The sequence below is a fragment of the Delphinus delphis genome, chromosome 18 (genome assembly GCF_949987515.2).
Source record: "Delphinus delphis chromosome 18, mDelDel1.2, whole genome shotgun sequence".
Lineage (NCBI taxonomy): Eukaryota > Metazoa > Chordata > Mammalia > Artiodactyla > Delphinidae > Delphinus > Delphinus delphis.
Window position 1 is genome coordinate 16930787 of NC_082700.1, and position 72089 is coordinate 17002875.

Here is a 72089-nt window from a genome sequence, read left to right on the forward strand (position 1 = left end):
TATATTTCTTATAGTATTTATATTGTGATAAAATATACATAGCCTTTACCATTCTCACTCTTTTTGAGTGTACAAGTCAGTGGTATGAAGCACATTCACACTGTTGTGCAGCCACTGCCACTATCCATCTACAGAACTTTCCATCATCCAGAAATGAAATTGTACCCATTAAACACTAACTACCCCACTCTTCTCCCCTCAAACCCTGGTAACTATTTGCTATAGTTTTTAACGTGAAAAAACTAAACTTAACAATTGTTTCTCCTGCTTTACTCTTTAAAAACATCCTTTTCAGAGATTTACTAATAAGAGATAGGAGAAAATTTTTAGAACAGTGAAAGGGAAGCAGATGCAGACTGTAGTAAACATTAAGACTTGCTGTGCAGTGGACCTTCAAGATGGCCAAGGAGTGAGACATGGAGATCACCTTCCTCCCCACAAATACATCAAAAATACATCTACATGTGGAACACCTCCTACAGAACACCTACTGAAGGCTGGCAGAAGACCTCAGACTTCCCAAAAGGCAAGAAACTCCCCACGTACCTGGGTAGGGCAAAAGAAAAAAGAAAAAACAGAGACAAAAGAATCGGGACGGGACCTGCACCAGTGGGAGGGAGCTGTGAAGGAGGAAAGGTTTCCACACACTAGGAAGCCCCTTCACTGGTGGAGACGGGGTGTGGCGGGGGAGAAGTTTCGGAGCCACGGAGGAGAGTGCAGCAACAGGGGTGTGGAGGGCACAGCAGAGAGATTCCCGCACAGAGGATCAGTGCTGACCAGCCCTCACCAGCCCGAGAGGCTTGTCTGCTCACCCGCTGGGGTGGGCGGGGGCTGGGAGCTGAGGCTCAGGCTTCGGAGGTCAGATCTCAGGGAGAGGACTGGGGTTGGCTGCGTGAACACAGCCTGAAGGGGTTAGTGTGCCACAGCTAGCTGGGACGGAGTCTGGGAAAAAGTCTGGCACTGCCTAAGAGGCAAGAGACCATTGCTTTAGGGTTCGCCAGGAGAGGGGATTCCTTCCCTGTCTGCCCACAGAAGGCAGCTCCAGAAAACTGCCTAAACGAGCTCCAGAAACAGGTGGGAGCCACGGCTATAAGTTCAAACACCAGAGATGCGCATGAAATGCTAACACTGCTGTTGCAGCCACCAAGACGCCTGTGTGAAAGCACAGGTCACTATCCACATGCCCCCCTGCCCTGCCCTCCCTCCGGGAGCCTGTGCAGTCCGCCACTGCCAGGGTCCTGAGATCCAGGGACAACTTCGCCAGGAGAACACATGGCGTGCCTCAGGCAGTTGCAACATCACGCTGGCCTCTGCCACCCCAGGATCACCCTGCATGCCCATTATAACTACCATAAACTTCCCTCTGGCAAGAGTGAGCCAGAACCCTCTAATCAGCCCCTGCTTTAAACCTGTCCTTTCTGGGCAGGAACAGAAGTCTGAGGGTGACCTACATGCAGAGGCGGGTCCAAATCCAAAGCTGAACCCTGGGAGCTTTGCAAACAAAGAAGAGAAAGGGAAATCTCTCCCAGCAGCCTCAGGAGCAGTGGATTAAATCTCCACAATCAACTGGATGTACCCTGCATTTGTGGAATACCTGAACAGACAACGAATCAACCCAAAATTGACACAGTGGACTTTGGGAGCAACTGTAGACTTGGTGTTTGCTGTCTGCAAGTGACTTGTTTCTGATTTGTATGTTTATATTAGTATAGTTTTTAGCACTTGTAATCATTGGTGGATTTGGTTATTGATTTGGTTACTCTTTTTTTTTTTAATAATTTTTAAATTTTATTTATTTATATTTTAAAATATATTTTTCTTTCTTTTTTTTCTCCCTTTTCTTCTGAGCCATGTGGCTGACAGGGTCTTGATGCTCCGGGCAGGTGCCAGGACTGAACCTCCAAGGTGGGAGAGCCGAGTTCAGGACACTGGTCCACCAGAGACCTCCCGGCCTCACGTAATATCAATTGGCAAGAGCTCTCCCAGAGATCTCCATCTCAGCGCTAAGACCCAGCTCCACCTAACGTCCAGCAAACTCCAGTGCTGGATGCCCCACACCAAACAACTAGCAAGACAAGAATACAAGCCCACCCATTAGCAGAGAGGTTGCCTAAAATCATAATAAGGTCACAGACACCCCAAAACACACCATCAGATGCAGCCCTGCCCACCAGAAAGACAAGATCTAGTGCCACCCACCAAAACACAGGCACCAGTCCCCACCACCAGGAAGCCTACACAACCCACTGAACCAACCTTACCCAATGGGGGCAGACACCAAAAACAACGGGAACTACAAACATGCAGCCTGCAAAAAGGAGACCCAAACACAGTAAATTAAGCAAAATGGGAAGACAAAGAAATACACAGCAGATGAAGGAGCAAGGTAAGAACCCACCAGACCAAACAAATGAAGAGAAAACAGGCAGTCTATATGAAAAAGAATTCAGAGTAATGATAGTAAAGATGATCCAAAATCTTGGAAATAGAATGGAGGAAATATAAGAAATGTTTAACAAGACCTAGAAGAACTAAAGAGAAAACAAACAATGATGAACAACACAATAAATGATATTAAAAATTCTCTAGAAGGAATCAGTAGCAGAATAACTGAGGCAGAAGAACAGATAAGTGACCTGAAAGATAAAATAGTGGAAATAACAACTGCAGAGCAGAATAAAGAAAAAAGAATGAAAAGAATTGAGGACAATCTCAGAGACCTCTGGGACAACATTAAATGCACCAACATTCGAATTATAAGGGTCCAAGAAGAAGAAGAGAAAAAGAAAGGGTCAGAGAAAACATTTGAAGAGATTATAGTTGAAAACTTCCCTAACATGGGAAAGGAAATAGTCAATCAAGTCCAGGAAGCACAGAGAGTCCTATACAGGATAAATCCAAGAAGAAACACACCAAGACACATATTAATCAAACTATCAAAAATTAAATACAAAGAAAAAATATTAAAAGCAGCAAGGGAAAAACAGCAAATAACATACAAGGGAATCCACATAAGGTTAACAGCTGATCTTTCAGCAGAAACTCTGCAAGCCAGTAGGGAGTGGCAGGACATACTTAAAGTGATGAAAGGGAAAAACCTATAACCAAGGTTACTTTACCTAGCAAGGATCTCATTCATGTTTGATGGAAAAATCAAAAGCGTTACAGACAAGCAAAAGTTAAGAGAATTCAGCACCACCATACCAGATTTACAACAAATGCTAAAGGAACTTCTCTCCAACCAAAAGACATAGACTGGCTGAATGGACACAAAAATAAGACCTGTATATATGCTGTTTCCAAGAGACCCACTTCAGGCCTAGGCAACCATACAGACTGAAAGTGAGGGGATGGAAAAAGATATTCCATGCAAATGGGAATCAAAAGAAAGCTGGAGTAGCAATTCTCATATCAGACAAAATAAACTTTAAAATAAAGACTATTATAAGAGAAAAAGAAGGACACTACATAATGATCAGAGGATAAATCCAAGAAGAAGATATAACAATTGTAAATAATTATGCACCCAATACAGGAGCACCTCAATACATAAGGCAAATGCTAACAGCCATAAAAGGAGAAATTGACAGTAACACAATAATAGTAGGGGATTTTAACACCCCACTTTCACCAATGGACAGATCATCCAAAATGAAAATACATAAGGAAACACAAGCTTTAAATGATACATTAAACAAGATGGACTTAATGGATGTTTATAGGACATTCCATCCAAAAACAACAGAATACACATTTTTCTCAAGTGCTCATGGAACATTCTCCAGGATAGATCATATCTTGGGTCACAAATCAAGCCTTGGTAAATTTAAGAAAATTGAAATCATATCAAGTATCTTTTCCAACCACAGTGCTGTAAGACTAGATATCAAATACAGGAAAAAACTGAAAAAATACAAACACACGGAGGCTAAACAGTACACTACTAAATAACCAAGAGATCACTAAAGAGTAATGGAAATCAAAGAGGAAACCAAAAATCAAAGAGGAAATCAAAAAATACCAAAAACAAATGACAATGAAAACATGGTGACCCAAACCCTATGGGATGCAGCCAAAGTAGTTCTAAGAGGGAAGTTTAGAGCAATACAATCCTACCTCAAGAAACAAGAAAAATCTCAAATAAACAACCTTACACCTAAAGTAATTAGAGAAGGAAGAACGAAATAAACCTAAAGTTAGCAGAAGGAAAGTAATCATAACGATCAGATCAGAAATTAATGAAAAAGAAATGAAGGAAACAATAGCAAAGATCAATAAAACTAAAAGCTTTTTCTTTAAGAAGATAAACAAAATTCATAAACCACTCACCAGACTCATCTAGATAAAAAGGGAGAAGACTCAAATCAACAGAATTATCTATACCTATCATCATCCAAAAATCTACAAACCATAAATGCTGGAGAGGGTGTGGAGAAAAGGGAACCCTCTTGCACTCTTGATGGGAATGTAAATTGATACAGCCACTATGGGGAACAGTATGGAGGTTCCTTACAAAACTAAAAATAGAACTACCATATGACCCAGCAATCCCACTACTGGGCATATACCCTCAGAAAACCATAATTCAAAAAGAGTCGGGTACCACAATGTTCATTGCAGCTTTACTGACAATAGCCAGAACATGGAAGCAACCTCAGTGTCCATCGACAGATGAATGGATAAAGAAGATGTGGCACATATATACAATGGAATATTACTCAGCAGTAAAAAGAGATGAAATTGAGTTATTTGTAGCGAGGTGGATGGACCTAGTGTCCGTCATACAGAGTGAACTAAGTCAGAAAGAGAAAAACAAATACCGTATGCTAACACATATATATGGAATCTAAAAAAAAAAGAAAGGTTCTGAAGAACCTAGGGGCAGGATAGGAATAAAGATGCAGACGTAGAGAATGGACTTGAGGACACGGGGTGGGGGAAGGGTAAACTTGGAGGAAGTGAGAGAGTAGCACTGACATATATACACGACCAAATGTAAAACAGGTAGCTAGCTAGTGGGAAGCAGCTGCATCGCTAGGGAGATCAGCTTGGTGATCTGTGACCACCTAGAGGGGTGGGACAGGGAGGATGGGAGGGAGACACAAGAGGGAGGGGATATGGGGATATATGTATACATATATCTGATTCACTTTGTTATACAGCAGAAACTAACACAACACTGTAAAGCAGTTATACTCCAATAAAGATGTTAAAAAAAAAAAAAAGACTTGCTCTGTTAGATACAAAGAGGCATGGCCCTCAACCTGGGGGGGTGGGGATGACAGCTAACACGAACATATTCTTCCTCTGTGTGTCTCACTCAGTCTCTCTGTAAGTACCTTCTAGAGAGGTATTATTGCATTATCCTCATTTTACAGATGAGAAACTTGAGGTACACCCAGATTAGGTCACTTGTCCACAGTAGTGACATGTTTGGGACTGGAATCTGGGTACTGAGATGACAAAGTTAAAGCCTACATGAAACAAGCAAAGAGTGTTTAAGTGCTAAACATTATGGTCCTAAATTTAGGTCTCCTCTGACCTCCAGCCATTTTTCAGAAAATGTTCTCTTAACGATCACTCCATGAACAATTAGTGACCAACTCCATGGGCCTCTCTAGGCTCTCATTTTCCTCTGCCTCTCTGAAGCTTTTGAAACTCTTAAGCAAACTTCCTTCTTCAAATTCTTTTCTTCCTCAGGATCTGAGACACCAGCAGAGTAAGTTGAGAAACATCACTGCAGTAGAGAAACTTGAACTTGAACGTGCAGTGGACGATAAGGAAAAACCAAAGAGCCTTGAGCAAGGGAGCAACAGGCTTAAAGCAGTCCCTTAGGAAGGTTACAGGGATCTGGGCATGGTCATGACATAACCCCCCAAAATGTTTATGCTCTAAGGGAGTTGATTCTCAGATGTACCATTAGAATACTCAGGACGCTATTTTTAAAAATCCTTGTGGCATTCATTGCTCTTGTATTTCAAGAGAACCTGGGGGTCTGTGGAGAACATGGGTTTTCAGATTACCCAATGTCCCTTTTGTCAGCATCTCCAGCAAAAATGTCTCTTGGCTCCTGCTTCTCCTAAGCAATTTTATTGTGTGCCATCAACTCTGAGTCCCACAAATGCACATGTGTCCTCTTTGTAATGCCTACTAGAAAATGAAGAAGGAAATGGGTGGCTCGTGCAGCTTCACAGCAGGTGTTTTGTGTCCTCACCCAATCTTGGCTCCATCTGTCTTTTCTACTTGTATTCACCCCTTTGCCATATTTTCTCACTTATTTTGGAATTAATTTGTTTCACCATCCCATATGTATCTTTGAAAGATCCTTTAAAGAGTTTCTAGAATAGGGAAGGAGAGAGAACAAGAGAAATGAAATTTAAAAGGAAAGAATGTAATCCAAGCAAGTCAACTCTAAGAAGACATTTTTGAGACAATTGAGGAAACTGGAGAATGGGTATTAGATTATAGTAAGGAATTATTATTAATTTTCCAGGTGAGATAATGGTATTGTAGCTATTTTTTTAAAGTCCTTATCTGTTAGTAATTCATAATTAACTATTTGTAAGTGAAATGTATAAGTGTCTGGGATTTGCTTCAAATTACTCCAGAAAAGAAAAAAAAAAGAACGGATGGGCATCAGGGGAGAAAAACATAAAAACTATTTTTTTTAATGTGGGAAACTGTGAAGATAATGGCACTTCTTACAGAAATAATGTTTTTGAGAAGAGGCATATGGACATTCTTAGAAAGTCACAGTGCACAGCTCCTTACCTGATTTGAGGGGGATTCTACTCAACTCTCATAGATGCATGAATGGTTTACATGGAGAGCAAATGTATTTGACTCACGTACTAAAGTTAATACAGGGCCTTACATTTTAGATTTTAGTGAGGAAAACAGAGGAAAGGAACAGATATTTATTAAGCACTTAATTTATTCTAGGCTCCGTGCTCAGGGCCTTCACATGTATTATCTCCGTGTTTCCATCGACCTGGTTGGAGGAATAGTCCCTCCCTCTTCTCCATGCTATCTCCTCTCCTTTTCCCTGAATAGATGGGTGGCAATTGGGTGGCTCACTGAATTGGGAAGTTTACCTTCCTTCTCCATAGGACATGTGAGGAAATGCCCAGTTCCTGATTCTGACCTGTTGGAAGCCATCACAGTTGGAAATTAAGGACCCCATTTTCCCTCAAACCCAAGGGAAAGACAACATTGAACCTTCTGGGCACAAAGAACAAGCCCACTGTGTGCCTGACACTGAGACAGGTATTTTAAACTCATTATCTCTACTGCTCACCATAGCCTTAGAGGGAGGTATTAATATTCCTCTTTACATATGAAAAATGAGCCCCATGGAGGGTACATGACTTGCCCAAGGCACCACAGTCAGTTAATGGTAGGGCCAGTGCATGAATAAAGCTCTGAATTACTCCAAACCTCCTTTCTTTTTAAGATGCAAAGCTTCTAGAATGTTCATTCTCATCATCTGTAAAATGGGTTGAATAATACCTTCCTTTCCTACCTAATAGGAATGCAGTGGGTGTCAAAATAAAGAAAGTAGCTTTTATTAGCACTAAAACGACACACATAGTAATGAGTACTGCATGTAACCTCTGTAAGGCAAGACAATGCTCTGTGATCCACAAAAGGTATCCTACTGGTCACAGCCACTGGAATTCTTATACACATTCATGTGGGGAAAGAAAATTCCCTCCTGGACCTTCCAGGGAAGCAATATACTGTGAAGGTCAAGGGCACCAGCTGTGGAGTCAGACTCTGCCCTTACTGTCTGGGTGACCTTGAGCACCAGTTACTTAACCTCTCTATGACAGACAAATATAGAGTCTCTCTTATGGGCTGATTTAAGATTAAATGAGACATTGCATGTGGAGCCCATAGGAAGTGTGAGTAGATGTTAGCCATAATTACGGGGATGCTAATAGCACTGCTGGGCTTTTCCTGTAGGTGAGACATTCGTCTCCAGTCATCTCAGTTTCCTCCTCCTTTCTGCTCTTCCCCAACTCCAGCTACAGCTCACAAATCTTGTCTTCATTCCTTTTCAATTTAGTGGTAATAGCAAGCCAATAGATCGTTTTCAAAAATAATAACTTCACGATTACACGTAAGAGTTTGCTGCTTTTATATGTTAAACAGATTGAATTATTCACTTTCCTTACATCCATTAAAAAGTGATGTATTTTTACATATTATTTTGCTGGACAGCAAAAATGCACATTTTTCTGTCCGACTCCATCAGTCATTTTGTCACTGAACTGATGAGATCCCCACTGGGGAGCTAAGTGGTGATTTTCTCTGCACAAGTGTATCCAGCTTGGTTTCCAATATATACACTGAGGATCCTTATGTCTACTAATCTGGAAAGGGATTTTGGCTCAATATTTGAGGAATTATTATCTATGAGGGACTGGACTAACAAAAGAACAAATTGTGGGGGACTGAGACAAAAATTCCAGAAAGCAAAGTAAGATTCGTGGAGTAAATACTTAATAGGTCTTCAGTATTGACTCTCATGAAATGTGCCTCCTGATTGAGAATAGAGCTCTGTTCCCTTCTTTCTCCAGAGAGTGCATGGGGACAAGGATGAATTTCTTATCTAGAAATTGTTGTATAAGAGTGTCAAAACTTCAGTGAAATCCTTGAATGGGCCAAGAGATACATCTGGCCCGGCATCATTTGTGAAAGAATTGGAGGAAGCCAGTGGCCTTGCATGAGAAAATCGGAGATGCTGGTGGGCAGCAGTAGGGTGAGCGTTCCTGAGAAAGAGCGAAAGAGCAAAGAGAAAAATTAAGAGAAGAGATAAAGGAGCCATGGGACTTTTATCACCAGGAATGCCAGTCACGGTTCACTATAAACCCCCTCCAATTCCCCCAAACATTCAGGAAAATCTTACATAACTAAGTTCCTACATGGGTTTTTGTTTTTGGAGGAAATCATGGAAAAGGATGTATTCTATGTTGGAGCCAATGGCAAAGGCAGAGACTAAGACAGAACAGAAAACAAGATGCAATGAAGACTGGAAGTAGATCAAATGTCATCATGAGATGTACACTCCTTGGACACTTGTACATACCTTGGTGTGGGTGTTGGACTTTTCACAAGGTTTGAAATGGGAATGATCTACCCTTCAGGACAGCATGTCACCAGCAAATGTCTACTATGTTGCAACACCTTAGGTGGAAAAAACCTGTTCATTAAAAGTGGAAAATTTCACTGAAGCTTTGGTATTTCTTGTACAAAAATTTCCAGATAATGTTCACCTTTGTCCCTCCCCACTAGTGGTCACCTAAATCAACTTGTGTTTTTCAAAAATGGGGAAGAAAGAGAGTACTCATCCAGTAGTAGTGAGAGTGCTGATAATGATCAGAGAGAGTGTTTACATAAATTATCAAATGATTCCAGCACTGTTGATTTTGCCATAAGCCTTCTTAATCTTAAATAAGAAAGCTGAGATGCAAAGAAGAAAAAAATGTCATCAAATTTACTCTGAAGAAAAACAAAGACACTTAAATAAAAGGAAACAATAGGATTTCTAAAGTAACCTCAGAAACTCGCAGAGCTGCCATCAAAAGTCCTTGATGAATTGTTCGAGTTGGATATGAGTTTTGTGTGAGGAAAGTCAAAAGGACAGTTTTTGCTAAAGCCTGCTACGGACTGATTTTGACAGCTGCTGGCAAAGCTCTACTGTTGGCTGGGAGTTAACTCACCAGATCCCACCTGCAGCTGTGGTTCAGTTAGTAATGAAGGATAAGGCAGACAGGGATGGACCTCAAACATTAAAAGTGTGAAAAACTCGGTCCCTTACCTGGACACTCAGGGGCTGAACATGTGATGTGAAGATAACAAATAATATAACTTTTTTCTGCCATAGGTAATAAATATGAAACTTAAGCCCTTGAAAATGGAAAAATCTATACAATTTCCAAATATTTTTAAAATTAGATTATTTTAACTAGTTAAAGTCATTTTCCATATGGTAATCTTATTAGTTAAAAAAATCTGGAAAGATTGTCTTGGGTTTCCTTACACATTACATGGCTTATGTTTTATACCTGTGAGGTCATAGCTGTGAAATATCCCCCCTTTGACAACTTGACTATGATATATGCTGTTATATTTCAGTAGCTCATGATGCTTTTTCAGCTGGATGAAAAGTTCATTCCATTCCATCACTTCTGATATCATCTTCATTTCCATTTCATCCATGAAGTGCAAAATGCCAGAGATTTGGAAACACCATTTGGAACCAGTTGCAAAAGTAGAGATTGATAAGATGGTAAGAGAAATTAAGAACACAGGCACTTTATATATCCTGATACTAATAATTAAAATGTCTTGCATTAGTTATGGTTGGCTCAAGTCTTTGATAGGGTAAAATAAGAATCTCAGTTACAGGCAGAACTTGAAGGAGCTGCTGCTGCTATTTGAAATACAAATATTGGCTCAATATCCCTCCTTTCTCATGCATTTGCTTCAGTACCTCCAGTACCACCATGGTTGGCCTCCAGTCTTAGTTTACTGAGATATCCAGAAAGAATAATGGTGGAGCATCCCTGAGAGCAGTGAACATCTTAGGAATATACAACAGAAGAGGGCAGTTGGCAAATACCACTGGAAAATCTGTTCATATCTATGTGTCTAGTGAAAATAATTTGAGGTAACCTCAAATTATTCTTTTGAACCAGAGAAAAAGAAATATATGCTGAACTGGTTATCGTGGCTTCATTTATAATAGTGAAAAAAATGGAGACAGTCCAATGGGGGTTGGATTAAATAAATGGTTAAATACATCACGCTATAGCTATACAATAAAATATTGCACTGCCATAAAATGCATGCCTTAGAAGAATACCTATTGAAAAAAAGAAATGCTTGTTATATTTTGTTAAAAAGTTATTATATTTTGTAATTGTATACAAAACTGCATACAATTGAAATCCAAATTTGAGATACACATATATTGACAAAGCTATACTAAAATGAATAATTTTTTGTAATCATCCAAAAGCTTTACAAGAAACACCTAAGAAAACGTAAAATGCTAAAGGCATCATTTTTCCTCATGATTTGATGAATTTTAAAATGTATACCAACTGGGCTTTCAAGTTTTAGAAAGCTGACCACACAAGCTGGAATTTTCCTTGAATCAAGATTAATGGAAAATCACCAGGAGAAGAGAAATACTAATGAACAACCATATCTGCCACACTACAATGAGTAGAAGCACTCACCATTAGTCTCAGTTCTAGTAACATCAAACAATATTTGGGCTCCTTTTTTAAATGGCAGAGGTTTTTGTTTGTTTGTTTGTTTTTCCCTTTCTTAGGACACAGGGAATTAAGCTTTTTAAGAAAGGCACACATTTTAGAGTACTTTCTGTAAATATAAAAATCCAGCTCCAGCAGGAAGGAAATAGGCCCCCCTTGGCCTAAGGCACTAATTGATAACCATGTGTTTCTCAGGAGGTTCTGATTCTCTGGCTGAAAACTTCCGTAACGACAGCACATGAGACTCCAGCTAAGCCAGGCAACTCCGTTACTTGAAGGGTACTTATCCAGCTTCTCCATCATCTCAGATCTGACTGCCCTTCCTTCCGCCCCTTCAAGCCACTGGCAAACTTAGCTCCACCACAGGATGGGAACCCAGTGAAACCCGGTGATCGTGATACGTAGCAGGCGCTAAGGGCCTGAATCAATCTATATGTACTTGTGAGTGTAGACTCTCCTTATGGATTAGATTAGAAAAGGACAAGGTAAGAAAGGGCTGGACTAAAGAACAACAGGTACTTCCAAGAGGTAGATCAGGGGTGTCTTCAGAAAGAGGAGAGGAATCCCACCAACATTCCCTTAACTTCTGGGGTTTATGTAGCATGGGTTTGATCCACGTGCTCCTCGAATCCTGTAGTCCGGCTCTAGGTGTTAATTGATGTGAGACGGTCTAACAGATTTAACACTTTCTAATGAAGAGAATCACTCTGGGCAAAAGGAATGGACATTTGTGGGGTATACACTATGTGCTAGGTGGTAAGGGGAGGACAAGAAAGACAGTCTCGTCCTTGTGAGAAGTGCAACACAAACGTGGTCTGACTTGCATTTCCATATGGGGCCCTCCCATCTCTTCTGGACCCGCAGCTTCCACGGCTTCCCTCTTCAATCTCCCACCGACTCTGAACCCAGTGAAGAGTGGCCCATGAGCTAGAGCTCTTTTTTTAATCTTCCCCCATTAGAACCTCCAAAGCTGCTTCCTTGTGTAGCAGTAATGCTGGACGAGAAGTCTGGTGAGCAGTCTGATGACTGAGAGGTATTCAAAAGTTTTTACTGATGACAAAACAGAAGCTCAAGGAGCTTGAACTACTTGCTCAATGGCTCATGATGGCTCCGATGAAACCCCATGACTCATTACTTAGGTGGTACTTCTGCTATGTGGCCTTAACACGAAGAACTCCATGAAACCCAAAGTTTTAGCCCAAAGGAATGAGTTATTTCCTAAGGTAAATTCTCAAGCATTTAGGTTCCCACATGAAAAAGAGATTTTTGGATTAATGGACTTTTTGGTCTTTTATTATACCACCTAATCCAACCCTACCTATACTTAAGACTAAACTTGGCCTCTAAGAATTTAGAATTTGCTTTTAGGCACAAAACCTGTATATAGTAAATCGAGTGACTTAAAAGAGGGGATGCATGCAGTGATGGAAGGGAATGGAACAGTTGGGAGCCTTCTACTATCTCCCAACTGTGTGACTTTGGGCATGAAAGCAAGGTAGACTTGCTTTGATATGGAAGAAGGAGAGCTAATGTAAATTATGACTAGCAGAGAACATGAATTTTATCCAGTAACACCTTATTGTTCACTCAAACAGATGTGAGCACCCAGTGATGCATGATTGGGGCCAGCTCTGCACCTGTGGATATAGAGGTCTTGTATTTCTTAGCACCTTCATTTTCATGTGGAGGCATCTTACAGTACCATCCCTATCCTCAGGTACTCTTTCCTCCCTAGGTTTTCATTCTTTGGATCTTGAAGTCTCTGTCTCTGCCATATATTCAAGTGGCTTAAACTCCTGGTTGAAACCCTCTCCTATTAGATCTGGACATCTTCAGAAAGATACCTTAAAATAGCCTGTGTCTATTCCCCTGGGAGATGCTGGCTTTTACTGATTCCATAGCCTCCTTTCGTTGTCTTCCACTACTTTGGGTAGAAAATATTCGCGTACAATTTTATTTCTTTATAAAATACATTTTAACTCTAGAAATAGAGTTACAGATGTAGAAAACAGACTTCTGGTTACCAAGGGGGTATGGGTGGGTGGAGGGATAAATTAGGAGATTGAGATTGACATATACACACTACTATATATAAAATAGATGACAAATAAGAACCTGCTGTATAGCACAAGGAACTCAATATTCTATATAATGGCCTATACGGGAAAAAAAGAGCGGATACGTGTATATGTATAACTGGTTCACTTTGCTGTACACTTGAAACTAACATAACATTGTAAATCAACTATACTCCAATAAAAATTTAAAAAAGAAAACACATAATGCAAAATATCTCATCTTAACCATTTATAATAAACCATTTATAATAAAATAAAATAAAATACAATTCCAAGTTGCTAATGCTTACCTTTCTGTTTAAAAAAGTAATACACATTCACTGTAGAAAAGTTGTAAAACAGAGAAGAGAATAAAGAAAAATAATAATTTCCTATAATCCCATATCCCAGAGAATACCACTGTTAATATTTTGGTGTATATCCTTTCAGTCTATTTTTCTCTGCATATAGCATACAATTAACTTGGTTGGAACACACTTTTATACCACACATGGATTTAGGGACATTCATTCACACACTGTTTTTGGTTGCTTTAGACCAATATTTAAACCTATTGCAGCAATTTTCTTAATATATGCAAGAGGGGTATAAAATTGGACCTTGAAAATAGCATAACTTCCCTGAACCTCAGGTTCTTCATCAATAAAGTAGAAGGTAAACAATGCTGATCTGCAAGATCCCCAACATGATTCTTTAAAAATATATGAACTTGGAGGGACATCTTCCCTCCCTGGGTTCTGCCACAGAACCTCAACCGTAAGCACCAAGGTTCTACCTAACAATTCCAAGAACAAGAATTTGGGGCCTATTGTAAATATGGACCCAAGTGACCTAAGAAACCAAGACTGGCACAATTTTGTTCTCAGTGTGTAAAGAATGAGTAGATCCAGACAAGTGAATAATTGGTACCAAAGAAACTAACTCCTGCCATTTTAGATGTCATATATTGCATCTTTCTGGAACACCAATTTCACGTTTCACTTAAGGACAATAGTTAGAGTGAAGCATAGCTTGGTTTCCTTTGAAATACTTTTCCTCTAGAAGGATGCACTTCTATATTGTCAATGATTTTTTGGTTTTTCGGTTTCCCTTACTTCAATAAGTCCTTCTGATGGTGTTGACTATCCTTGTTTCAGTTGGGTTCCTGACTTTCTGCTCTCCATGCTTAGCATTATATTCTTTTTATTTAAACTATCTCCCAACCAACCTTGTTTTGTCTTTTCATCTTATTTTGAAAAGGCTTCAGAAACTTGCCAATGAAAACATTTGCCTATCACTAGGCATTTTACTCGGTATGAAGCTTGAGGACAACTTTTGAGCAACCATCTTTTCCCTCTTCAGTACTAACAGCAGACCTTTTCTGTTTTTTTCAGAACTTTGGGAAATGTTTAAGCTGAGAATGGACAGAGGAAACGAGTTTGGACCTTAATTCTTTTTTCCAAGGTTTAAAATCTTCAAATTGTACCTACAAGCCAGTAGAAAAAATTTTCCCTGAAAGTAGACCATTTCTCCAGTACAATATTTAAATGTGATGTCACTTTGATGAAAATGCCCCAGTATGAATTTACAGGTATGATTACTCAATTTAGCTTTTGTTTTAACTTTTTTAAAGGCAGGTTAGGGGAAGATTACTTGAAAGAAAATGATGCATACATAAAAACATCTCTAGTTTCCAGGGCTGACACTGAATGAAGGTGGATCAGATGGGACCCAAATCTTTCCACCATTAGAAGCACTCTTTGATGGAGAACCATATGCAAAAACCAAACCAAACCAAAACAAATGAACCTAGACACAGACCTCACACCCTGAACAAGAAAGAACTCAAAATGGATCAAAGACCTAAATGCAAAATGCCAAACCTTTTTTTAAAATAAGAAGTTAGGCTCATAATACAAAACTTTTAAATTTCTAGAGGAAAACAGGAGCTCATCTGCATGGTCTTGGATTTGGTGGTGAGTTTTTGCATATAACACCAAAAACATGATCCATGAAATGAAACATGGATAAGTTGGACTTTATTGAAATTAAAATCTTTTGCTCTGTAAAAGACACTATTACAAAAGTCAAAAGATATGCCACAGACTGACAAAGAACTTGTATCCAAACTACACAAGGAACTCTTAAAACTCAACAATAAGAAAACAAACAGCCTAATTTTAAAATGGGCAAAAGATCTGAAACAGATACCTCACCATAGGAGATGTACAGACAGTAGATAACTGTGAAAAGAGGGGCAACATCATTTGTCTTTAGGGAATTGTAAATTAAAACCACAACAAGATACCACTCCACACATATTAGAATGGCTAAAATCCAAAAAACTGACCATACCGATTGTTGGTGAGGATGCAGAGCCACAGAAACTTTCGTTCGTTATTGGTGGGAATGCAAAATGGTGCAACTGCTTCGGTAGACAGTTTGGCGGTTTCTTACAAAGCTGAGCACAGTCTTACCATATAACCCATGAATTGTGCTCCTAAGTATATACCCAAAGGATCTGAAAGCTTATTTCACACAAAAAGCCTGCATACACACACAAAAAATTTTAAAGCACGTGTATTCACAAAATGGGTAACGGGTGAGCACTTAGGACTACTTTGGGAGCAAATGAGGGTGAAAGTGAGAGAGAGAAGTAGAAAGGGTCTGACTACAGGATCCAGCCCCAGGAGAAGGGCATGCATGGCCCAGGGGAGAAAACAAGAACTAAGTTCCGAGGGTGGTACCAGAAGGGCATGAGGGTACACGATAACGGGAGGAGGTGGGAAAATACAGTTCAGAATGAAAGCCTCCCTGAAAATTCTTCTGGACAGAACTTGTTCTATGCAATGACCTCTCCCCTTTAGACCCAGTCTCTGTTATCAAAAGACTAGAAACGTTGGGCTCTTTCAAGAAAAATGACTACAGTCACATTTTCTTAGAAAAACAGTTTAGATTTGGTCCTTTTAGAGGCAGAATATTGTTTAAACGACAGCATGGGATGTACTTTCAGCCCTTTCCATATTCTATACACTTCTACCTCTTTGGAGCCAGATGCTAAATTGTTTCCAGCCAGTTAATAATGGTTGTGGTAGTGAAGCTCCCAGAGGACCCGAAGAAGGAAACCTGCCTGCATTTCTAGGGCTCTGTTCCATGTGTTGGCTGCTGGGTGGATTCGGATTAGTCAAATAAAGGGAGGAAATAAGGCATGGAAGTCAATTAGTTTACTGTATAACCCAAGCAGGCAATCCCCCAGGTTACAACCTGCTCATCAGCATGCCTGTGCTTCCACCAGCACGCCTGTAAATGCTTGCAATTTGCAGTCACTTTAGTTTAACTGCAAAGGTCAGACTGAGTCAAACAACAAGATGAGTGCCCCAAGAGAGCATTCCATGTAGTGCCATTGATTACATTTCTGTTTATTCGGTCATCGAGGCTATCAACAATCACGCTTTGAGGACCTGGTTGATGGGAAGTGACGTGCTAGGTGCTGCAGAAGGTACAAAGATGAGTTAGTCAAGAACTCTGCCTCAAGGGAACGCCCAGAATAAGGCTTAAGATGAGACATGAACATGTATAAATGTAACAACCTAACATATTTCACTTTTAGGTTAGTTAGTATGTAGTAATAATAGCTGTCATTTACTGATCTCTCACCTTGTGCCATGCGTTCTTGCTGATCATCGCAGCCACCTTGCTAAGCATGTCACACACATTTCATAGATAGGGAAGCTTAAACTCATTGACGTTACATGGTTTTGAACTCTAAAGCAAGTGCTCTTAACACAACAACACAGCAACTCTGGTCCATCTATCTCCCATGAGATGGTCAAATAAAGTGCAAGTGTCATGGGGGCCAAAAGGAGGGAGAAAGAGTCTCATGCAGGAGGAACTAGGAAGACTTGTGTGTCTAAACTGTGCCTTGAAAGATTAGTAGGTTTTGACCTGAGGATATGGGAGAGGGAGGGAAGAGGTGGGACAGGGAAGATCTGCTAGGGGGAAGGAAGCCTGGAAAAAAGATGTTGTCCCTGGGGAAAGCCTAGGACCTGGGGAGGGAAGCATTATCTCAGGTACCGGAAGTGGAGTGATAAGGAAGCTGCAGAGGTAGGAGAGGCAAGTGATGGGAGCTTTGAATAACAGACCAGGATTTGAGAATACCTTAAAAAAAGCAACGAGAGGTCACTCAAGATTTTTGAGAAGGGGAGTAACCCAGTCAAAGCCCGGTTTCAGATAGTGGGGGACGGTGCAGGAGATGAGGAGAGCAGGGATGAAGCCACGGCATCTCCTCAGGTGAAAGAGTCAGTGCTGTGGGATGGAGAGAAGGGGATGGCTGCAAAGGCATTTAAGGAGATAGAATCCCTTGGACTGAATCACCAACATGAGTGGCAAAAGGAGGGGACAGAAATCTAACAGTCCTCTTGTGCCTGCAAAACTGGGAAGATAACAAATACTAAATTAGTCTCTAAACCAGATCACTGACACTTTCTCAATTGTTGGTTCTCAGATTGTTTTGACATGTGGGTCCAAAGACACTATTTAAATGGGCCTAAAGACACTAATCTCCATACTCTTGCTTACTACAAAAAGAAAAAGATTTTAAAAATGAGGCTACTATTATGAGAGTTAATGAAAAGACATAAAACTCTAAAAAGTTAACTCATGCCCAAAGCAATAGACTTGGACACTGTGAAACTCTTAAATATATATATATATAATATGCCAGCTTGGGGCCACCTGGAGAACCCCAAGATGACTAGTGGATCCACACCTCCACTGGAGAGCCCTCAGTATTATTTACCTGGGCAGGGGGCTGGTTACAGCTAACTTGAATTCATCTAATAACTCTGACTGTGGGCTACCATGTGCCACATTCTGTGCTCAATGCTAAGGAGAGCCTTTCCTGATCAATTTCTTCTTCACATATTTCAGCCCCCCAGCCTCCTCTCTGAAGCCTGCCAACCCCACCTCTTCCCAACACATATTTCAAATAGGACAAAGTGCTGTTCCTACTTTATTCAAGCCAAAGAGACATAATCTCTGTCACATTCAGACCTTCACCAACCAATGGCCTCCCAGATATCATCTCTCGCCCACCTTTCTATGTGTATTTATGACACTGATCTTGGGAGCCCCGTGTTCCTATTTTATGATTTCCCAGCCTTTCTATTGCCTGTACCGGCCCACGGTGTCCACAGTAGAGCCAAACAGGGCTACAAGCCTGGCAGACCCCTCATTGGAGTTCAGCTTTTGCAGCCTTGTCCTGATTTAATCTGCAAACCAATTTGCTACTTAACTTCCCCAAGCCCTTATCAACGTTTTAGATTTCAATGTGCCTTTTCTAGGCTGAATATCTGTGTTTTCAATTATGTCACCCTAGGTGAATTACCCTTCCATTGTTCAAGGTCAAACCTCCAGTTGTTATTTCCTGCCCATGCAGCTAGTCCCTTTCCCCTCCATCCCTTTGGGGCAGTTTCTCAATTGTCACTGGTGTTCTGAGATCCTATCTCTATCATGTTTCATCTGTAAATTTAATTATGAAGCTATGCCCCATTTGGCTTCATTTTATTCCATGGTACAAAAGTTTATTATGCATCCATTCTCCACAAGGCATCCAAAGATGTACTAGACATGCCCTTCTGCAGCTATATGAAAATGAAGTCCCTAAAAGGAGCTAGGTGCGCCTAATTTCATTCACACTGTTGAGTCCGCTCATCTGATCAGTAGACCCCTCTCATCCTGCACTCAGATTTCTACCCACAGAGGACTATTCCTTCTAGCACAAGTATTTAAGAAGTGGTTTTTAAAGCAGAAAGGGGAAGGCAGATGCAGAAAGGCTAAGTCAGAGCAGTTCTAGAAAACAATCACTAACTCAAGTCTTCCCAAAGAGCCCTGCCCTGCCTTCCTACCCCACGTTCTGTCGGGGTCCAAATGCACTTCCAAGTTTGCAGGTACAGGTCCTGAGCAAAGGCATAACTGGCTCCCCTGCTCACACTTGGGGTCCCATTGCCTAAGTTCAACTTTTCCCTTTGTTCTCCCACACTGCCTACCTTATCCCTTCTACAGAGGGGAGCATCCCCAAGTATATCTTTGGAGGGAGAAAGGCACCCCTCTGTATCCTACATACAGAGGCAGCATGCATGGCCCAGCCACATAGGTCACCTGTTACCCCAATGATGAATCCTTTCCAGGACCCTTCAGTCTGGACCCTTCCATTGTATTCCAGGCAAGTTTGATGGCTCCAGTAGCCCTTTGCTTATGGTGCTCTCACTTAATTCATGCAGGCTGTCTGCCTGTCCAGCACTGTCTGCCTTGTAAGCAGAAACTGGGAGCAGGACCCACTAGTATATCAGTTATCTTTGTGTCTTCTCCTTGCCCAGCACAGGCAGGTGTTTACTGAATGACCCCTCAAACAAACATTAGAGAATATAAATGATCTTTTCAGACACTGTTTTGTCTCATTAACCAACTGCTTTTCATTGAGTCATTGGTTTTCAATTTCTTTAAAATTTTTATTGGACTATAGTTGCTTTACAATGTAGTGTTAGTTTCTGCTGTACGGCAGAATGAATCAGTTTTACGTATACATATATACCCTCTTTCTTAGATTTCCTTCCCATTTAGGTCACCACAGAACATTGAGTAGAGTTCCTTGTGCTATACAGTAGGTTCTCATTAGTTACTGTCAATTTGTTTTTAACAAACAGAATCCTTACTTCGAACAAAGTCTTATTTGGAAGACCCACCTCCCCAGTATATAAAATGGTAATGGTGGAGCTCTTCTTGTTCACATAAAATGGAGAGCCCCCCCACCCCAGAGCTCTAACAGCACCTACTTGCATCCACCAAGCTAAAATTTTCAATCCACTTCCCTCCACATATATAAGTTTTTCACTTCTTTCAGTGCCCAGGCCAAATCCTTCTTCCCTCATGAAGACTTCTCTCTGATCATCGTATCCGTGGTGGGTGTTGCTTGTTTCTGAATTCCTGGAGATCCCATTGTCTGCCTTACTCTTTTGGCATATACTTAGTTTGAACCAATGAACATTCACATCCACTGAGGCTTGCTAAAGGCCAAGTGATGTGCTCTAAATACATTATCCCATTTAATCCTCAGGGCGATCCTGTGAAGTAGATGCTATGATCATCTCGTTTACTGATGAGGAAATAGAAGCTCAGAGAGGTTTAGCAATCTGCCAAGGTCACACAGCTATTCACTAGCAGTGCTAGGATTTAAACCATGAGCTACCTGATTCATTGTTTCCTGTTTTAATGTGCCATTATTTTATCTCTCCAACTAGATTGTAAGCCGAAGTGTAGAAACTGCATCTCTACTTCTTTCTCTCTCTGCCCCATTCTTAATACAGTGTTTTACCCTGAGGAAGCATATAATTAATAATTTTTCAGAGCTTCCTTTGTTCCCTGCAGTATATTGCATAGTTCTTCACCTTTTCGTCCTCTGACATCTATCTGGGTAGAGGCTGCCAGCTTCAGAATAGGCTATGATCTCACCTCTTTATTCCTAGAGGAACATTCTATTTCTGAAGCTTGAAAAGACAGGTTTTCACTGCTGAAAATATTAGGCACTTCTTCCAAAGGCTGGAAGCTAAGCGGGAGTTTCACAGGAGGAAAAAAACAACAGTGATCTCCTCAAATGGAGTGGGGAGGCTCAAGGCAGGAAGTCGAAGGTACCGTTGGAACAGCTCCAGGGAGAAGGGAAAGTGGAAAGGAAAGAGACACTATTTAGATTTTTACCACTTGGGACCCTATCCCCAATTTAACTTTTGGATAAAATCTTAAAAACAGCCAAGTAGTAAAAGTCCTGTTCTCCATGAACTCTGACCCCTCTGCCTGTTTGGGATGTCACTGAGAAAGGCTACATTTTGTGCACAGCAGCCCTGAGGGGATGCCCAGTGGCCCAGGTGGGGTGATTGATTGGGGGAAGCCCCAGGGGCACACCACCCTCCCTGCACCTGCGCTCTGAATAAACAGAGGGCTGCCTTCTGCAGGGGCCCCTTCCTGACCACCCCCAGCCCTTCTCGGGCCTCACCCCTCGGGCCCCCTTACTTGAAAATTAACCACAGGTTTAAAATGAAAGAGAAGATGATGGCTACATGAGCCCAAAGTGTATGCAAATTGAACTACAGGATGAGCAGAAAACAGAACCTTAATAAAATAGGCACCTCTGTAGGCTAATACTAGGATCTATTCCCTCTTAAATTTCAGCTTTATGTCCTTACTACAGCATATGTAACAATATTGCTGAAATGTCAGGTGGTTAACCACACTTTAATTTTAATGTTTTGATTTGAATAGTTGAGTTAATTCAATGATTTCAATAGAAGTCTCATTTGTCTTGAAGTATTTGCTTCAAATACCTGTCTCTTCTTTGGAAATATGATAAACAGTCTTCAATGCCTGATATGGTTATAAAATACATGGATAACCAATCAAATTTGCTCTTTAATGACTTTTGCAAAAGGCAAATGAGGACAGGAGTGACATTTTTGAAAACAAAACATATGCACACATGCACACATGCAAGCAGAATGTGCTTTGAGAAAGAAAAGCAGGGGCCAGATGACAGGCACGGTTCCGGGATGTTCAGACAGGTGTACTTTCTGAGACAAATAAATATTTGTTTTCAGAACCAAAATGTATCTTATTATGCACTGATGAAAGTTACTATTGTTATAATAGATACAAAAATTTAAAAAAACGACACTCAGTTTAAGTGCTGAATTGAAAATGTTTAGTGTTTTCTATCAATTTCCTGAATCTCCTAAGATCTGAGTCATATGGATAGCTGTTCACCCTCCTTTTCTCTTTTCCCTTCTGATAAAAAAAAAAAAATTGGAATAGATCATGCAAAATACAGAATAAAAACACATAGCTTGAAGGAAAGTTGTTTGTGGAGAGAGAGAATCAATAAATGAATGAATATACAAATAAATAAACCCAATAGCAGAAGCCATCACAAGGAAAGTCAAGAGACAAAAACAATCCAGAAAAGAATTGTGAATTATCAATAGAGAACAGTAAGGAGGTTCCTTAAAACACTAAAAATAGAGCTACCATATGATCCTGCAATCCCACTCCTGGGCATGTATCTGGAGAAAAAACATAATTCGAAAAGATACATGCACCTCCAATGTTCATAGCAGCATTATTTACAATAGCCAAGACATGGAAGCAACCTAAGTGTCTATGGACAGATGAATGGATAAAGATGTGGTATATATATATACACATACACAATGGAATATTACTCAGCCATAAAAAAGAATGAAATAATGCCATTTGAAGCAAGATGGATGGACCTAGACGTTATCATACTAAGTGAAGTAAGCCAGACAGAGACAGACAAATATCATATGATATTGCTTATATGTGGAATCTAAAAAGAATGATACAAATGAACTTACTTACAAGGCAGAAATAGACTCACAGTCATAGAAAACAAACTTATGGTTACCAAAGGGGAGGGGGGAGGGATATATTAGGAGTTTGGGATTAAAATATACACATTACTATATATAAAATAGATAACCAACAAGGACCTACTGCATAGCACAGGAAGCTATACTCAACATCTTGTAATAACCTATAATGGAAGAGAATGTAAAAAAAAGAATATATATATATTTAACTTAATCACTTTGCTATACACCTGAAACTAACAAACATTGTAAACCAACTATATTTCAAAAAAATTTTTTTAAATTGTGAATTATATCAGAAAGGGTTCATTTCCTTTATATATAAAGGGCACCAACAAATCAATAAGAAAAATTCCAATAATCCAATGTAAAAAAAATGAGCAAAACAGATGAACAATTCACAGAAAAGGAACTAAATATGGCCCTGCATATTTAGTATGAGAAGATATTCACTTTTATTCAAATGGGAAAAATGAAGAAGAATAATTGTATATTCTGGGAAAATGGGGAAATAGACTGATGGGAGTAAAAAGGTATACAACCTCTATGGAGGACAATTTAACCAAATCTGTCAAAATTGCAAATGCATTTATTCTTTGACCCAGCAATCACAATTCTAAGAATTTCTCCTATGTATATTATTTTACACATGTGAAATGACATATGTACAAAGTTATTTACTATAACACTGCAATAGCAAAAAGTATTTTAAAAATCCAAGTGGCAGGCAACAGGGGGCTAAACGAATTATGGTACAGCTCCACAATTCTTTATCTGAAACCCTAGGGTTTGATGTGGTTTGCATGTCAGAATGTTTTGAAATTCAGAAAGTTAATACAGTGCAGGTACTATATATTATGTAACACCCCAGAGGATTCTTAGGCAACACTCAGTAATCAAATCCGTTAATATTTCTGTGGAAAAACTATGAATATTCATACAAAGTGGGAGAAACAACTCATGTCAATTATGTTTTTCCGGCAAAATGAGTTTGCCACAAACTTAGGAAAACTTTTGGTTTCAGGTTTTTTTCTTTTGTAAGTTAGAAATTACAGATAGGAGACTGCAGGCATGCCATCCATACCATGGAATACCACAGAGCTGTAAATAAATAAAAATACAGTTTCTGCACTCAACAATCTCCAAGGTACTCTAAGTAAAAAAAAAAATCCTGTGTGTACAAAAGGGGGAGACAGCATAAAGTATGTACAGTAGTTTCCCTTTATCTGCAGGGGATACCTTCCAAGACCCCCAGTGGATGCCTGAAAGCACAGAAAGTGCCAAACGCTTTATATACGCTGTTTCTCTCTACACATACACACTCATGATAAAGTTTAATTTATAAATTAGGCACAATAAGAGATTAACAATAACTAATAATAAAATAGAACAATTATAACAATATAATGTAATACAAGTTATGTGAATGTGGTCTCTATCTCAAAACATCTTATTGCACAGATTTAATGCCTTTTCCATCCTCAGTAAGCACTTGTCACACACTGTGGCAATAACTTGCAGTTTGAGGAGTGACAGTAAAACTAGTATGAGTTTCTTTTTCCTTCTTCACAATTTCAGGGTTAGAAGATTTGATCTTACTATAGATTTAAGCCACCGCAGCATAAGATTTTTTTTTCTTTCCTTAATAAGTCAAGAACTTTCACCTTTTCACTTAAAGGAAGCACTTTACGGTTTCTCTGGAATTTCCGAATTGCCAGTATCACTACGCCTGTGCTTTGGGCCATTATTAAGTAAAATGCAGGTTTCTTGAACACAATCACTGTAACACCAAGATGGTTAACTTAATAACCTAGACGGCTACTAAGTGATTAACAGGCAGGATATGCTGGACAAAGGGATGATTCACATCCCAGGTGGGACAGAGAGGGTAGGAGAGAGATTTCATCACAATACTTAGAATGGCGCACAATTTAAAACTTAAGAACTTTTCATTTCTGGAATTTTCCATTTAATATTTTCAGACCTCTGTTGACCCCAAGTAATTGAAACCATGGAAAGTAAAACCGCGGATAAGGGGGACTATTGTATGTATTTGCTTTTGTAAGCCAAAGACAGCTCTGAAAAGACTACATTTATTTCTGCAGAGAGAAACTAAGGGGAGTTTAGGAACTATGGTTGAGAGACAGACTTCACTGTCTATGTTTACACAGCTCTCCTATGCAAATATATTACCGTATCAGAGCAAATAAAAAACATTTACATTTTAATTGCTAAACATAATGTGCATATGGATTACCAACGGATGCTCAGGCTTTATCCTTGCATGGAAGTTCCTCACGGTACCAAGTATTAAGTACCAGGTATGGGTCAGGCACTAAGCTAGGTGCATGGCCCAGATTATAGCTGGGCATGTGAGGTAGGCATGAATATCCCCATTTTAGAGAGAAGGAAACTAAGTTTCAGTTAGAACCACACAACAGTAAGTGAGAGAACTGGGATTCATACCCAAGGCCACCTGAGCCTGAGTGCTATGGCACAAAAGAACATTGGAAAATAAGAAGAAGATGGTTATCTATTGAGAACATATGTGGAATTTATGACCAGACAATGATTCTTTTCTTGAGCACAATATTTGGGACATTTGAAATCCTGCTCTGTTCTAACTCCTCTGGGCATTGTTAATGCTATGGCACCAGTGAAGCCTGCAGAGCAAGGGGTCTGTGCCCTGGGTATGGGTTGGGGAGGGCAACTTGTCCATCACAAAGAGCTAAAGCCCTGTAGGGTCCAGTGTGGACATGTTTGCCCACAATGGACAAGTAGTCTGGTCAGAGAATGCACTGTCCTCTTCAGATTGCTCATTAGCACTGGCTGGGGAGGAAGGGGCAGGAAGGTGCTATGGACTGAGTGTTCTTGTCCCCTCAAAATTCAGATGTTAAAATCCTAATCCCCAGTGTGATGGTATATGGAGATGGGGTCTTTGGGAGGTAATTAGGTTTAGATGAGGTTATGAGGATGGACCCCTCATGATGAGATTAGTGCCCTTATAAGACAAGACTTGAGAGAGCTTGCTTCCTCTCCCTGCTCTCCACCATGTGAGGGTACAACAAGAAGATGGCCATCTGCAAACCAGAAAGTGGGTCCTCACCAGACACTGGATCTGCTGGCACCTTGACCTTGGACTTCCCAATCTCCAGAACTGTGAGAAATAATTATTTATTTCTGCCTGTTATGGCAGCCCAAGATGACTCTATCTCTGGAAAGGATCACTTCTGGTCTGAAGGACTGTATATTTGAAAGTACAGTTTGCAATTAATCAAAACTGACCAATACCAATTACATTTATCTTTTCAGTCATTATTATTCCCTTTGTTCTGTGATTGAAAGAAGCAAAGTAGAACAGTATAGACACTTTTCTCAGGATCAAGTACATCTGGACCCATTGATGTGGGAAAAACTGATGGAATCAGTGCCAGCTCCAAAACATGCAGGGTCTCTCCCTTCCCAGAACCTCAACAGGCCACACGCACATCTCCCAGTCTCATGTCCCCACCCTCCAGGAACAGAAACCAGATGGGAGTCCTTGAAAATTACGCTGACCATTAACAAATGACTTCAGAAGAATTAAGGAAGTAATGAGTTCTAACAACTGACACGGATTTGAGGCTGGACTTCTCGGGTGACCAATTGTCTCTGTTTGTTCTAGGACTATCCCAGTTTTAGCACGGAAAATTCCATTCTAAGAGACCCATCAGTACTGGATAAATAAGGATGACTGGTCACCCTGCCTAGGTTTCAATTCCAGCTCCACCACTTCTTAGCTATGTGACCTTGAGAAAGATACTTAGCTACTCTGTATTTCAGTTTTTCCATGCTTAAGATGCAGAGAATAATAATACCCGCCCCACAGGGTTGTTATGAAGATTAAATGAATATTTGTAAAGTGCTTAGAACAGTGCCTGGTAAGAGCTATATAAGTGTTTGTTAAACAAAAGAAAGTGTGTTAAACTTTGTTGAGCCTTGTTGTCTTTGTTCATAACCAGTGTGTGCAGCAGACACTGAGCACACTTAAACTACATGACTGTGTTGGTGGAAACAGAAGCAAGAGGATATAAGTAACTTTCATGAAGACAGTTACTAGGTGAATCAATATGTCCAAAGCCAGGACAAGAAGCCAGCATTTCATTTGTCCCTGCTCAGCCCACCCTTCTGATCCCTCTGGTTCACACCTTTTGCCCTCACTGATTGCACATAGTAGGCTCGTGATAAATATTTATTACATGAATGCATAACTTTTTCTCAGACAGGCCTATTCAGGGTTGCTGGAAGGAGTTTGTGTTTTCACTTTCTCTTATTTATTTGCAAAGGAGCTAAATCTTAGTAGCTAATGCTAAGGTTCCTAGCACACTGCTTACTTATGATGAGATTTCCTAAGACTGTAAAATGAAGCAATTACTGAGAAGATAGAAGGTTCTTCTTTGGCAGGTATTTATGGTCCTGAATCTGTGGGTAGCCTGAACACAAAAACGCGTGCGTTAGTCATAAATCGGTCAGTGCTCTGGACACCTAAAGACTTGAGAGGCTGCAGCGCGGCTTGGAAGGCTGCTTCTGGAGAGACGTTTGCACAGCCGTGCACATGTACACTCAGTCACTTCCCTGCTCTCCTGTACAAACCTGTCTGCGTTCTGGGGACCTACCAGGACACATGGGCCCACCTGCTTGCTGGGTTCTACTCCAGCCAAGTCCCAAGTCAATGTCAGAGCCCGTGCTGAACCACAGACCTCAAGATACACAGGGAAGCCCTGCAAAAGTCTCTACTCCTGCACTGCTTAACCAGCAGCATATGTTTTTTTGGCTAAAAGGTGTTTAAATGAAATCATTTTTTCCATATTACTTTGAAAAGTTTATTTCATCAGCATGAAAATGTTTAATAATATTATTTGGGGGTTTTACAAAAAAAGAAATCACCATTTTGAAGATGTTACTTTTTGATTAACTTAGGGAAAAGAGCATGGTGATATTTAACCCTTTCCTCAAAGGATGCAAGTGACTTGGGCTTTAGATGAACAGTGCTTTGGGAATCAAACAGCACCAATGTCTGTGCTAAATAGAGAAAGGGAGGCTGGTTCCCTACACTGCATGGGTGTAGAGTGATGTGCTTGGTTCAGTCTGAGTGATGACTGTAAGAAAATAGAGCAGCCCCCGCACCCCACCTCTGCTGCCCAGTCAGCTTTGCAAGGTCACTGATATGCCACCAGGAAACTATGTGCCAGTGATATCTCCCCACAGCTGGCAGATTCTGGAACTATCGCAGCTCTTTCCCCAGAGAGCCACATTCCCTAGAGGGGGCAAACACTTCAATGGAAAAGCTCTAGGAACCCCTGGAAGGCTAGGCTAGGGAATTCAGCCTCCAGCTTCCCTTTTTATTCAGCAGAAAGCATCCCTCTCTGATAGTTTTCACCCCGAGCAACAAAATCAGACTGCTCCAAGCTGAGTCCTGAAGAGGCCTGCTCTTGACACGGGTCCCAGTAGGCCTAGGACAAGAAATGCAAATGGAGGAACGCTTAGTGTAGGTCTAGATATTTAAAAGTGACACAGCAAGCTAATAAACTGTGAAATGTGTCTACCCCTCCATCTTAATAAATACATCTGGAAGACCTAGTACCCATTTTGAATTCACAGACTCCAGAACATGGGGGCTTAAGGAAAGCTGCTCCCTGTCACCCAGCTCCTAGCCTGTGATCCATCCTATTACCCTTTCCTCCCTTGGTTCTGTCCAACATCACAGAGAGCTGACAGCCCAGCCCTCGATTCCAAGCTCTGCCTTCACTGTCCACACAGCACCCCACTGGCTCATCCTCAAGGCCAGATACCAGATCGCACACGGGCCCTGGAAGGGGGCTTGGGCTGCTGTGCAGCCGTTAAGGGTCCTGGGTCCCAGCTCTCTAGGGGAAGTCTAGTAAAGGCTGTGCAAGCTCTGAGTAGGCTCATGGACCCTGTACCTGGAGGGCAGCTGTAGGCAGAGGGGAGCTCAGAGGAGCCTTCTCAAAAGCAGGGCCCGGGCCAGGCCTCACTCCCAGGGCATCAGCATTGAAGAGTAGAGGGGGCAAACCAGGGTAGCAGGCAGGAAAATGCAGGACCTCGTCAGGACTGCTCAGTTCCTTGATGCAGGAGCAACTTCTGCTTCCATGAACTGGGAGGAGGTGGGGAGAGTTGGGGAAGGGGGGCACAAAAAGGTCTGAGTATTGCTCCACTCAAGGGGTGTGAGTGAATGAAGGGGGGGGCATTTCACTCTAACAAGATGAATCAGGGTCAACTGTTTGGGACGTGGCATGGGCTGAAATTTTTATCTCTGGCAATATCCCCTGTCTTTCACAGACACAATGTCAAAGGAAGGTCAGACGTTAAAGTAACCACAAGAATGGATCCTAAAAATATGTTCTTCGTAGCTGTAGGACTTTGAAGAACTTTTCCTTTAAGTGAGAGAATGGGAGCGGGGAAGGCATCTTAATCAACCAGCCTTTCGAAGTCCTAATGGTTTTCAGGTTTTCTCAAGACCTCTCTATAAAACCAAAGGATATAGATGAATTAAAAAAAATTTAAGCAAATATGGGAGAAAAATAGTACAAAAGCCTGAGGTTTGGTGAAAGAAAAAAATCAAGAACAGAGCAGCAGAAAATCAAGCTGATGAGAGCAAATGAAGCACCAACTGAATCTGATGCAAAGAAGGTGATCTTGTGTGCAGCCTCGAGACTGTACATTATGATGCAAACACTGTATTTAGTTAACACTTTTGTTCCAAGAAATTCAAATTCTCACTCTACCGACATCAAATTCTGTCTGTATTCTACACTGCAACTTGTATTTCTTCATACCCTCTCCTTTTGTGGGAGAACCTGTCCTTTCTCTTTTCTCTGTGCTCTTAATCTTGTCCCCATATTCAAAAGGGTCATAAGACATGGTGGGGACAGATTACTCTGAGAATGAGACACCTCCAGACTTGGGTGTAGAGGTTAACAGAGTATGAAAAGGAACTTAGTGGCCAAGAATTGAGGGAAGAGGCAAAAATTACTTTTGTCACCAGTAAGAAATTTTAGACTTCCAGAGGTTTAATAACTTGTCATAAAGCAAGAGTGGAAGCCAGAAAGAGCTGCAGACCCCCAAGTACCGAACCCGCTCCAGGCATCAGGGTTCAAGCACAGCTCCACTACCATTATCCCTGCACAGGGAAGAGCCCCAAAGCACAAGAACACAATGGTTCACAGAGGAAATATGAAAAGCAGCACGAAAATAATTATGGGTTGGAAGGATTTACTCCAAAGGCTTAACTCTGTATAACCTGGCCAAGAGATCACACTGCTAAAGTGAAATATGATAGTGGTGGATATGAAACAAGCGTTCAAAGGGCATAAACAAAGGCTTAGGCTACTCCAAGGAAAATATAAATTCAGTGATGTGATGGAAAATATAGGCTCACTTTGAGGGCAATTACTATACTGGGAAGATCTATTAATCTGTTGACAGTTTCTCAAAGAAAGTGATGGCAGCCTGCTAATTTGCCTCATTTGAATCCAGTCTGTACGAGGAGCTGGTAAATATATCTCAGGGAGCAGTGCTGTGCAGCAGGCGAGGGATGGGTTCCCTTCATATATCTTGTCCATTTTTCATCTTTATGATTATTCTCTCCAGTTTCCTCCCATTCTCTTTTCCATTCTTTTGCCAACCCCCTCTCAGATCCACAAAATCCTGTGCTATGGAAAACTCTTTCTAGGATAAGGGAAGGGGGTGATGACTGATGGCTTAGGATTATGAATGGGGTCAACAATTGTTCTGCATTACCCAGACGCTTATTAAGCCAACCAAAAGGGCTGTCATCTCAGGTTCTCCTCTGTACGCCTGGCTCCCCTGCATCTCTGCTGCCCCGTACCCCAGGACAATCTCACCTCTCACCCCTTTACAGCAGGAGGATGGCAATTTCTCTAATGCTTTTTCAAGGACTTTCATTTCTGTCCAAATAGCTTCTAGCACTGCCAAGTGAAAGGAGAGGTGTCACTATCATCCAGACTATAAACAAGCAGTATAGTCTTATGTGAATCCAACTGAAAGAGAATTTTACTGGAAGGTCCCTATAGCAAACCACTTTTTCCAGATGTCAGAAAACCTGGGGTCTGTGTGAAGAAAAATGCAGCGTTTTGGACCTTTCCTCTGTTATATCTGAAGAAGGACACAGATGAAAGTCCCCATAAAGAAAATGTGTGCTTCAACTCGTGCTGCTCTGCGCTCTGAGGTTGCCCCCAACAGCCCTTGATTTAATATTTTAGAAACACACTATTGTGTGAGAGGTGAAATTGTCCTGGGAAAGCAGGACTTGGACCCTGGGTTTTATTTACTGAAATAAAGATTACAGAAATACATAGGGATGGAGAAAATGGTTCTGAAATATGTTCCTCGTTATAACCCCGTTGCCAGCACTTAAATAAAAGGAGGGTTTAAAGAAGAAAATCCCTGCTTGGAGTCCCAGGGGAGCAATACTGTCTTAGAGATATCTGCTGACACAGCTGATGCACACTCAAGACGGCTGCCGAGATGAAGTGCTCTGTGGTTTCACAAAAGTAGAAGCAAATCCTTCAACTAAGGAATAGTCATACTGTGTGGAAATAAAACCACATCAGGCTCTGCTGATGTTAATTTATGAAGAACCTAGCTTATTTTCCTACATTGAGGAAGCACCTAATATAAACAACAAAACCCAAAGAATGAATTAGATTTTTTGGTAAATCATAAAATATTACCATAATAAAGCTACAACCTGACAACAGAATTGTTCTCTGGAGTACATCAAGAGCCCAGCTGGCCTTCCTATTGTCCTTCACCCACATTCCTTCCTCACTACTTCTTTCCCAAGTCTCTGTCCTCTGTTTGTCTTCTATATTTCTTCCCCAAACCCAGTTAATTGGGAACGTGTGCCCTCTGTCAGAAAGTTCTGCTCTGTCCCTTCCAAGTGATCAGGTACATATGCTTGCCATCCTCCTGGAGTTTTGAAGTCTTGCAATAGGTTAGGGGCACCCTGTTCTTTAATAAATAAAGAGGCTTGTGGGGAATCCAGCAGGCTCTGCGATATCTCCGGAGTTGCAGGGGTACGGAGCTTGGGTCTTGGTGCAACTTTTGGCTCTGATTTTCTGCTCCTAAATTCCCTCTCTCGTCTGTTTCTTACCCCTGAAGTAGGCTGGCCCTTTTCTGCTCTACATGCCCCTATGCTGGGCATCCTCCCCATTTCATCTCTCCCCAGAGTAGCAGACTTTTACTGAAGATTGGGGTTTATGAGATCAGGTGATGAGCAACTGCAACACAAAAACTGTATGGAAAACAATTTAAAATTAGACATCCTGAAATCAATATGTCAGCAAGTATTGCGAGGTTGAAAGGTGCCTTAAAGACTATTTAATCCAGTTGTCCTCAACTCTAACAGAACCAATGTCCCTTTTCTTATAACAAATATCTTCTAACATCTCATTTAGTATTCTAAAATGAACTCCACAGATAATATGTTATACCTACATGCATAATTTTTAAATAATTAATACTTTTCTCTAATTAAAATATAAACTAAAATTAAAAGAAAATAATTTATAATTTTAAAAGGCATGCATTTTCCTATGTAAATATTCAGGCATAACCACTCTAGAAGACAAAGCCAGATGACAGTATCAGGAAAAAAAAATAAGGTTTTGCAATGGGCAAAAAAATGTGCAGATTACTGAGTGCCTTGTTTCGCACACTTTTCTGGGATATCTTTATCATTCATTCATTGCGTTTGAGCTAACAACTCTGTATGCTGTAAAAAAAAAAAAAACAAATGGCAGCCCTGCAAATGATTCTTTTCCATAGAAAAGTAAAATGTGTCTAGTAGAGTATAAATGACTATTTCCCTTGGATACCAATCAGTTTCCATCTATTTGTCTATTTACAAATTTATCTCAGCATTCTATTAATTGGTGGGTTAAATAAGAATCTTTGACACAGGCTATATTAATCAGGGCTCTCCAGGGAAATAGAACCAGTAGGATATATGCAAATATATACAAGACATTTATTACAGGAATTGGCTCATGTGATTATGGAGGCCAAGAAGTCCCAGGATCTGCTGTCTGCAAGCTGGTGAAACAGGAAAGCTAGTGGTATAATTCAATCCAAGTCCAAAGGCCTGAGAATCCGGGGGCCAATGGTGTAAGTCTCAGTCTATATCCATGTCTGAATGCCCAAGAACCAGGAGCACCAATGTCTCAGGGCGGGAGAAGTTGGATGTCTCGACTCAATCAGAGGGGGCATATTTGCCCTTCCTCTTGTTTTATTTAGGCCCTCAACAGACTGAATGATGCCTTCTTGCATTGGTGAGTATGATCTGTTTACTCAGTTCACCAATTCAAATGCTAATCTCCTCCAGAAACACCCTCAACAGACACATTCAGAAATATTTTACCAGATATCTGGACATTCCTTACCCTAGTCAAGTTTAAATTAACCATTGCACAGGCTCATTTTATAGCTGAATGAAAGTCATAATTACAAGCACTTTCAAAAGTTATCCTTCAGAGGACCTTCAAGATGATGGAGGAGTAAGACATGGAGATCACCTTCTTCCCCACAAATACATCAAAAATACATCTACATGTGGAACACCTCCTACAGAACACCCACTGAATGCTGGCAGAAGACCTCAGACTTCCCAAAAGGCAAGAAACTCCCCACATACCTGGGTAGGGCAAAAGAGAAAAGAAAAAACAGAGACAAAAGAATAGGGACAGGACCTGCACCAGTGGGAGGGAGCTGTGAAGGAGGAAAGGTTTCCACACACTAGGAAGCCCCTTCGCAGGCGGAGACAGGGGTGGTGGGGGGGAAGCTTCAGAGCCATGGAGGAGAGCGCAGCAACTGGGGTGCGGAGGGCAAAGCGGAGAGATTCCCGCACAGAGGATCGGTGCCAACCAGCACTCACCAGCCCAAGAGGCTTGTCTGCTCACCCGCTGGGGCGGGGTCGGGCTGGGAGCTGAGGCTCAGGCTTCAGAGGTCAGTTCCCAGGGAGAGGACAGGGGTTGGCTGCGTGAACACAGCCTGAAGGGGGCTAGTGCGCCACAGATAGCCGGGAGGGAGTCCGGGAAAATGTCTGGACCTGCCAGAGATGCAAGAGACCATTGTTTTGGGGTGTGCAAGGAGAGGAGATTCAGAATACTGCATAAATGAACTTCAGAGGTGGGCGCAAGCCACGGCTATCAGCGCAGACGCCAGAGATGGGCATGAAATGCTAAGGTTACTGTTGCAGCCACCAAGAAGCCTGTGTGCAAGCACAGGTCACTGTCCACACCTCCCCTCCCTGGAGCCTGTGCAGCCCGCCACTGCCACGGTCCTGTGATCCAGGGGCAACTTCCCCAGGAGAACATATGGCACACCTCAGGCTGTTGCAACGTCACGCCGGCCTCTGCCACCGCAGACTTGCCCCACGTTCGGTACCCCTCCCTCTCCCTGGCCTGAGTGAGCCAGAGCCCCCTAATCAGCTGCTCCTTTAACCCCGTCCTGTCTGAGCGAAGAACAGACACCCCCAGGCGACCTACACGCAGAGGCGGGGCAAAATCCAAAGCTGAACCCCAGGAGCTGTGCGAACAAAGAAGAGAAAGGGACATCTCTCCCAGCACCCTCAGGAGCAGGGGATTAAATCCCCACGATCAACTTGATGTACCCTGAATCTGTGGAATACCTGAATAGACAACAAATCATCCCAAAATTGAGGTGGTGTGCTTTGGGAGCAACTGTAGACTTGGGGTTTGCTGTATGTGACTAACCAGTTTCTAATTTTTATGTTTATCTTAGTTTAGCTTTTAGCACTTGTTATCATTGGTGGATTTGGTTATTGGTTTGGTGGCTCTCTTCTTTTTTTTAATACTTTTAAATTTTTCAATTTTAATAATATTTTTAAAAATTTTTTATAACTTTTATTTTATTTTATCTTTTCTTCTTCTTTTTTTTTTTTTTCTCCCTTTTCTTCTGAGCCGTGTGAGAAGGGTCTTGGTGCTCCGGACAGGTGTCAGGCCTGAGCCTCTGAGGTAGGAGAGCTGAGTTCAGGACATTGGACCACCAGACACCTTCCGGCCCAACATAATATCAATTGGCAAGAGCTCTCCCAGACATCTCCATCTCAACGCTAAGACCAGGCTCCACCCAATGTCCAGCAAGCTTCAGTGCTAGACGCCACATGCCAAACAACTAGCAAGACAGGAATACAACCCCACCCCTTAGCAGAGAGGCTGCCTAAAATCATAATAAGCTCACAGACACCCCAAAACACACCACCGGACTTGGTCCTGCCCACCAGAAAGATGAGATCCAGGCTCATCCACCAGAACACAGGCACCAGTCCCCTCCACCAGGAAGCCTACACAACCCACTGAACCAACCTTACCCACTGGGGGCAGACACCAGAAACAATGGGAACTAAAAACCTGTAGTCCGTGAAAAGGAGACCCCAAACACAGTAAGTTAAGCAAAATGAGAAGACAGAGAAATACACAGAAGACGAAGGAGCAAGGTAAAAAACCACCAGACCGAACAAATGGAGAGGAAATAGGCAGTCTACCTGAAAAAGAATTCAGAGTAATGATAGTAAAGATGATCTAAAATCTTGGAAATAGAATGGAGAATATACAAAGAATATTTAACCAGGACCTAGAACAACTAAAGAGCAAGCAAACAATGATGGACAACACAATAAATGAAATTAAAGATTCTCTAGAAGGAAACAATAGAAGAATAACTGAGGCAGAAGAATGGGTAAGTGATCTGGAAGATAAAATAGTGGAAATAACTACTGCAGAGCAGAATACAGAAAAAAGAATGAAAAGAATTGAGGACGATCTCAGAGACCTCTGGGACAACATTAAATGCACCAACATTCGAATTATAAGGGTCCAAGGAGAAGAAGAGAAAAAGAAAGGGTCAGATAAAACATTTGAAGAGAGTATAGTTGAAAACTTCCCTAACATGGGAAAGGAAATAGTCAATCCAGTCCAGGAAGCACAGAAAGTACTATACAGGATAATTCCAAGGAGAAACAAGCCAAGACACTTATTAATCAAACTATCGAAAATTAAATACAAAGAAAAAATATTAAAAGCAGCAAGGGAAAAACAACAAATAACATATAAGGGAGTCCCGATAAGGTTAACAGCTGATCTTTCAGCAGAAACTCTGCAAACCAGTAGGGAGTGGCAGGACATATTTAGAGTGATGAAAGGGAAAGACCTACAACGAAGATTACTCTACACAGCAAGGATCTCATTCAGATTCGACGGAGAAATTAAAACCTTTACAGACAAGCGAAAGCTAAGAGAATTCAGCACCACCAAACCAACTTTACAACAAATGCTAAAGGAACTTCTCTAGGCAGGAAACACAGAGAAGGAAAAGACTACGAAAACAAACCCAAAACAATTAAGAAAATGGTAATAGGAACATACATATCGATAATTGCCTTAAATGTAAATGGATTGAATGCCCCAACCAAAAGACAAAGACTGGCTGAAAGGATACAAAAACATGACCTGTATATATGCTGTGTACAAGAGACCCACTTCAGACCTAGGGACACGTACAGACTAAAAGTGAGGGGATGGAAAAAGATATTCCAGGAAAATGGAAATCAAAAGAAAGCTGGAGTACCAACTCTCATATCAAACAAAATAGACTTTAAAATAAAGACTATTACAAGATACAAAGAAGGGCACTACATACTGATAAAAGGATCAATCCAAGAAGAAGATATAACAATTGTTAAGTGTTTATGCACCCAACATAGGAGCAGCTCAATACATAAGGCAAATGCTAACAGCCATAAAAGGAGAAATCAACAGCAACACAACCATAGTAGGGGAGTTTAACACCCCACTTTCACCAATGGAGAGATCAACCAAAATTAAAATAACTAAGGAAACAAAAGTTTTAAATGACACATTAAACAAGATGGACTTAATTGATATTTATAGGGCATTTCATCCAAAAACAACAGAATACACTTTCTTCTCAAGTGCTCATGGAACATTCTCCAGGATAGATCATATCTTGGGTCACAAATCAAGCCTTGGTAAATTTAAGAAAATTGAAATCATGTCAAGTACCTTTTCTGACAACAGTGCTATGAGACTAGATATCAATTGCAGGAAAAAATCTGTAAAAAATACAAATATATGGAGGCTAAACAATACATTACTAAATATCCAAGAGATCACTGAAGATATCAAAGAGGAAATCAAAGAACACCTAGAAACAATTGATGATGAAAACGCAATGGGATGCAGCAAAAGCAGTTCTAAGAGGGAAGTTTAGAGCAATACAATCCTACCTCAAAGAACACGAAACATCTCAAATAAAAAACCTAACCTTACACCTAAAGCAATTAGAGAAAGAAGAACAAAAAAAATCCCAAAGTTAGCAGAAGGAAAGAAATCATAAAGATCAGATCAGAAATAAGTGAAAAAGAAATGAAGGAAATAATAGCAAAGATCAATAAAGCTAAAAGCTGCTTCTTTGAGTAGATAAACAAAATTGACAAACCATTAGCCAGACTCATCAAGAAAAAAAGGGAAAAGACTCAAATCAACAGAATTAGAAATGAAAAAGTAGAAGTAACAACTGACACCGCAGAAATACAAGGATCATGAGAGATACTACAAGCAGCTATATGCCAATAAAATGGACAACATGGAAGAAATGGACAAATTCTTGGAAAAGCATAACCTTCCGAGACTGAACCAGGAAGAAATAGAAAATATAAACAGACCAAACACAAGCACTGAAATTGAAACTGTAATTAAAAATCTTTGAACAAACAAAGCCCAGGACCAGATGGCTCCACAGGCAAATTCTATCAAACATTTAAAGAAGAGCTAACACCTATCCCTCTCAAAGTCTTCCAAAATATAGCAGAGGGAGGAACATGCCCAGACTCATTCTACAAAGCCACCTTCACCCTGATACCAAAAGCAGACAAAAATGTCACAAAAAAAGAAAACTACAGACCAATATCACTGATGAACATAGATGCAAAAATCCTCAACAAAATACTAGCAAACAGACTCCAATAGCACATTAAAAAGATCATACACCATGATCAAGTGGGGTTCATCCCAGGAATGCAAGGATTCTTCAATATATGCAAATCAATCAATTTGATAAACCATATTAACAAAATGAAGGATAAAAACCATGTGATAATCTCAACAGATGCAGAAAATGCTTTTCACAAAATTCCACACCCATTTATGATAAAAACTCTCAAGAATATAGGCATAGGGGAACTTATCTCAACATAATAAAGGCCATATATGACAAACCCATAGCCAAAATCATTCTCAATGGAGAAAAACTGAAAACATATAACCTAAGATCAGGAACAAGACAAGGATGCCCACTCTCACCACTATTATTCAACATAGTTTTGGAAGTTTTAGCCACAGCAATCAGAGAAGAAAAGGAAATAAAAGGAATACAAATTGGAAAAGAAGTAAAACTGTCAGTGTTTGCAGATGACATAATATTATACATAGAGAATCCTAAAAATGATACCAGAAAACTACTACAGCTAATCAATGAATTTGATAATGTAGCAAGATACAAAATTAATGCACAGAAAACTCTTGCATACCTATACACTAATGATGAAAAATCTGAAAGAGAAATTAAGGAAACACTCCCATTTACCACTGCAACAAAAAAGAATAAAATACCTAGGAATAAACCGACCTAAGGAGACAAAACATCTGTATGCAGAAAACTATAAGACACTGATGAAAGAAATTAAAGATGATACCAACAGATGGAGAGATATACCATGTTTTTGGATTGGAAGAAGCAATATTGTGAAAATGCCTGTACTACACAAAGCAATCTACAGATGCAGTGCAATCCCTTCAAACTACCAGTGACATTTTTCACATAACTAGAACCAAAAATTTCACAATTTGCATGGAAACACAAAAGACCCCGAACAGCCAAAGCAATATTGAGAAAGAAAAACAGAGCTGGAGGAATCAGACTCCCTGACTTCAGACTATACTATAGTTCTCAGTAATCAAGACTTTATGGTACTGGCACAAATACAGAAATATAGATCAATGGTACAGGATAGAAAGCCCAGAGATAAACCCATGCACATATGGTCACCTTATCTTTGATAAAGGAGGCAAGAATATAAAATGGAGAAATGACAGCCTCTTCAATAAGTGGTGCTGGGAAAACTGCACAGCTACATGTAAAAGAATGAAAGTAGAACACTCCCTAACACCATACACGTAAATAAACTCAAAATGGATTAAAGACCTAAATGTAAGGTCAGACACTATAAAACTCTTAGAGGAAAACAGAGGCAGAACACCCCATGGCATAAATAAGAGCAAGATCCTTTTTGACCCACCTCCTAAAGTAATGGAAATAAAAACAAAATTAAACACATGGGAACTAATGAAACTTAAAAGCTTTTGCACAGCAAAGGAAACCATAAACAAGATGAAAAGACAACCCTCAGAATGGGAGAAAAAATTTGCAAATGAAGCAACTGACAAAGGATTAATCTCCAAAAAATACAAGCAGCTCATGCAGCTCAATATCAAAAAAAACAAACAACCCAATCCAAAAATGGGCAGAAGACCTAAACAGACATTTCTCCAAAGAAGATATACAGATTGCCAACAAACACATGAAAGGATGCTCAACATCATTAATCATTAGAGAAATGCAAATCAAAACTACAGTGAGGTATCCCCTCACACCAGTCAGAATGGCCATCATCAAAAAATCTACAAACAATAAATGCTAGAGAGGGTGTGGAGAAAAGGAAACCCACTTGCACTGTTGGTGGGAATGTAAATTGATACAGCCACTATGGAGAACAGTATGGAGGTTCCTTAAAAAACTAAAAATAGAACTACCATATGACCCTGCAATCCCACTACTGGGCATATACCCTGAGAAAACCATAATTCAAAAAGATATATGTACCACAATGGTCATTGCAGCACTATTTACAATAGCCAGCACATGGAAGCAACCTAAGTGTCCATCGACAGATGAATGGTTAAAGATGTGGTATATATATACAATGGAATATTACTCAGCCATAAAAAGAAATGAAATTGAGTTATTTGTAGTGAGGTGGATGGACCTAGAATCTGTCATACAGAGTGAAGTAAATCAGAGAAAAATACCATATGCTAACACATATATGTGGAATCTAAAAAAAAATGGTTCTGAAGAACTTATGGGCAGGACAGGAATAAAGATGCAGACGTAGAGAATGGACTTAAGGATTCAGGGAGAGGGAAGAGTAAGCTGGGATGAAGTGAGAGAGTAGCACTGACATACATACACTACCGAATGTAAAATACATAGCTAGTGAGAAGCAGCTGCATTGCACAGGGAGATCAGCTCGGTGCTTTGTGACCACCTAGAGGGATGGCATAGGGAGGGTGGGAGGGAGATGCAAGAGGAAGGGGAAATGGGGATATATGTATACATATAGCTGATTCACTTTGTTATACAGCAGAAACTAACACAACATTGTTAAGCAATTATACTCCAATAAAGATGTTAAAAAAATAAATAAAAATGTTCAAATCAAAGTGGAAAATATTATCCTTCAACATAATTATATGTAGAATTATTACAAACATGGCAGTTAGAATATCAGACTGATTGATGAAGTCTGAAACACAAGGTTCAGTATTACCATTGGTGATGCCATTTTCCAAAATAGTGAACAATACTTGGTGAAGTGCTGAATGAAACAAAGCACTATCTTCCTTCAATATACACAGTAGGACCATTCTTCGAAAGTCTCATACTTCTTCAAACTATGAAGAAGTATTTGTGTGTGTGTATATATATGTTAGTTTAAGTTCTAAGTTTGGAAAATTATATATATTGAGTTAGATTTTGGTTGGATAATTATAAACAGAGTTTCCACCTACTTGAATGTCTGAGCTATTAGGAAAGTGTGTAGATATGGATCATTCTTCATTGTGCAGGACTGTTCTGGGAACAACCAGGCCACTTAACATCCCTGACCTCCACCATGAGCCACTGGTTCATTCCAATCACTGCAACAACCAAAAATACACCCAAAGTACCAAAACCCACCATAGAGGTACTGTACCTGTTGAAAACCACTAATCTAGTCCAAACACACCTTTGCTTCTTGAATCTCCTCTGTATGATCTTAAGTACATGCTCAATAAATATTTGTTGAATAAATGAAAATCTGAATGAAGGAAAGTGTGGAATTGTTGAATATTAGAGACTCTGGAGAGTAGTTAATTATGAATAAGCAGATACCTTTTATAGGCATAGAGAGCTTCTTTAGTCATCCATGCACTTAGAATGTTTTTTTTTTAACGGATTCTTAGAATACTCAATTCTTTCTTGAATTAGCAGAAACTTTAAGTTAAGTAGAGAACTAGTAAAGAGTTATAACCACATACCTTGAGGGAACCTTATTTATTTCTGTCTTCTGCCTCTTTATTTTCAACCTTTTTGGCATAGCACTAGGTCATAGCCTGTATCACAACTTTCCTGATTTCAGCACTCACTCCTGCAAACAGCAGTGAAAATCACCTGTCCCCCTTCTAATGATCCTACAAGCATTCCCAGTTGCCTTCTGCAACTGTCAAACTCTAGTTACAGTCATAGAGGCCTTCCACAAATGAATTCTTCCCACTACAAGCCCTATCTTCATCTCTCTGCCCTATTCTAGCAACTCTGGCCACTCCTCTGCCTTCTCTGCCTTCACAGCAAAGTCCTGCTTCTTCCCACATTCAAATCACTGCTTTGACAATCACCATCTCTATGAATTCTTTCTAGATTAGACATAAAAGGCCACATATCATATGATTCCATTTATATGAAATATCGAGAATAGGGAAATCCATAGTGGTAGAAAGCAGATTAAGGGTTGCTCGGGGTTGGGGAAAGAGAGGAAAGAGGAGTGACTGTTTAGTAGTTACAGTGTTTCCTTTTGGTGTCATAAAAATATTCTAGATTTAGATAGAGGTGATGGTTGTACAACACGTGAAAGTACTAAATGCCACTGAATTGTACACTTTAGAAGTTAATTTTATGTTATATGAATTTAACCTCAATTAAAAAGTTATAAAATCATAGATCCATGTGAGATATAGTAATTTATCAATAAAGATATGGAGTAATGGGTAGGGAAGAGTATTTACATACTTGTTTGTTGTCCAATTAGCTCACATGGTATCTAGGTGCCACCGCTTCCTGTTCAAGTCCAGGAACTATCTTTTTAGGGTTTATATTGCCAATTATGCCCATGCTGCTAATTTCATGTCTTCCACCATGAGACAATAAATAGCCGTATTGCTATTACTTGCAAAACCATGGCTCTTCAGAGTCTGTATGTACTGAAACATTACAGCTCTTGCCCCTGCATTTATTTGATGCTGGTTACATCATAGCCATGTGAATCCTGGTTTCCAAAGACTTCCTCCAAGGTTGTTATTGGCTCATGGATAATGAGCACAGATACAAGTCTTACCCAGAATACATAGGCTGATGTGGACAACACTTTGTTTTCTGGTCATATGAAATTTACTGTTTAGAATTTCATAGAATAAACATAGAACAACACATCTTCTAACCATGTCTTCTCCTGTATTCTTTAGCCTGGAACCTCTGCATTCCTGCAATATGAACTTTTTAATGTTGGCTATACCCTGCCTTTCACACACTACTACCAACAGGGAAGATAAGAAAAGCCTGTGGGCAGAGTGTTAAGAGTTGGTCCCATTCACACAAGACATGTTGTTCATTTACCCTGGGCAGCTAAGGGTGACCTGGAAGAGTAGGCTGTCAGTACATCAGGTGGACACTGCAAGAGAGGACACTATTGGTAAGGCCACTTGTCATTGAGGAGTGATATTCTCGGAAGCCCTTGGAGGAGAAAGGCTCAAGTGCTTCCTTAGGTCTAAGAGTGGGACTGCTGTAGGGGCAAGTATGGCCCTCTCTGCTCTCTGTGAAGCAGCCTTCTCTGCTTTCTGTATGAAAGGAGGGATCTGCACACATCCACCTCTGTAGCTGAATAGCTTTCTTTCTCTCTCTTTAAATTGTAAATCTGCCAAGCAAGGTCAAATTCTGAGTTTTTAGAAGCACCACTTTGGGGCTCAACCAAATTTGAATTTTGCTTTTCAAATGAATGAAAATTGTTGCAAAAAAAACAAAGTGGGTATTTCCAAAGTGAGAGATACTGGTGACTAAAGATCTGCTCCCTCTTCATCAATACAACATTCATGCTTGCCTACTGTCTTTCAAACTTAGAGAGAAACAGTAATTTTTTTTGAACACCTCTAATGGGATGTGTTCTAAGGACAAAATGAACTGCAAAACATTCTATAACTATTCGTTATTATCATACTGTTAGTAAAGTCAACATTGTAATTTAGAAACTGTTGTGTTCAAATGAGTACTTTTTTAGAAGTCTAGCAGAAGTGTCAAGCTAAGGAAAAAAACCTTTGGTTGGATAGTGGAAAATGTGCTTAAATAGTGACATGTCTAGAATTATCAAAATTGCTGAAAAGTGTTTAAATTGTCTAAATGGTATAAAGCAGTACTATTTGAGACCTCCTAGTGCAGGCTATAAAAGGCAAATGTAAGCAAACTATATGCATTCTTGCGCCCCAGTATTTTCCTTCTTTGTATTTCTTATTGATGTAGAGTAAGATTGAGAACAGAGTGAGAGAGAGTGTATGAAATGCCCCGATGAAACAGCTAAAATTGCCAGGCCTTGGCATGGGTGATCTAGTATCTTTAGCCATGGTCTGTAAGAACCTGATCATCCACTCGCCTGACCATTGCAGACTCACACAACACAAGGCTTCTAAAGATCAAACCAGATGATCTATTCAGTTTACCCATTTTCCCAGATAAGTAAACTAAGGCTTAACAAGATATTTGCCCAAAACTCAGAGAATAGGAAGCCTAAGGTGAAATAGTGTCAAAACCAGATCTAGGACCTGGGACTAGTCGCCGTGCTAGTCTATTGTATCGTTCCTCACTTCATTATATCAACCGTGAAGCATTTCATTGCTGTGTGGAAGGGATGTGCACACATCCACAACTGTGGAGTGAACAGCTTTCTGACTGGAAAAGTGACGTTTCGAAGTCAACCAGATAGAAACAGAAGTGAAAAATATCAACTTGTTTTCACAGCAACATTCTGTTGTCATCTCAGGTGTGGAAAAACGCTTCACTAGAGTCCACATGGGATGAATACTGCCCTCCATAGAGGCTATGCAAGGCATATGCTTCCAAAGGGCACTTTGTGCAGTCCTAAGCATCTTCCTCTCACCCATATTGGCTCTGTGAAGTTAGAAATGCTTTTTGAGAAAACACAAAGTTAGACTCAGAGAAGATATGATAGGTCAAAGTTCGCACCTTCACCTGATTTAACAACTTGCCTTCAAAACCTTGTTATCAATGTCCTGAAAGAGAGCAGGGAGGGAAAGCACATTTTTCCTCAGTTCATCAATTTTATAACTTTCTTCTTTGTTTACTTATGGTTCTTTGAAATTTATTCTGGAAATTTCTTCCTAAATCAGTAGGGGTAAAAAAAAAAAAAGCAGTCTGAGAGATTCCAAGGAAACTTTTTACTCTATAGGTTTGGTACCACGTTAAGAACCAAGATCTTTGCTTACAGGGCCATGGAAATGGCTTACAACTTGAACTGCAGTGAAGACTCGTTAGTCATGACCTGTAAGACAGACCCAGTGACCATCATTCTTTGGCTTCCATAACTCTGATAATCCTCCCCAATAGTATTTTCATAAATCTTGATTCATATGAGGAAATATGAAGGCTTGTTGACAAGTGAGAGAAGAGGAATCTCATTTTGATATGGGGATTCCCCTCCAGAAATATGAACCCAATGCAGTTGAGTTGCTCAGTGCTGTAAAACAGCTACGAATAGATACTATCAGCGGGAAATCCAGAATTTATTTTGGAAAAATGTATCCTTAGTTTCAGTAGCTCATCTAGAGAACTTCTAGCCTTTGAAAGATATTGAATTGATCAGACCAATATCTCTGTGAATGCTTCAAACAACCTTAATGTGTAAAGAATGAGATTATAACAACAAATTTTAGTAGTAGTTTTGAAGGAGCTATTCATTCACTCATTCATTCTACATATATTATTAAATTTCTACTATGTGCCAGATACAGGGATAGGAGCTAGAAATATGGAGGTGAAGACAATGGACACAGTCCCTTGTCTCCAGAAAGATACTGAACAAATAATTACACAACTGACTATAGATTTACAATTGTGAAAAGTCCAAGGAGCTATGCAATTATAAGATCAGGGACTAACTTTTTAGACAAGTTAAGGGAGGCCTCCTGGCAGGGAGAATGGTTATTTATAGTTATTCAAGTTGAACCCTTGAAAGATAAGGAAGACGTAGCTGTTTTCCCCTTAAATATCTGTTTTTTATTCTCCAAGAAGTCTTCAGCATTTATTTTAATGCTATTTTCCCTTATCCCCACCAAATAGTCACTCAATAAAAAAGGCCTAACTTGGCACTTGGTTGAAGGTGGCAAAACTCTTATTTACGGCCTCATTATCATGACTCAATTATCCAGACCCTAAATCAACTTCCTTAATCTAAGCTAGTCCCCATTCCTTGCTCATTAGCATGAAGGAAAGGAAACTGAACTCAGAGGTCCCACCTCCACGGTTGACTCACACATGCTCATTAATCACACGAAGTCACTAAACTGTTTAGGCACCTTTCCAGGCTACTTAGAGTAACACGTCCCTTATGTCTGTCACTAATTTTTCAGCTCCACAGTAATTTCAGTGTTCTCTGTGAGACACAGTGTGAGAAATAATTTACTCAAGTATGATTATTTTATTTGGGTAAAGATCAACAGGGACTAGAAAAAGAGACTATTTTAAAAGTCAACGATGCTTCTCAAGCTCCAGAGATGGCTCTCCTTTGGGATATTTTTAGCAGAAGTTTCTATAATACCTATCACAGATGGTTTTATCCTCCTTGATTCTTGCTCATTACTTCTTTGAAGACACAATGGCATTTTATTATCTCACCAACCATCTTGAATCTCCAAGTGCCTCATTTCAATCAGTCAAGGAAAAACCAGTTTGACATACTCAAAAGAACATTTACTATATCGAAGACGTTTTTCTAGGTTAGTTTTGGGATCTCCTGTGAGTTTTCGTTAAGTGCGTAGATTAGATCTTTATATGGACTATAGGAAAACACTATGAATTAGTCCCCAGTGTTCACACTCTAGCTTGAAGTTTGAGTAATTCACAGCAGAGCTTCCCCACTTCCTCCATGTAATTGGCTGTTTTGGCCCATTGAGAGCACTCTTCCTGTCCATGCGTCTCCAGCATTAATGCAGCAGCATTCACAGTCACATACAAACTCCCATTCTTTTGCACCTTTCTCAGGCTCATGGTCATAGCAATCACGCCCTTCTAATATCCAAGTCAGAGCCAGGGAAGGAACCAACAGCACAGGCTCTGCAAAGCCTCTAACCGAGTCCTTGTGATAAAAGGAAACAGCTCTCCGCACAGGGCAGCTCCAAGGGCCTCTGAGAATATAACAAACAAAGAATTTCCTCCATCTGTGCCCTGGGTTGTGTGTCTTTATCATCCTCCCAGGTGTAAGGTTCTAAAGCAGCCTCTTCCATTTTGGCGGCTTTTAGTTTACTTTGTCCAGCATTTCAGAGGCGTCTCCTGCCTCTGTCCTCAGTCTGGAGAAGAGAAACTCAGCAGAAATAATAGGATTTGTTTGTCCTCAGTTGACCTCCAAGGAAACGAGGACAGTGAGAGGCTAAGAAGGCAAGGTCTCTCAAGAGCGTACCAGTGGTCAAAGCTGGCTTTAAGTGGCGCCTCTCCAAACAGCCCAAATCAGTGTCAAACCACCAGCCCATGCAGCCTTTCCAAGATGCTCTGAGTGTTTATTCAGCCACTAAGTGTTCTGCCCAAAGTGGACCCCACCCAGTGGTGAGCTAAGGCAAATCAAGCATTCATTCACACAGTTGGGAGTGACATGCCCACTCAGCCCAGGCTCTGATGCCTGCAAAGTCTAGCTGCAGCTGGCTCCAAGCTCACAAGTGCCAGGCACCTGGCCAAGCAGGGCAGTTATCTCTGGGGTTGGGCAGGAGGAGATGTTTGCTCAAGGCACCTTCTCCCCTCATCCCCAGAGCAACAGTGAAAGACACTGTGTGTTGTGGAAAGAGGATAGGTTCAAGTCTCATTGACCAGATTTTGGACCCCAACTCAGTCTCTTTCTACCTGTGCATCCCTGAGCAAGTTCCTTAATGGAACTGGGACTTAGTTTACCCATCTGTAAAGTGAACATAATGATAATACCATCTCATAGTGTTGTTGTGAGGATCACAGAAGTAAAGAACCTGCTAGAGTCTGGACATATAGGGAGAGGGCAGATAAATGATAGCGAGAAGCAAAAAGCCTTTCCGCAAAGAGTGACCAGGTTCTGTTTGTGCTGTAGCTGGTATGGTAGGGATTCTCTATGTCCCAGGTCTGCTCTTGAGACCCTGATGGGCTGTGCATACAGCAAGATGTATGGTGTGATAGGAAGGTCAGCCTGGTAGACAGAGGCCTGGCCTGTCTCTGCTTTTCACCTGTTCTCTGGTTTTGAGCGATTCACCTACTTCTCTGGGTCCCACTTAGTTATTTATAAAATGGGATTGTTTTGTTTATCTTTAAGGCTTTGTGTTTGAATCATTCCCTTGTCACTTACTAGTTACATAACTTAGAAATAACTTCCCGAGAGCCTCTTTCTTCTCAAAATGCTTTTATCTGAGGGGCTCAGCTACCCAGAGTATTAATTATTAGCTCTCAGAAAGGCAACACACAAGTCTTCATTAGAGATTTTGTCCAAAATCCAACATCTATGGAATGTCCTCTCCTCTACATTTAGACCACAGTTATGATCTCCACTGTAGGCACCCAAGGGTGCGAGATCCTCAACCTTGACCAAAGGCTCCATTACAGTTTGTAAACAGTATTTCCTAATGAAGGTAAACAGACTTAGAAATATTTTCAACTCCCAAGCATGAGAAGTAAGAGTTTTCTTAGTAAAAGAGTTAGTCAGAAAATCAAATATCAGAACTTCCTTTTCTCTAAAGGCTCAGTTGCCTCAACTGAGCAAGCAGAAAGGGCTACCTCACCGCTGTGCTCCCAGGAACTTTTCTACCCTCCCCCCTCCAAATGGGTAGCACAGCCTAGGAGTGCATTTTATACTTACACATTCACAACTCATGAAAAACCCCGAAAGGGTCCACTTATGGAGCCAATGGAGGAGCAAAGAAAACTCTTCCCAAAACCAAGTATTTCTGCTACGGAAACTGCCGTTCCAATCTTGGTTTAAAAGAGTATGGGAAATATTGAATGACATTAACTTTCCTACAGGACTGTGGTTTCTCTTACACACTTTCTGCCACAGAATTCAGCTAAAAACAATATATGATGTCATCTCAATAATTTGCTGATTAAAACATCCCCCAAAAAAGATACCCATCATACCCAGGGGGCCACCTACTCAGTTGGTCTCCAAATTAATGTTTATATTTCTATCTTTAGGCATCAATAGAGGTTGAGAACTTTCTATACGGTGTTGGCGTACTCTTCCTATATCTCTAGGTTAGGCATCTCAGCCTGAAGAAGAAATGCTAATAAAATACATAAGCACGTTCCTGTGTGCTGTTTATGCATATATCTCGAAACATCTGCTCCTGGCTTCTTCTGAGACATTCTTCTCAGGTGTTAGAATTTGTAGTTATTTTGATAGAGAACCATTGGCATACATACCTCCCTATACATCTTACAGTAAGGTTTTCCACAGAACACCAGGATTAAGTGTCTATCTTTTGCAGGAAAGGAACATCTTTTGTTTACTTTTTCTCAACATCCTTCTTTGATGGATTTTTTAACCAGTATCTGTAAAATTCCCCATGGAGCTCACTCAGATCATAAAAAGTGTTCAGAAAGCTTTATCTGTTATTCTACTGTGTATCCCTAGCGCCTAGAACTAGTGGGCACTCAATAAACACTCTCTGGATAAATGAAAATGCCTTAAAATTATATTATAAAACAGAGAGTAGAGCACATTTGGGGAGCCATTAAGTCATAGATGGGGAAGAAATCTTGAACAGGGAGTGTATACTTTTCCTTTGAGTTGTAAGAAAAGAATAAAGAATAGAAGGTGGCAATGCATAGGAATGAGGCAGACCTGCCAAGGAACAAAGTGAAATCCTTCTTAATTGTTTGGGGAACACATACATACCACAGAGTCAGGCTGGCGAAAAGCCAAGTTCATGGTAAGGGTTTCCCAGTGACATTCACTCCCTGGTTCCAATATTTCTTCCTAACAGTGTGAGACCCACTGAATTACATAAATCTTTCCATGTCTGTGTCATTTGCTGGGGGCACAATGAGGACAGGGGATTATGGGAGCTTATTTTTACATTGTGGTAAAACTCATCTGGACTCAAATGTTCCCTCCCCCATTTCCTTCTCATCTATCCTGTCAAACGTTTCTTCAGTTCTTTCCCCTGATAGTCCTGACAAATTTTTATTTCCAATGCACAGCTCTACAAGAAGTATGAAAATTCAGAAACAAAAAGCCATAAGATGTGTTATTTTCTACAACCCTTTCCCACCCTCATGCTTCCATAACTTTGTGGTTTTCACATGACTTGAAATAAAACTGCACAATATGCTGGTAGGAGAGTTATATATCAGGTGTTAAGGAAAAACCACAAAATGCTCAGAATTTCAGCTTGATCCAAATGAACTGTATGTTCCAAATCATGTGCCTTCCGCAGCCTCTTGAATTTGTAGCACCCATGATCAAACAAGGTTCTTCACTTACTATGCAGGTAGTCAGACCCTGAGAACAGTTTCTCAGGTCATTATAATATATATTGCAGATTTTAACATTTTTGTACATGTTAGATGTAATGTACATTATACACATGTGTATACATTCAACAGATTCATTCAACAGCATTCACTCAACACGTATTTATTGGCTGTCTGTGCCATGCACTGTGATAGGTGGTGGGAAAACCATGGTAAACAAAACAAAGGTTCAGCTCTCAAAAAGCATATGTTCCATTAGAGGGGCATATTTAATAGACAAGTAAACACATAAAAAATATAAAATATGCCATATGGCTGTAAGTGTCTCAAAGAATAGTTAAGTGGGATAAAGGAACAGTGATAAGATAAGAGTGTCCTTTTAGGGAGGGAGGTCAGGGAAAGCCTCTATAATGAGGTGACCTTTAACCAGAGGCCTGAATGAATTGAGGAACTGAGCTAACAGGTACATGGCAGGGTGGCGGGGGTGGGGGGCGGTGGGGGGAAGGGACAGAGAGAAGATTCCAGACTAGAGATCAGCAAATGCACAGGCCATGAGATGGGAGCCAGCGTGGGTGTTTCAGAAATGACAAGCAGAGGGGTGTGTGAAGTGGCACAGCTAGTGGTGAAATTGAGAGCACTTGGACAATTTAAGGTAGGCATGTTCTATTCATCTCCATCTACTTTCATCATGTACAAAAGCAGGACTAATGTTATAGACATTAGTTAAGGACTAATGGCAAATCTTTAAAAAATTTCAGGAGAAACTGGGAAATTTGGACTTTTGTATGAGATCTCCTAATGTTTTTGTGTTGGTTCAAATTTTTAAAATATTCTGTGAGCCAAAAAAAAAAAAAAAACCCACAAAAACATATGCAAGACAAATCTAGCCTACAAACAACAGTTTGTGGACTCTGCTCTAGATAAATAGAAGAATTACTTGATGTGTTTAAATGTCAGGTCTTTGCACCCTACCTTTGGCCACCAAATTTTAAAAAAATGTACATTGGTGTCCAGTCAAAGCTAAAGCTCTATTTATCACTCTATTTATATCACTACTTTTAGCTCTTATCACATTTTATTAGGGTTAGTTGTGTGGATCTCCATTGTTCTAACTTAAATATAAAGTTGCCTGAAGACTCTACCTTATTTGATTTAGTATTACTCTCAGTATGCAGAAGTTATCTATATCTTAAGTGTTACATAAATGTTTCCACAATGAAGTTACTAAGATAATTAATCTGAATGAATCGTTTGAATAACAATTTGACTAAAATAATTGATATGCTTATCAAAAGTAGTTACAAATATAAAAATAAAGTCAGAGATGAAAAATATTTTAAGTGCTTCAAAAATCAGTGTAAGAATTACATTGTATTTGTAACAATCATAATTAAAATATCAGGAAGATGCACTACAATTTGATAGCGTGTCAGAGTCATGAGCAAGCACTTGAGAATTTCTAAAATATCATTCCATGGAAGCAAGAGGGACAATACCAGATACGATCCTGATATAGCCATGATGATGCTGTCCTCTGCAGTATAGAATAGGATGTGTGTTGACCAATCCGAATTAAGAATGTTTTAAAATAAAGGGGCCCTTCCTGTAGGTTTTCACCCCTTTCTCACTTCCTATATGGGCTGGTGGAGCACTGTTTTTTACATTCAGGCCTGAAGCACAGATGTGTACACAAAGCTAATACAGCCACCACGTTGCACTGCATTTGGCAGTTTCCTTCCATATGTGTGATCTCATTTGAGTCTCTCAACTACCCTTTAAGATCAAACAAATATTATTACCACAAATACATGAGAAAACAAACTCAGAGAAACCAAGTATCCAGCTCAATGTTCACAGCTACCGCATGTGAGAGCCCATACTAGATAGATCTAGAACCTTCCAAACCCAAAGCCAGAGATCTTTCTACTATATCACGTTGTTCTTTTTACATATATAAAGGTTAAGAAATAGACATCTCTTCTAATAAAATTTTAAAATTTAGTATAAGTCATTTTTCAAGATTAAAACTCAGCCCCATATTCCCAACTTCTTCCATATTATTAGGGATTTTATAAGTTTGTGATACTCCTAATATCAATATTCTGAGTCAGATAAAATGAAATACATTCTGATGTTTCTCAGAGAAAGGAGACAGTCCCATATGATCAGGAATTGTATGATAAAGTAGGAATTATATCCAAGGCATTGATTTAGTCTTTTCTATTTTGAGTTTGGCTAGAAATAGAAATAGAGAACTAAATGATTCTGGTCATGGTGTTAAGCTAAAACACGAGCATCAAATCATGAATCTTTGTAATGAATGATTTGCACTTTTATGCCAAATGCAAAACAGGGTCAAGCTATTGTAAATTCTAACTACTATAAATCACAATGTATGTAAGTGCAGGGAATAAAATTAAGGCCTAAAAAATAGAGTTAAAGCAACTATTCCTTAATGAAAATTGCCCTATCACTGTAACATCAAAGCATTAAAAACCAAGCATGTATCTTGCTTGAAAGTTTCAACTGAAAAAATTCTTGACCCTACTAAACAGTAGAAAACTAGGGAGTCATAATGTAAAAGACTGAATACTGTTACCAAATTGTGAGATTATAGGAAGCACTATTTTAATAAATATAAATGCAACCTATATAAATTGGTTTAAAAAATAATAAGATTTTAAACCATTAAACCTAGAAAAAGAAAAGCTATAAACATTGTGATGGCATTTTCAAATATGCTATTGGAAAGAACATCATATTATTTACCCACATCAGCTTAACCAGAATTATGAGGTTAAGGCTATATATAATTTACCCCTAAGAAAAAGTAATCATATTGTGAAAATGATAGGTTTTTTGGTAGCAATTCAAAATGGGGTAATTGTAACCAAAAATTATATGGCAATTTTAAAATGAGAAAAACTTGTTGGAATATAGGTGAAGAAGACAAAGGGTGTTTACTTGAATTTGCAGTTGGAAAGTATGCTCTCTTGGCTAGCCCTATAAATAGTTCCTGTGAAAATAAGTGTAGATCATTGGAGAAGTTATTTCATTTTTATAAGCCTCAGTTTTCATATTTGCAACATAAGAGCAATAATATAAATCCTAATTATTTAATATGGATGGTATGAGGAGAAAATGAGTTTTAAAATTGAGTTAAAAGGTAAACATGATTGTTATTTTTGTTATTAACTTCTGTATCATTAGTAGTGTTTGCTAAGATAATGTTGCAGCTGTTATGACATTCTTAATAAAATAAAAAAGGAAAATCGATGTCTACTTCACTGGATATTTTTGGTTGCCATTCAGAATCCATTCTTCTCTTTCCCCATTCATGTAAACAGTCTTTTGTGTACCACCCGTCCCCCATTATCCATCAAATACTTTAAGTTGAGCCAGATTGTCTTATTTCTTATCACTCTGACCACAATAATTAGCACAGAGATGACTTCATAACTTGATTATAGATGAGCATAAACTTAATCAGAATTAATGATATATGCTGAGATATTTGCTGCGACTTACAAAAAAGAAAACTTTTTTGAAATCTTAGTAATTAGAAATTACAAAGCCCTCCCATTTCATCTTTGACTTAATAGTCAAATTATCATTTTTAATTTAGAAGATAATTTAATAATCTTAGAAATCAAAACTTGAGATATAGCTAAAACTGATAAATGAGGGAAATTATTAATTTCAATATTTTTATTATTAAATGAAAACAATGAAAATAAATGAACAAGGTATTAAGAAAAAAACTTAAGGAAATCAGTATAATTGGAAAACAGAAAAATCAATAAATTAATAATCATAGAAGTTGATTATTTGAAATCAACAATATGGAACATAAAATACTGGCAAATTTTACTAAGAAAACAGAAGTAAACAAATAAACATGAAGAAGATATATAATAAAAATACAGAAGAAATTCAAATACTGATTTTTTTTTGTGGCACGTGGGCCTCTCACTGTTGTGGCCTCTCCCACTGCAGAGCACAGGCTCCGGACGCGCAGGCCCAGCAGCCATGGCTCACAGGCCCAGCCGCTCCACGGCATGTGGGATCCTCCCGGACCGGGGCACGAACCCATTTTCCCTGTATCGGCAGGCAGACTCTCAACCACTGCACCACCAGGGAAGCCCCTGATTATTAAATTACAGAAAAATTAAGAAAATCTTAATCACTCCAGGAAACAAGAAAATTTTATTGGTAGAACAAATTTGTTCAGAAGCCCTTTAAATATAGAAAGCAAAAAGGAATGAATTAATGGAAGTAAACACAACTCTGTAATTAAACATAAGAAGACTTGCATAAGTTGGAAGTGGGTCTAGAAGACTTCAAATGCAGAGCAATGTACATAACGAATAGTGTCTAGAAGATGAGTTTGCTGATCACTAGACTTAGAGAGCATCCATGACAGTAGTTTTCTCTATCCATCCATTCATTCCCTTACTTGGGACAAGATATAAGCAGTAGACTTTTGCTTCTGAGGGTGCAGTAAGAAATACAAGTGCTTAGGTCCAAAAGACAGGGAAGTCCGATGAGAGCCTAATTATATCCTGGGGGGAGAGGTAATCCCACTTACCCAGAAGATGAGCCACTGGCACATACTGCCCAGCTGCTGAATAATTTACCTCTCCCCTGTAATAACTGAAAGTAACTGCAATATATAGTAGCATCCATATAAAAATAGGAGGGAATCTGAAAGAAGCATAAACACAGACTCAACAAACACCTTAAAAAATACCAAACTCAACAAATAGGAGTGTTAACACTTGAGGATACAATTAATAGAATAAACAAATAGAACAAGAGAAGGTATCATATGTATGAAATATGAAAAAGTCATTATGTAAAAGAACCAGTTAGAGATCTTAAAAATGAAAAATTATAGGGCTTCTCTGGTGGCGCAGTGGTTGAGAGTCCGCCGGCCGATGCAGGGGACATGGGTTCGTGCCCTGGTCTGGGAAGATCCCACATGCCGCAGAGCGGCTGGGCTCATGAGCCACGGCCGCTGAGCCTGTGTGTCCGGGGCCTGTGCTCCACAACGGGAGAGGCCACAATAGTGAGAGGCCCGTGTACCACAAAAAAAAAAAAAAAAAAAAAAAGAAAGACAAATTATAATCTTTGAAGCAAACTCAAGAGATTGGCTGAATAGCAGAATAAATACTGCCATCTATTAATAAATTAGTAATTTCGAAGATTAAGCTAAGGAATTCTCCCAGAAAACAATGTAAACAAGAATGTGATGGATATTATAAAAGTTTAGAGCATGGAGGGATGATCCAAAGTTTCAACACTTGTCTAATAAGAGTTGAAGAAAGAACCATGGGTACATCACACCAGAGTAAGAAGATTACCAGAGACTGACCAGTCAAGCCTGCCTACAGCCAACAAGCAGACTCCCGAGAAGAGCACGTCTCCCCTTTGGGAAACTTTAAGTATTTGTTCTGACAAGCGGAATGAAATTTCTGTTTTCTTAGCCTTTCTCATACCTTCTACCTATAGATTCATATGCTGACTCTTTTGATAATTCTAACTGCTAGAAATGTGGTCAGCTTCCTATTTCCAGGTCTTCAGGACTGCCTTGATGGGTTTTCCCCATACAAGGAACGGTTGGGAAACAACTGGCTACAACAAATCTCTCCTAAGTACCAGTTCCAAACTGGCCTTCAGACTTATTCTCCTGAATTCCTAAGGAAACGAGATCCTTCTGTCTACTAAAGTTCCAATTGTCACTCCTCTTACCTCTAACCGGACCAAGAAATTGAGATCTTAATCATACAAGACTTGGATCCAGGATGTGGAACTAAAATATTTTTAATTCGGTATCTATTCCCCCCAAATTAGGCAGGGCTATGCCCCCATATCAGCAGGAAGTAGTCAGAACAGTCATTGCCCAGTTCCCTGAAAGATTTGGGGAAAGATAAAAACCAAAGTGGGGATTAAAACCAAGTCCCCCTAAAACAGAGAGTTCCTCCATTTACGATTAACATCTCTATCCAAAATGATTGTTCCCTTTCTTGTCCAATATCAGTCCTCAAGATTGAGAAGTATCAAAGAAAAGGGTGGAATGAAACTGAGTGAGGCCCCATGGGGCTCCCGGGCATAGAGGCCCGTTTGTCCCCCATTTCTTGTAGGCAAGATCCCAGCCTCCATGACCTTCATTGAGTTCCAAAGGGCAGATTCAAACATTGCTTTCTTCAAGGTCAGGAGCCCACTGTGTCCCCCTTTGCCTGGCAAAGAAATAAGCCTATCCTTTTCTACTTCACCCCCCCCCAAAAAAACAGAGCTGAAGAAAGAAAACAGAGAAAAGTGGGGGGGGGGGTAGAAAATCAAAATTAACTTAATAATAGAAGACAATTCACAGAGCTAAAGTAAAGCACATCTCTATTGTTATAGGGCCCATAGTACAATAGGTAACTATATTTTGATATAAGCAAAGTCCAAGGGCATTTAATAGAGGTACCAGAGGGACTATGCCTTAGTGATAAAAATGAACTATTTCTAGAGTGAAGTCTACTCTACACATACCTAAGTGAAATTTAAAAACAGGTTTCAGTAGGAGCATATTGATCTACAAGAATCTTAACTACTTGCTAAAAAAAGCCATCACTCTTTAGAGGAAGACAACAAGATCCAGACAATCAATAAGATAGTATCACAATGTGCATCTTCAGTTAAAAAAAATTACTAGATATGCTAAGGGGCAGGAAATGTGACAGATAATTGGGGGAAAATCTGTGAATTGACACCAACCCAGGAATGACAGAGATTGAGGAATGATAGACAAGGATGCTAAAGCAACTATTAAGATTATATACAAATATTTACAGGAAAACATGAACATAATGAGGAGAGACATGGAAGCTATTTAAATGAACCTAATGTAATGTCTAGAGATTAAAAATACAATATTTGTAATGAACATTTTACTGAATGAGATGAACAGCATATTAGACATTGCAAAACAAAAGGTCAATAAACTTGAAGGCACTAAGATAGAATTTATCCAAAACAAAACACTAAGAGATATGAGGTTGAAAATAAAATTACCAGAGGTTTAGTGGCCTCTGGAGTAATATCAAGTAGTCCAGTACTTTGTAATTGTAGTCTCAGAAGAAATTAAAATAATAATGGCTGACGTTTTTCCAAATTTGACTAAAACTTTAAGCCCACTGACTCAAGAAACACAACAAATCCCAAGCAGAACACACACACACACACACACACAAAACATTCAAAGGCCTGTAAACATCAAATTGCTAAATATCAGTGATAAAGAGAACATCTTAAATGCAAACAAAGAATAAAGATCTCATGCACAGAGTAACAAAGATAATATACAAATTCTCAACAGAAACTATGCAAGCCAGAAGACAACGGAATTGTATTTTCAAAGGGATGGGAAGAAAATCTATAATTCCAATAATTCTACATGCAGTAAAAATAGCCTTTAAAATAAAGGTGAAATAAAAGCTTTTTGAGGCAAACAAAGTTGAGGATGGAATATTATTCAGCCATAAAAGAAGAAAACTTGCCATTTGTGACAGTATGGATAGGCCTTGAAGGCATTATGCTAAGTGAAATAAGTTAGACAGAGAAAAACAAATACCATATGATCTCACTTAAGTGGAATCTGAAAAAAAACAAACAACAAAAAAACAGCCCAAAAAATCAATTTCATAAATACAGAGATTATTGCTTGCCATAGGCAAGTGATGGGAGGTGGGTGAAATGGGTGAAGGTGGCCAAAAGATACAAACTTCCAGTTATAAAATAAGTTGTGAGCATGTAATATATAGCATGGTGACTATAGTTGATAATACTATGTTATATACTTGAAAGTTGCTAAGACAGTAAATCTTAACATTTCTCATCACAAGAAAAAATGATTTGTAATAATATGTGGTGATAGATGTTAACTAGATCTACTGTGGTGATCATTACCCATTATATACAAATATTGAATAATGTTGTATACCTGAAACTAATATAACGTTATATATCAATTATATCGTTTTTTCCTTTTTCTTTTACAGCAGGTTTTTATGTTACCTATTTTATACATATTAATGTATATATGTTAATCCCACCACCACCCTACCCCGCTACCCCCGCTTGGTGCCCATACATTTGTTCTCTATATCTGTGTCTCTATTTCTGCCTTGCAAATGGTTCTTCTGTACCATTTTTCTAGATTCCATGTATACGTGTTAATATACGATAATTGTTTTTCTCTTTCTGATTTAATCACTCTGTATGACAGTCTATAAGTCCATCCACATCTCTATAATGACCCAATTTTGTTCCTTTTCATGGTTAATATTCCATTGTATATATGTACCACATCTTCTTTATCCATTCGTCTGTCGATGGGCATTTGGGTTGCTTCCATAACCTGGATATTGTAAATAGTGCTGCAATGAACATTGGGGGTGCATGTATCTTTTTGAATTATGGTTTCTCTGGGTATATGCCCAGTAGTGGGATTGCAGGGTCATATGGTAATTCTATTTTAGTTTTTTAAGGAACTTCCATACTGTTCTCCATAGTGGCTGTATCAATGTACATTCCCACCAACAGTGCAAGAGGGTTCCCTTTTCTCCACACCTTCTCTAGCATTTGTTGTTTGTAGATTTTCTGATGATGCCCATTCTAACCAGTGTGAGGTGATACCTCATTGTAGTTTTGATTTGCATTTCTCTAATAATCAGTGATGTTGAACAGCTTTTCGTGTGCCTCTTGGCCATCTCTATGCCTTCTTTGGAAAAATGTCTATTTAGGTCTTCTGTCCATTTGTTGGTTGGGTTGTTTGCTTTTTTATTATTGAGCTGCATGAGCCGTTTATATATTTTGGAGATTAATCCTTTTTCTGTTGATTCATTTGCGAATATTTTCTCCTATTCTGAGGGTTGTCTTTTCATCTTGTTTATGGTTTCCTTTGCTGTGCAAAAGCTTTTAAGTTTCATTCAGTCCCATTTGTTTATTTTTGTTTTTATTTCCATTTGTCTAGGAGGTAGGTCAAAAAGGATTTTGCTGTGATTTATGTCACAGAGTGTTCTGCCTCTGTTTTCCTCTAAGAGTTTTATAGTGTCTGGCCTTACATTTAGGTCTTTAATCCATTTTGAGTTTATTTATGTGTATGGTGTTAAGGAGTGTTCTACTTTCATTCTTTTACATGTAGCTGTGCAGTTTTCCCAGCACCACTTATTGAAGAGGCTGTTGTTTCTCCATTGTATATTCTTACCTCCTTTACCAAAGATTAGGTGACCATACGTGCGTGGGTATATCTATGGCTTTCTAACCTGTTCCATTGACCTATATTTCTGGTTTTGCGCCAGTACCATACTGTCTTGATTACTGTAGCTTTGTAGTATAGTCTGAAGTCAGGGAGTCTGATTCCTCCAGCTCCATTTTTTTTCCCCTCAAGATTGTTTTGGCTATTCGGGGTCTTTGTGTCTCCATACAAATTTTAAGATTTTTTGTTCTAGTTCTGTAAAAACTGCCATTGGTAATTTGATAGGGATTGTATTGAATCTGTAAGAATGCTTTGGGTAGTATAGTCATTTTCACAATACTGATTCTTCCAATCAACGAAAATGGTATATCTCTCCATCTGTTTGTGTCATCTTTTATTTCTTTCATCAGTACCTTATAGTTTTCTGAGTACAGGTCTTTTACCTCCTTAGGTAGGTTCATTCTTAGATATTTTTTTGTTGTTTTTGCAATGGTGAATGGGATTGTTTCCTAAATTTCTCTTTCTGATCTTTTTTGTTAATGTATAAGGATGCAAAAGATTTCTGTGCATTAATTTTGTATCCTGCTACTTTACCAAATTCATTGATTAACTCTAGTAGTTTTCTGGTGGCATCTCTAGGATTCTCTATGCATAGTATCACGTCATCTGCAGTGACAGTTTTACTTCTTCTTTTCCAATTTGTATTCTTTTATTTCTTTTTCTCCTCTGATTGCCATGGCTAGGACATCCAATACTATGTTGAATAATAGTGGCAAGAGTGGACATCCTTGTCTTGTTCCTGATCTTAGAGGAAATGCTTTCAGTTTTTCACCATTGAGAATGATGTCGGCTGTGTGTTTGTCATATACGGCCTTTATTATGTTGAGGTAGATTCCCTCTATGCCTACTTTCTGGAGAGTTTTTATCATAAATGTGTGTTGAATTTTGTCAAAAGCTTTTTCTGCATCTATTGAGATGATCATACGGTTTTTATTCTTCAGTTTGTTAATATGGTGTATCATATTGATTGATTTGCACATATTGAAGAAACCTTACATTCCTGGGATAAATCCCACATGATCATGGTGTATGATCCTTTTAATGTGTTGTTGGATTCTGTTTGCTAGTATTTTGTTGAGGATTTTTGCATCTATATTCATCAGTGATACTGGTCTGTAATTTTCTTTTTTTGTAGTATCTTTGTCTGGTTTTGGTGTCAGGGTGATGGTGGCATTGTAGAATGAGTTTGGGAGTGTTCCTTCCTCTGCAAGTTTTTGGAAGAGTTTGAGGAGGATGGGGGTTAGCTCTTCTCTAAATGTTTGATATCATTCACCTGTGAAGCCATCTGGTCCTGGACTTTTGTTTGTTGGAAGATTTTTAATCACAGTTTCAATTTCAGTGCTTGTGATTGGTCTGCTCATATTTTCTATTTCTTCCTGGTTCAGTCTTGGAAGGTTATACCTTTCTAAGAATGTGTCCATTTCTTCCAGGTTGTCCACTTTATTGACAGAGAGTTGCTTGTAGTAGTCTCTAACAATGCTTTGTTTCTGCAGTGTCTGTTGTAACTTCTCCTTTTTCGTTTCTAATTTTATTGATTCGAGTCCTCTCCTTCTTTTTCTTGATGAGTCTGGCTAAAGGTTTATCAGTTTAGTTTATCTTCTCAAAGAACCAGCTTTTAGTTTCATTGATCTTTGCTACTGTTTTCTTTGTTTCTATTTCATTTATTTCTGCTCTGACCTTTATGATTTCTTTCCTTCTACTAACTTTGGGTTTTCTTTGTTCTTCTTTCTCTAGTTCCTTTAGGTGTAAGGTTAGATTGTTTATTTGAGACTTTTCTTGTTTCTTGAGGTAGGACTGTATTGCTATAAACTTCCCTCTTAGAACTGCATCCCACAGATTTCGGATCATCATGATTTCACTGTCATTTGTCCCTTGGTATTTTTTGATTTCCTCATTGATTTCTTCACTGATCTCTTGGTTATTTAGTACCATATTGTTTAGCCTCCATGTGTTGTGTTTTTTACAGGGTTTTTTCCTTGTAATTTATTTCTAATCTCATAGTGTTGTGGTCAGAAAAGATGCTTAATATGATTTCAATTTTCTTAAATTTACTGAGGCTTGATCTGTGACCCAAGATGTGATCTATTCTAGAGAAGGTTCTGTGTGCACTTGAGAAGAAACTGTAACTGTAATCTGCTGAATGTCCTATAAATATCAATTAAATCTATCTGGTCTATTGTATCATTTAAAGCTTGTGTTTCCTTACTAATTTTCTGTCTGGATGATCTGTCCATTGGTGTAAGTGAGGTGTTAAAGTCTCCCATTATTATTGTGTTACTGTTGATTTCCTCTTTTATAGCTGTTAGCATTTTCCTTATGTATTGAGGTGCTCCTATGTTGGGTGCATATATATTTATAATTGTTACATCTTCTTCTTGGATTGATCCTTTGATCATTATGTAGTGTCCTTCCTTGTCTCTTGTAACATTCTTTATTTTAAAGTCTACTTTATCTGGTATGAGTATTGCTCCAGCTTTCTTTCGATTTCCATTTGCATCGAATATCTTTTTCCATCACCTCACTTTCAGTATGTATGTGTCCTTAGGTCTGAAGTGTGTCTCTTGTAGACAGCATATATGTGGGTCTCGTTTTTGTATCCATTCAGCAAGCCTGTGTCCTTTGTTTGGAGCATTTAATCCAATCATATTTAAGGTAATTGTTAATATGTATATTCCTATTACCATTTTCTTAATTGTTTTGGATTTGTTTTTGTAGGTCATTTTCTTCTCTTGTGTTTCCTGCTTAGAGAAGTTCCTTTAGCATTTGTTGTAGAACTGGTTTGGTGGTGCTGAATTCTCTTAGCTTTTGCTTGTCTGTAAAGCTTTTGATCTCTCTGTCAAATCTGAATGAGATCCTGGCCGGGTAGAGTAATCTTAGTTGTAAATTCTTCCCTTTCATCACTTTAAATATATCATTCGATTCCTTTCTGGCTTGAAGAATTTCTGCTCAGAAATCAGCTGTTAACCTTACAGAAGTTCCCTTGTATGTTTTTTGTCGTTTTTCCTTTGTTGCTTTTAGTAATTTTTCTTTGTCTTTAATTTTTGTCAGTTTAACTACTATGTGTCTCGGCGTGTTTCTCCTTGGGTTTATCTTGCCTGGGACTCTCTGTGCTTCCTGGACTTGAGTGGCTATTTCATTTCCCACGTTAGGGAAGTTTTTGACTATAATCTCTTCAAGTATTTTCTTGGGTCCTTTCTCTCTCTCTTCTCCTTCTGGGATCCCTATAATGTGAATGTTAGTGCATTTACTGTTGTCCCAGAGGTCTCTTAGGCTGTTTTCATTTATTCCTTCTGGTGTATTTTTCATTTCAGTTATTGTATTGTTCATCTCTGTTTGTTTGTTCTTTAATTCTTCTAAGTGTTTGTGCTTTAATTTTTCCAGGTGTTTGTTAAACATTTCTTTCATCTTATGGATCTTTGCCTCCATAATTTTTCCAAGGTCCTGGATCATCTTCACTATCATTATTCTGAATTCTTTTTCTGGAAGGTTGCCTATCTCTACTTCATTTCGTTGTTTTTCTGAGGTTTTATCTTGTTCCTTCATCTGGTACATAGTCCTCTGCCTTTTCATTTTGTCTTTCTTTCTGTGAATGTGGTTTTTGTTCCCCAGGCTGCAGGATTATAGTTCTTCTTGCTTCTGCTGTCTGCCCTCTGTTGGATGAGGCTGTCTAAGAGGCTTGTGCAAGCTTCTTGATGGGAGGGACTGGTGGTGGGTAGAGCCAGGTGTTGCTCTGGTGGGCAGAGCTCAGTAAAACTTTAATTCACTTGTCTGCTGATGATGGGGCTGAGTTCCCTCCCTGTTGGTTGTTTGGCCTGAGGCGATCCAGCACTGGCACTACTGGCTCTTTGGTGGGGTAATGGCAGACTCCAGGGGGATCACACCAAGGAGTACTTCCCAGAACTTCTGCTGCTAGTGTCCCTGTCCCCTCGGTGAGCCAAAGCTGCCCCCCGCCTCTGCAGGAGACCCTCCAACACTAGCAGGTGGGTCTTGTTCAGTCTCCTATGGGGTCACTGCTCCTTACCCCTGGGTCCTGATGTGCACACTACTTTGTGTGTGCCCTCCAAGAGTGGAGACTCTGTTTCCCCCAATCCTGTCAAAGTCCTGCAATCAAATCCCGCTAGCCTCCAAATTCTGATTCTCTGGGAATTCCTCCTCCCATTGCTGGACCCCCAGTTTGGGAAGCCTGACGTAGGGCTCAGAACCTTCACTCCAGTGGGTGGACTTCTGTGGTATAATTATTCTCTGGTTTGTGAGTCACCCACAAAGCAGTTATGGGATTTGATTTTATTGTGATTGCACCCCTACTACCATCTCACTGTGGCTTCTTTGTCGTTGGATGTGAGGTATGTTTTTGGTGAGTTCCAGTGTCTTCCTATTGATGATTGTTCAGCAGTTAATTGTGATTCTGGTGCTCTCACAAGAGAGAGTGAGCACATGTCCTTCTACTCTGCCATTTTAAACCAATCTCTATCAATCATATGTTAATTTTAAAAAGTCAGTTCCTTGGAAACATCAAGTTTGATGAGACCCTAGCTAAACTAATCATTATAGACAAGAACAAAATGATTGAAGTCACAAAATACCAATATCAGGAATGAGAGCAAAGGCATTACTACAGACCATACAGGCATTAAGAACAAGCTAAGTGCACATTATGAATAACATTAAAACTATAAACTGGACAATTTCAATGAAGTAAACAAATTCCTTGCAAATTCCAAATTGCCAAAACTGCCAGAAGAAATAGAAAACCACAATGAGATATCCACTACGTACACCCTAGACTAACTAATATTAAAAACTGACAATATCAAATGTTGGAAGAATTTGGAACAACAGGAACTCATATATCTCTGGTATGAAAATCATGCAGTTGCTTTAGAAAACAAGTTGGCAGTTTCTTAAAAAATCATACAGATGCTTACCATTTCACCCAGCAACTCCATTTCTAAAGTATTTATATAATAGAAATGAAAGCATAGGTGCATGCAAAAACTCACAGCACTTCAATTCACAATCATCCAAAACTGGAAAGAATAAAAATGTCCATCATCAGGTGAATGAATAGACAAGTTGTAATATACATGGACAACAGAATACTACGCAGGAATAAAAGGAATAAACTATGATACACTCAACAACATGGTCAAGTCTTTTTAAAAAATTATTATTGGGTGAAAAAAAAATCCAGACACAAAAGAGTACATACTGTATGATTCCATTTAAATGAAATTCTATAAAAGGCAAATATAATCTATAGTGACAGAAAGCAGGTTAGTGGTTGCCTGGGTCAGCAGTGGAGGGATTGACTGGGAAGTGGCACAGGGGGACTTTGGGGCATGATCAAACGTTCTCTACTTCAGTTATGGTGTGGTTTCACAGGAATATAAGTTTGTCAAAACTCATCAAAATGAACATTCAAAATGGGTACATTTTATGGTATATAAATTATACGTCAGTAAAGTTGATTTTTTGTAAAAGATTTTAAGATACGCTCTCTATTTCCCTTTCCAGCTACTGCTCTATTTTTTTAGCTAAACTCTTTGAGAGGATTATTCATACTAGTTTTCTCTAACTTCCCTCTTCCTATTCCCTCTTAAGCCTGTTCTAATCAGGCTTTCATCTATACCACCCAAATAAAATTACTCTGGTCAAAGTCATTAATAACTTTCCCTTTGTTAAGTCCTTTTACAAACCAATTCTTTCTTATATGACCCACCAGCTGTATTCTACATCATTGATCATTCCATCTTCTTGAGACACTTTGTCTTCCATTATCACATTCCATGGTTTTCCTCCTATCACAGTAGTTGCTTCTTCTCAGCTGCTGTTCTTCATCTCTCCTCAATCCTTAAGTTAAAATGAGGCCATTAGGGAGGGTCTTAATCCAATCCAAATGGTGTCTTTATTAGAATAGGAAATTTGGACACAAGGAGAGACAACAGACATATTTGTGCATAGAGGAAAGATCATGTGAGGGTACACCAAGAAGACCAAGGAGAGAGGCCTCTGAAGAAACCAAACCTGCCAACACCTTGATCTTAGACTTCCAGCCTCCAGAATTGGGAGAAAATAAATACTCAGTCTGTGGTATTTTGTAGCAGCCCTTGCAAACTACTACAACTAGCAATAATAAGCTAAAATATAAAATGGGGGAAATAATTTCATTCACCTAGACACACGACAATAAAATACCTAGGAAATAACCAGGAAAAAAAATCAATGCTTTGTTTAATTATTCTTAGCACCTATCATCCCCATAAGCATCTTGCTTATGGCCGGAACCAAGTTTATCTTACCCACATTTTTATCCCCAGTGCCTGGCACATATGGTAGGTAGTAGGATCATCTGCTCATGGCCACTAGAGAAGTCTTTGTCCAACACCATCAGTCACAGGTGTTAAGAGTGTTAAGAGTTTAGACTGTGGTCTCAGTTTTTACTCATTCCCACCCTTCCAGATCAAGAGGGCTTCCTTTCCCTCATAAGGATTTACCAAGAGCAAAAGTAATTATTTCAATTACATGTTCTTTAAACAAGTAAAGATTTAAGGCAAAAAATACTTGCTATAGTTGAAATACCATGCCCAATTATAGTGCGTTCTAGCCTCCAAGGGCCGCAGCAATCTGTCAGAGACCCTCCAAGCTCCCTCTCTGTGCTATTGCTGCAGGTTCACAAGAACACAAGATGTAGGTTCAGGGACAATTTGAGGTTGTTCTTGCCTTAGGGACTCAGCTGCTGCCCCTTCCGGAAGCCCTCTTCTTCCAGATCTTCACGTGGCTGATTTTTTTCTCCTTATCCTTTGAGCCACAGCTCAATGTCGTCTCCTAGGAGACACGTGAAGATTCAAGTTCTACCCCTATCTCTCATCTGGTCTCACCGTCTTGCTTTATTTTTCATGGCTTATCACCATCTAATAATTCTCTTTGTTTTGTTTGTGGTCTGTATTTTCTCCTCCAGCCTGTAAGCTCCAAGAAAGCAGAGACTTTCAGTCTTGCCTTCAGTCTTCAGGGCTGACCCCAGTACCTAGAACTATGTCTGGTGCAGGGTGGACACAGAAATACGTACTGAGAAAACAAGTAATTGGACCAATAAAAGGAAGTCAAGCCTATTTCTTGGCCTGAGATTATACCAAACCTATAGTCCCTGACCCTGACCTTGATTTTTGAGAGGGACTATCTCTTTTCCCTCCTTGTTTTCACGAAAAAGGATTTTTTTTTTTAACAAGTAACCCCTTGCTCCTCCCATCAAAGGGGAAGACTATTACTTGGGTTGAGGGTGATAGCCATTCTCTCACTTTTCTGGGTTGAAATAATCTATGAAAAGATCCTTCCTTCTGTAGCTGAACCAGTGGGAGGCTGTGCTGGGAGGCTCATTTTACCTCTCATACTGAAGTCTATCTTCAAGTTATCCATTATGAGTAATAAAGTGCTCCATCTGCTGACTCATGTTTTATTTATCAGTTGATTTGTAAATCAAGCAGGGAACAGGGTGGTATTTATTAGGCTCAAAGATCCCAGCAATGATCATTTATTAATTATCTCAGTGTGTTGTATTGTTTCTAAAGAATTAGCTGCCATTCATAAAATGACACTTGACCATTTACTCCTTAGTAGAATAGAGTCATCTATTAGGAAAGTTTGGGATTCATTGTTGCCACTGCCATCTTGACATCATTGCAAGTGCTCAAGGATGTTGAGATTAAAATATCATCTACAAAGAGATATTAAGACGGATGCTTTCTTTGAATGAAAGAGAGCCATTTACCTGGTTACAAAGGCCAAATAATAAAAAGAGCAGCAGTTTATATCAGATGCTAAGTTTTATCTCTGCATGTGTGTGTGTGCTTGCACATATACAAAAGTGGAATAGCCTTGCAGACTCTTACAGCAGACAATAGTGAAATACCTATGGACTGACTAATCTCAAAACATGCATGACCCATACGAAGAAAACTGTAATAATATGTAATAAGAAGAGAAAAGATCATGTCTTTATTTGGGAGACTGAATATTTTTAAATTATTTCTTTTTTCCAGTAGAAATTTTCTTAGAAAGAAAATGACTTAAAGTTAATTTGGATATATAAACAAGAAAAAAACAGGTAAGAAGATTTTAAAAAGTAAAGTAATCCAGAAGACTTGTATGACTATTAAAATATAGTACTGCTTTAATTAAGCAGTGTGGTACTGGCAAGAATCATGAGGCTAAAAACAGACTACATTATGTATAAGAATTTAATGTCTGAAAAGGAAACACACATTAATAGAGAAGGTAATGACTTATTCAATAAATAGTGCTTAGAAAATTGGCTGAATCTTCAAATACTAATATTACTCAGAATTTCACTCATACACTGTATAAAATAACTTCTAAATGGATTCCAAGGTTAAATGTAAAAATGGTATAATAAGGTTGGCATACAAGTATGTCTATTGGGATGAGAAAAACTTTCTTACAAAAGCAATTGTATAAATCAAAAAGTAAAAATTGGTTTATTTGACTACATAAAGAACTAAAATGCCTATATGTCAAAAATACAATTAACAAACAACTAAATGGCAGGAAAAGCCTAAAAAATATTTTTACTCTCTCTGGAAGACAATATATTAGCATTCTTAATATATAAAAAATTCTCACAAGTCAAATAGAAATAATCTAAAACTTATACACACATGTGCACACACACACACGCACACACACACACACACACACACACACAGCCTTTCACATAGACAATTTTGAAGAGGAGGAGACTGAGGCGCAGAAAAGCTAGATATTTTGACCAGGTCACACAGTTAATAAATGGCAGATCCCAGGCAGACTAGTTCCAGAATCCACGCCATGCCATATTAATAGACAAAGGACTTGGCAGGGCAATAGCAAAATGCCAAAAGTCTTTTTTTCTGACTTATAGACCTGTGGGTAGTTTGTATTAACTTCCTTGGACAACTTGGAAGTGAATCTCTGACCACAATAGATCCCATACTGGCATCTATGCTCTTTCAGACAAGGGCGTTCCCTGGTGAATCTAGGGCCACGTTCTAAACAAAGGATTGCAGGCCCAGATCAATACAGCCCTAGACGGGACACTACAGATACCACAAAGGCCCTGTGGAGCACTAATGGATGACTTTGTAGCTTCATCTCTCTTTTTTTTTTAAAACATCTTTATTGGAGTATAATTGCTTTACAATGTTGTATTAGTTTCTGCTGTATAACAAAGTGAATCAGCTATACATAAACATATATCCCCACATCTCCTCCCTCCTGTATCTCCCTCCCACCCTCCCTGTCCCATCCCTCTAGGTGGACACAAAGCACAAAGCTGATCTCCCTGTGCTATGTGGCTGCTTCCCACTAACTATCTATTTTATATTTGGTAGTGCATATATGTCCATGTCACTCTCTCACTTCATCCCAGCTTCCCCTTCCCCTTCCCCATGTCCTCAAGTCCATTCTCTATGTCTACATCGTTATTCCTGTCCTGCCCCTAGGTTCTTCAGAACCCTTTTTTGTTTTTTGTTTTTTTTAGATTCCATATATATGTGTTAGCATATGGTATTTGTTTCTCTCTGACTTATTTCACGCTGTATGACAGTCTCTAGGTCCATCCACCTCACTACGAATAACTCAATTTCGTTTCTTTCTATGGCTGAGTAATAGCCTATTGTATATATGTGCCACATCCTCTTTATCCATTCATCTGTCGATGGACACTTAGGTTGCTTCCACGTTCTGGCTATTGTCAATAGAGCGGCAATGAACATTGTGGTACATGACTCTTTTTGAATTATGGCTTTCTCAGGGTATATGCCCAGTAGTGGGATTGCTGGGCCATATGGCAGTTCTTTTTTAAGGAACCTCCATACTGTTCTCCATAGTGGCTGTATCAATTTACATTCCCAGCACCAGTGCAAGAGGGTTCCCTTTTCTCCACACCCTCTCCAGCATTTGTTGTTTGTAGATTTTTTGGTGATGGCCATTCTGACTGGTATGAGGTGATACCTCATTGTAGTTTTGATTTGCATTTCTCTAATGATTAATGATGTTGAGGATTCTTTCATGTGTTTGTTGGCAATCTGTATATCTTCTTTGGAGAATTGTCTGTTTAGGTACTCTGCCCATTTTTGGATTTGGTTGTTTGTTTTTCTGATATTGAGCTGCATGAGCTGCCTGTATATTTTGGAGATTAATCCTTTGTCAGTTGCTTCATTTCAAAATATTTTCTCCCATTCTGAGGGTTGTCTTTTCATCTTTTTTATGGTTTCCTTTGCTGTGCAAAAGGTTTTAAGGTCCCATTTGTTTATTTTTGTTTTTATTTCCACTTCTCTAGGAGGTGGGTCAAAAAGGATCTTGCTGTGATTTATGTCATAGAGTGTTCTGCCTCTGTTTTCCTCTAAGAGTTAGATAGTGTCTGACCTTACATTTAGGTCTTTAATCCATTTTGAGTTTACTTTTGTGTATAGTGTTAGGGAGTGTTCTACTTTCATTCTTTTACATGTAACTGTACAGTTTTCCCAGCACTACTTATTGAAGAGGCTGTCTTTTCCATTGTATATTCTTGCCTTCTTTATCAAAAATAAGGTGACCATACCCATATGTGCGTGGGTTTATCTCTGGGCTTTCTATCCTGTTCCATTGATCTATATTTCTCTTTTTGTGCCAGTACCATACTGTCTTGATTATTGTAGCTTTGTAGTACAGTCTGAAGTCTGGGAGCCTGATTCCTCCAGCTCCATTTTTCTTTCTCAAGGTTGCTTTGGCTGTTCGGGGTCTTTTGAGTTTCCATACAAATTGTAAAATTTTTTGTTCTAGTTCTGTGAAAAATGCCATTGGTAGTTTGATAGGGATTGCATTGAATCTGTAGATTGCTTTGGGTAGTATATTCATTTTCACAATGCTGATTCTTCCAATCCAAGAATATGGTATATCTCTCCATCTGTTTGTACCATCTTTAATTTCTTTCATCCGTGTCTCATCTCTTTTTGAAATTACGTCCTGAGTCTCTGTCTTTCCTAGAGAGCAATCCCTTCACATGACCTATTCCACTAAGCAACAGATTTCTTAATCTATTATTTCTACAGAGGTGGAGGGACTCAGAATATCACATTTTTCTTGGGACATGAAATTGTTCTGGAACTGTTATGTTGGTACATTTAGCTTCATTTTGTTACCTATTCCTTCCCCACCCCTACTTCCCCAACCACAATGATGATCTGGAGAGTCCCTTTTGCCCCAAGCATGAAGTACTATGTCCTGGCATATGAAGCAGAGCACATGTCCACCTTTTATTATCTTTTTCTCTACCCTTTCCCCAGGGCTTAAAGAAAATTCAATTTTCTTTTCTTTTTTTGCGGTACGTGGGCCTCTCACTGTTGTGGCCTCTCCCGTTGCCGAGCACAGGCTCCGGACGTGCAGGCTCAGCGGCCATGGCTCATGGGCCCAGCCGCTCTGCAGCATGTGGGATCTTCCCGGACTGGGGCACGAACCCGTGTCCCCTGCATTGGCAGGCAGACTCTCAACCACTGCGCCACCAGGGAAGCCCAGAAAATTCAAATTTTTGTTCCACTTCCTACCAACTTTAGGACAAGTCACCTCCTGAATTTGGTATCCTAGTACCTGCATAGATGCTCTGTTTTTCCTGTACTTGGGTTTCTCATACCACATACCAATTACCCAAATTCATCTGATAATAGGCTATAAATGTCTCAGTTTTCTTCTTCTGACCTTGCTTCCCTGTTGCGTTCGCAGCCTCCCAGACCACAAAAAGCAAATACCAGGAGTATTTTGGGGATATATGGCCAGATGACTTCATGATTACTCAGACCACTCCAAGCTACTCTAAAGTCACAGACTGTGAGTCCTCAGTGCGTTTGTTCCATATTCTAACCTTGACCTCTCTCATTGTCTTTCTGCATTTCTGTTACATAAAGCATCTTCTTCTTCCCAGAAGAAGCATCCTCTAGCTACGACTAAGTCTTTCCAACATAGGTTGCTTTCACAAAAAAGGCCTTCAGCACTTACTTGTCGATGCCCCAGGGGCCAGGCCTCCATCCACTATGCTACTGGATGGCCTTGAAAAGTTCTCACAACCCCACCTCACTTCTCCAATCTCAGCTCCCAGACCCTGGGAAATCCCACCCAGTCTTATGGGTGGGATGGGATTTTAAAGCAGCCACAGGGCAACACCACAGCTCCCAGTTGGAATTTTGTGGGTAATAGCCACCTTCCTTCAATCCACATTCTACACATTCCCATTCCCTGCCCTAATATTCCTTTGTTTACTTTTTTATTATGTATGCAGATGTTTGTTGCTGCCTTTACCCTTAGAATGGAAGCCCTATAAGGGCAAGAATGATTTAATTTATTTTTAATCTCTCCTACCCACTTTTTACCAGTGTCTGCCACAAGACCTTATTCAGAGCAAGTGTTCTATATACATTTTATTTACTTTGTTTGCTTTAAAGAGTACATAGATATTTCAGCCCACAACAGAGTGTTCATGGCCATCATAAAGTTTCTTCAATATTTTGATACTACAGACAATGATTTGGAGGATGAGGGGGTAGAAAGGGAGGCAGCACTGGCAAGTCTGGGATTCTTTCTTTTGATCTTTTGCAATTACCTTGCCCTGGAAATATGGTACTGTCTTTCCCAAGGCTGCACTAGGCCCCCACTTTGACCATTACTTCAGCATATAGCGTTCTTCCCTTTACTTAGAATATAATTTCTGCCCACCCCAACCTTATCTTCCTGACAATCTGGCATTCCTTCTTCAGGGTTCATTCAAGGATTTTCTCCTCTAGAGGAACTTTTCTGTCTCCCAGCCTACAATGAGTTCTCTCTGCTCTGGACTCTCATATTATTGATACTTTATGGAAATCCCCCAATATACCCTGCATCTGTTAGATTTTAGCTCGGTTGCAAAAATAGAAAACTCCAGATTAACAGTGGCTTAAACAAGATAGAAATTTATTTCTCATGCTAAAACCAAAACAAATTAAGAGTAAGCAGTCCATGGTTGGTAAAGCTGCTTCTTGGTATCATCAGAGACCTAAGCTCCTATCTCTTCAGCCCTCTAGCATTT